Source organism: Delphinapterus leucas, chromosome 7, assembly GCF_059928025.1.
Source record: "Delphinapterus leucas isolate spDelLeu-1000000601 "Yukka" chromosome 7, BTC_Dleu_Yukka2, whole genome shotgun sequence".
Taxonomy (NCBI): domain Eukaryota; kingdom Metazoa; phylum Chordata; class Mammalia; order Artiodactyla; family Monodontidae; genus Delphinapterus; species Delphinapterus leucas.
The window spans coordinates 101205565-101267510 of NC_143135.1; the positions used below are offsets into that span (position 1 = coordinate 101205565).

The window sequence follows — 61946 nt, forward strand, 5'->3', positions numbered from 1 at the left end:
TAATATCATAACTGCATTAATAATAATTACTATGATGAACAGTATATAAAAAACAAAGTTAACTTCATGTAAGCGCCAACATTTATTAATTATCATTCTCTGCTATGGGGTGGAGAGAGCATGAACTTGAGCTCCCAGAGGAAACCTTGTGTGATTGGTTCCCCTTAGGCATGAATAATCCCTGCCCTATGATGAAGAGGAAGGTTTCTTCTTGTGGCCTAAAGACCTGTGCTTGCATACCCTGGCTTCTTTTCTTCCTGTATAACAGACTTCTCTGTCAGGATGGACAAACACTTCTTGTTGCTCTCATCCGTCTTCTGCTGCATTGCGGGTGAGTCACAGACTTGAGTGGGCTCCAGAGACAGGATCTGGGAAGCCCCATGGAACTCCATATGTGTAGTTGGCGTCCATGCGGGGCTGAGTCTTGACCACGTTTATACGGGAGGGGAAGACAGCCTTCAGAATGCTTCCTGGGCCTCCATGCCAACTTGTCTGCCCTTTTCAACATTCTGCCATTCCCCACCAAGGGCTCAAGCCGCTGTGGCTGCCCCATCATAGTGCTCCCCACTCTGTCCCTACCATTCCCCATAATCAAAACTCCTAGTGAGATTTTCCTCAGGACATCCTTTCCATTTATAAATCTCTATCCCATCTGCTGAGCCTACAATGAATAATTTTGTAGCTGGCTTTTGTGCTATCAAGGGCTTTTGATGCCCTTATCAGGGATTTTTATATTACAACAAGTGATTGCAGGAAAGAAAATACTGGATGCACTGGAATCAGACAGATTAAAAAATGTTTCAATTACTGTCTTAAATTCTCTGTACCTCTGGTTGCTCACCTGAGAAATGGGGAAAACCCTACTTACAAGGCCTTTGTGAGGATTAAATCAGATACAAAGTAAGAGAACACGGCCCATATGAGATGCTCGATAAATGTTACTTTCTCACTTAGGTGCACCCAGGAGAGGTGTTTTTCTTTTTTAATTAAACCTGTATTTTGACCAGCTCACCCCACAGCACCACAAAAAGTGGCACTATGATATAATTCATGAGGCCTTCACGTAGATTCAGTTCCAAGTTAAAAACAGAGTATATCACCTAACAATACGTAAGCCGCCAATCTCAGAAATCCCATCGTAGTAATGCTAGCACAGGTAAAAGTTTAAAGCTCTCAGCCTCATTATCACTCTTGTCTATCTACAGTGCTGCCAGGTAAGCCAGGCCAGCATTAACAGAACCATTTTTAAGCCGGAAAGCCATTTAGCCAGAGGCTAAATCTTTGCTCAAAGTCACCAGGTTAAAAGGGCTGAAGTCGGGACCAGAAACCTTTAACTCTCACAGAGGCATTTCTCCGGGATGTGGAGTTGGTGAGAGATCCAGCTGCTTACTCCCGGACCCCAGCCACCAGCTCTTCACCCACCCGCGTACCACACCCTGCACCCCAGGCCTGGATAGGTCTAGCTTCTTCTAAGTCCCTGCCTCCCCAGGCCTCACACCAGCTCTGTGCTCTCCAGCAGTGACGCCCCTGAGATGCATAACATGCCACCTTCGCACACAGACAGATCGCTGTAGAAGGGGCTTCGGTGTCTGTGCTGCTGAGAAGAAGCATGAGACATGCATGATCTTAAAGATCTTCCAGGGTAAGTTAGAGGAGGTGCTGTGAGATTCCTAGAAAATTCTTAGGAGAGTACTCCACCAATTTCCTATCTCAGACTAAGGCCAACTCAAGAGAGGAACCAAAGTGCCGTATACCCCTGGGCATGGGTCCCTGTGCATGCAGACAGAAGAGGACCTGGGGAAATGAGACACGAGGAAGAAGCATCTGTACAAAGAGTTGAGGGTTGCCAGGGAACTTAGGCAAATAACCCCTGCAGGGGACCTGTGATTTCTTCATCTCCCTGCCCGAGTCCCCTTGGGAAGTACAAGATGGGAAGCCAACCCCAGACCTACCTCGGATGCCTAAATAAATTTTTACTGACAGGACTAGTGCCAGGTTTGACTTGTCTTTAAAGAACTTAGATCACTGGCTTATTTTCTATGATTTCTTCTTATTACAGATAACACCCTCCAGTTATCATATATGGTGTGTCAGAGATTCTGCAGAGAATTGACATACGATCTCAACGATGAACTTATGTTCATACATGCTGCAACGACAATTATTGTAACTTCAAAAATCTAAAATATTTTTTCTCCAAAGTTGTCCCTTTAAAATGTTATTGATGTTTCTCTGCCTTCACAGTCTGCCCGCCCTTGCTCTTCTGCCCTGTCTGTCCTGGAAGGATCCCAGCTCTCTCTGTAATTCAGTGTTATCCTTCCTGGTGCCTCAAGCTTGGTTCCTACCTCAGTCGGAGGATAATTATTCTGAACAACAGATTTCTCCCATTACAGGGTCTGGCATTTCTGTACTTCAAGAGGCCTCCCCCAAGAGGCCCAGTAGAAAACTTTAAAACAAGACCATTCTAGATCCTTGTGATTATCTTAGATAGTGGAGGTGGACTAGAAATTCTTATTATGGCTATAATTAGGCAGAAATAGCAACAAAACAGATGGTGGACACTCAAGGTTTTCCTCTATTGGCAAAAAGTTATTTTCCCCCGTGGACAGTGTCCATCTCACACTCAGTCATGATTTTCTTAGCATTTACATGGTGTCTCCATATACAATGTAAGAAACAGCAAATAAAGAATTTCCTGCCTCTGTGACATTCACAGTTCACACATAGCCACTTCTAGGCCTGTCAAGATGTACATTCAAGATATATTACAACTCTCATTTCTTCCTATTCCTCTTCTAGTCTTCTCAATTCCTTTCCTCTTTTGCCACCCACCTCTACTCTGACCTCCCCGGCAATGAACACAATGACTATAAAAATTCTCCCTCTTCTGAATACCCAAGTCACTTTATGGGTACTTTTTTTTTTTGACACTCTTTCACAAAAATGAATCATTTCTCTGTTTGTCTAATTTGCCCTAGTATGTTATAAATCACAGCTAGAACATGTGCCTTGTCTTATTCATCTCTATTGCCTTTAGCTGGCCAATTAAACTTTATTGTGTTTAATTGAACAGCCAGTAAAGTTGATGGAATTTTTCTTGTCCATCTGTTTAGCGTGACTTTTCTGGTTTTTTACCTATTTTGTTTAGTGTACTGGGAATGGTAACCTCTACTCCCTACCAGACATAGAACGTTCACTCCAGTGCCAACATACCATGTGTTTTTTTCAAAGAGATTATGAAAAGGACATTTCTTACTATGGGACCCTCCACTATTCAAATATATTAACTAAAAAAATTTTTTTGATGGGATTATTCTAAAACTGAATAGCTAATCTTACTTCAAAATTCAAAATCAATACTTTATTATATCAAGTATGAAATAGGCCTGGAAGTTTAGAAAGGGTAATCTGGCCCAACCCTTGGAAATATCTGAAAGCACATGTTTTCCTAGTTTTAACGATGTCAGGATTGATCACATAAATTTGCTTGTTCTCAGACTTATCTATACCATCTAAAGTTTCCCTTCAATCTTTCATCTAACAGATTTTAGCCCTATTGATTATTGTTAACAAGATCTGTTATTCATTATGAGTTGAATAATAATCCTCTTAATTGAAGTATAATTCATATATAATAAAATGCACATATTTTAAATATACAGTTTGATGTGATTTGAAAAATGTATAAACCTATATAACCACCATCTCATTTAAAACATAGAATATTTTTATCACCTTAGTAAGTTTCTTCAGGTAACAATCCACTCCCAAAAGTAGTATTCTAACTTCTATCACCATAGAACTAATTTTATTTTACCTGTTCTTATTTTTTGGCTGCGTTGGGTCTTCATTGCTGCGCGTGGGCTTTTCTCTAGTTGCAGCGAGTGGGGGCTACTCTTTGTTGCGGTGCGTGGGTTTCTCACTGCGGTGGCTTCTCTTGTTGCAGGGCATGGGCTCTAGGAGCACGGCTTCAGTAGTTGTGGCTCACAGACTCTAGAGCGCAGGCTCAGTAGTTGTGGCACACGAGCTTAGTTGCCCCACGGCATGTGCGATCTTCCTGGACCAGGGTTAGAACCCATGTCCCCTGCATTGGCAGGCGGATTCTTAACCACTGTGCCACCAGGGAAGTCCCAGCCTGTTCTTGAACTTATTATAAAAGAAATTATACAGAAAGTACTATCTTGAGTCTGGTTTCTATCACTCACCATAATATTTTTAAGATTCATGCATGTTTCACTTATATCAAAAGTTTATTCTTTTTTTCCCCATTGTATACGTACACTACAATTTATTAGATCAATTCTCTTATTGATGGACATTGAGTTGTTTCCAGCTTTGGGCTATTGTGAATAAAGCTGCTATGAACATTTTCATATAAGAGTTTTGATGGACATACACACTCATTTCTCTTTGGTAGGTAATTAAAAGTAACATGTATGAGTCATAGGGTAGGCATATGCATAACTTTAAAAGAAAGCCAAATAGTTTACCAAAGTGGTGGTACCAATATATAGTCCTACCAGTACTGTATGAGAATTCCAGTTACTCTACATAACTCCCATCACCAATTATTATCAGTCATTTATTGTTTTGTTTTTTTACTTTTTGGCTGCACCTCGCAGCATGTGGGATCTTAGTTCCCTGACCAGGGATCGAACCCTCACCCCCTGCAGTGGAAGCTCAGAGTCCTAACTGCTGGACCGCCAGGGAAGTCCTACCAGTCATTTAAATTTTAACTAGTCTACTCATCGTAAAAGTTATCTTACACTTTACTGATAACTAATGGAATTCAGCCACTTTTTATGCTCCAGGTTAGATAATAATTCATCCATGTTTCCTTCTAATACTTTCATGGATTTAAATTAACATTTTGATTCTCCATTTGGAATTTACCCTTGTAAGAAATTGATCCAATTTAATCTATTTCCACATGACTAGCCAATTAGTCCAACAACATTTATCTTTTATTTATTTTTTAATATATCTTTACTGGAGTAAAATTGCTTTACAATGTTCTGTTAGTTTCTGCTGAACAACATGAATCAGCTATATGCATACATATATCCCCATATCCTCTCTCTCTTGAGCCTCCCCCCCAACCCAGGTCATCACAAAGCACCGAGCTGATCTCCCTGTGCTATGCGGCTGCTTCCCACTAGCTATCTATTTTACATTTGGTAGTGTGTATATGTCCATGCTACTCTCTCACTACATCCCAGCCTCCTCTTCCCCCACTGTGTCCTCAAGTCTGTTCTCTACATCTACATCTTTATTCCTGCCCTACCACTAGGTTCATCAGTACCATTTTCCTAGATTATATATATATACATATATATATATGCGTTAGCATACGGTATTTGTTTTTCTCTTTCTGACTTACTTCACTCTGTATCACTGACTCTAGGTCCTTCCACCTTACTACAAATAACTCAATTTCATTCCTTTTTATGGCTGAGTAATATTCCATTCTATATATGTGCCACATCTTGTTTATCCATTCATCTGTTGATGGGCACTTAGGTTGCTTCCATGTCCTGGCTATTGTAAATAGTGCTGCAATGAACATTGTGGTACATGTATCTTTTTGAATTATGGTTATCTCAGGGTACCAGAAATATTTATTTTAAAGTTAACATTTTTCTCAACTAATTTGAGATGCCTCTTTCATAATATGCTGAATTTCCATTAGCACTTAACACTAATTCTGGGTTCTCTACTTAGTTAAATTTTTCTACACATTACCTCTACCTCACAACATACACAAAAAACAAATTCAAACTGGATTGTAGGTTTAAAGTGAAAAGTATAACAATAAAACTTCTAGAAGAAAGCACAGCATGTAGTTGTAACTTTGGAATAGGCAAAAGGTTACTTAAACATCACCTGAACAACAAAACCATTTTTAAACATTGATAAGTTAGACTTCATTGAAATTAACAATGGCGGTTCATCAAAATGTATCAGTAAGAGAGTGAAAAGACAAGTTAACGACTTGGAGAAGATATTTGCAATACTGATATCCTAAGTAGAACTTGTATACAGAACATAAAAATCTTACAGCTTTCCTAGACAAACAAAAGCTGAGGGAATTCATCACCACTAGACCTGCCTTGCAAGAAATGCTGAAAGGAGTTATACAAGGTGAAATAAAAAGATGTTAATTAATGACATGAAGACATATGAAAATATATAAGACACTGGTACAGGTAAATATACAGTCAAACTTAGAAAACTCTAATAGCATGGTTTGTTAACCACTTAACTATACTACAAAGGTCAAAGGAAAAAGCATTAAATATAATTTAGCTACTATAATTTGTTAATAAATACACAATATAAAAAGAGTTAACTAATGACCTCAAGATATAAAAAAGATGAAGTAAAAGAGTGAAGTTTTGTAGACAATCAAAATTAAGTTGCTATCAGGTTGAACTAGATTGTTTTACCTATGAGATGTCTTATATAACACTCATAGTGGAGGGGAAATTGGAAAAAGATAGTCAAAATGTACAAACTTCCAGTTATAAGAAAGTTGCTAAGAGCTCTCATCACAAGGAGACTTTTTTTCTTTTTATTGTATCTCTATGAGATAAAGGATGTTAACTAAACCTATTATGATGATCATTTCACAATATATGTAAACCAAACCATCATGATGTACCCCTTAAACTTATATAGTGATGTATGTTAATTATTTCTCAATAAAACTGGGGGGCGGGGGGAAGACTCATGGTAACCACAAAACAAAACCCTTGAGTAGGGTCACAAAAGATAAAGAAAGGGGAAACAGCAAACCATCATGGAAAACACCAATTTACAAAGGTAGGCAGAAACAACAGGAAAAAGAAACAATATAAATACAAAAAAACCAGAAAACAATTAATAAGATGGCATTAGTAAGTCCTTACATATCAATAATAACTCTAAATGTAAGTGGATTGAATTCACCAATCAAAAGGCACAGAGTGGCTGGAAGGATAAAACAACAAGACCAAACCATGTGCTGCCTACAAGAGACTGACTTCAGTTTTAACACATTATTGACTGGGAGATTTTTGCAGAAACGAATGCTTGTGGCTATAATATGTCTCCAGTCAAAAATGTGTTAAGGACACATATAGGCTCAAAGTGAAGAGATGAAAAAAGGTAATCCATGCAAGAGGAAACCAAAAGAAAGCAGGGGTAGCTATACTTATATCACAAAAATTAGGCTTTAGGCCAAGAAACAGTAACAAGAGACAAAGAAGGTCAATATATAATGATAAAGGGGCCAATTCACCAAGAAGATATGATGATGATAAATATATACAAACCCAACTTCATGAAGTACATAAATGTATTAAGACAATACTAGCAGAGTAAAAGAGAAATAGACTATGATACAATACTAGTAGGGAACTTCAGTATCCTACTTTCAGCAGTAGACAGATCATACAGATAGATGATCCAGATAGATCATCTGGACACAAAACAAGGCTTAGGGAATTCTTAAAGATTGAAATGATACCAAGTATTTTTTTCTGACCACAATGGTATGAACCTAGAAATAAAGAGTAAAAGAGGAAACTGGAAAATCTACAAACATGTGGAAATTAAACAACACACTCCAGAACAAGCAATGACTCAAAAAAGAAATCAAATGAGAAATCAAATAGTATCTTGAGGCAAATAAAAATGGAATCACAACATACTAAAATTTATGGGGTACTGCAAAAGCAGTTCTAAGAGGCAAATTTATAGTGATAAATGCATATATTAAGAATATAGAAAGATCTCAAATAAACAACCTAAATTTACACTTCAAGGAACTAGAAAAAGAAGAACTAACTAAGCCCAAAGTTAGCAGAAGCAAAGAAATCACAAAAATTGGAGTGAAAATAAATGCAATAGAGACCAAAAATTTTTTTAAATAAACAAAACTAAGATCTGTTTTTTTTGAAAAGATAAACAAAATTGACAAACCATTAGCTGGACTAAAAAAAAAAAAGAGATTCAAATAATAAAATCAGAAATGAAAGAGGAGACACTACAAATGATAACTTGGAAATAATAAGGATCATATGAGACTACTAAGAACAATTACAGGCCAATCAGTTGGTTAACCTAGAAGAAATGGATCAATTCCTAGAAACATAAAACCTATGAAGACTGAATCAGGAAGAAATAGATAATCTGAACAGACCAATAATAATTAAGGAGACTGATTCAGCAATCAAAAACCTCCCAACACAGAAAACTGAAGGACCAGATGGCTTCACTGGCAAATTCTACCATACATTAAAAGAAGAATTAATGCCAATCCTTCTCAAAGGCCTCCCAAAAATTAAGGAGGAAGGAACATTTCCAAATTCATTTTACAAGACCAGCACTACCCTGATACCAAAGCCAGATAAGGACACTACAAGGAAGGAAAACTAGAGACCAATATCTCTGATAAATATAGAGGCAGAAATTCTCAACAAAATATTAGCAAACTGAACTCAACAACATATTGAAAGGATTATACATTGTGACCAAATAGGATTTATCTCTGGGATGCAAGTATGGTTCAACCAATGCACATCAATAAATGTGATACACCACATTAATAGAATGAAAGATAAAAATTATATGATCATCTCAATAGATGCAGAAAAAGCATTTGACAAAATATAACATCCTTTCGTGATAAAAATCCTCAAAAAATTGGTTATAGTAGGAACATAAAACCTACAACCAATATGCTTGTTCAGATTCAACGGAGAAATCACAAGCTTTACAGGCAAGCAAACGCTAAGACAATTCAGCACCACAAGACCAGCTTTACAACAAACACTGAAGGAACTTCTCTAGGCAGAAAAGAAAAGCCCACAACTAGAAACAAGAAAATTACAGATGGGAAAGCTTACCAGTAAAGGAAAACATATAGTAAAGGCAGGAAATCAAGAGGAGAGCACAAATGCAGGACATTGGAAATGCATGTGAAATTAAGAGACTAGCAACTTAAAGCAATCTTGTATACATATAGACTGCTATATCAAAACCTCCGGATAACTGCGACATTAAGGCATCAAAGGGTTTCTTTCCTCCCCAGGGTTCCCCTGTTTCTTTCTTTCAGTCCTACTCTAGGTCAACCCTTGGGCCAATTATTCTCCTAGGTATCTTACTTTCTTTCTTCATTCCAAAATTAAAATTCCTTCTCACAACCTCCTAAGGCTCTGAGAATTCAGGGTCCTTTTCTCTCTGAGCCTCAGGTTGAAACTACTTTCTATGAAGCCACCTAAATGCTGGCTTTACTCTGCTACTTCTCCTTGGACTGTGGGCACAGAAATTTTCCGATATTTTCCCTTCTGCACACAACAAACTCTACTCGGTTCTTAATTCTTTTATTTCTAAAAATGTAAACATCTGTAAGAAGTACAGCAGATACAAAGAAACATGGTGTAAAGAAAACCTTGTTCACCATCTGGCATGTCCTGTCTAAGACTTTCATTTGTAAGAGGTGGTTCTCAGTTGGGGATGGTTTTGCCCCCACGGTTGGCATTGGGTGATATCTGGACACATTTGTGATTGTCATTATTGGGATGCTACTGCATCTGAAGTGTAGAGGTCAGGGATACTGCTCCACATCCTACAATGTACAGAACAGTCCTCCCAAACAAAATATTATCTAGCTCAGAATATCAACGGTGCTGAAGTTGAGAAACTCTGATTTACAACATCACCATATTTCATTCCATCTCAACTCATATAGCATCTGCCCCTCCCAGCTGGGGCATCTCACTGATTATTAGGAATTTCAGGACAGGAGTTTTGCTCCTGAGTGAAAGGAAGTAATTAAATGTTCTGACTTAATGGCAGGACATTTAATTTAAAATTTAATCCAACCACACTGAATCCCATTACACACAGAGCTTTGATAGTGGTGGCAAGTAACAGCAAATATGAGACATATACCTGCCCTCAAAGAGCTTGATCGTCTTGGGAGGAAAAGAAATACACACTTGGAGAAGTAATAAGAATAAAAAGCAAGATATGAGTATCAGTGCTTAAGACATAAATAAGAATGATTGGGAGTAACATACTTGAGTTGGCCCTTAAACAGATTTAAAATGAAAGCATTTTAGAAATGAAAGCAATTAACATAATATCTAATGTAACTCCATTTAACAGGTGAGAAGAAAAACACAGAGAAACTAACCTGTCCAAATTATGCTGGCAAATTACTGGGAAGAGAACTCTGGTCTCCTGATTCCTGACCCTTGCTGTTGCGTTTACAACCATTGCCTTTGTGACTGCTAAAAAAGAAGAGAGAGAGATGAGCAGAGAAGGCCCTGTATGGACAATGGTAGAAGTGTACATCATCACCATAGTTATAATAATAATCATTGCTGACATATGGATGCTTAGTGAGTAGACTGGTGAAGGGCTCACATTATGAAGTATCAGAAAGTAAGACTGGAAAGGAATGAGCAGCTTGGGATGAAGAGATAAGATTAAACTAAACAGAATATTAACAGTCTCAGTCTAGGTATTTTAGAAGTTAAATAAGAAATAAAGGTAAGTGCTATAGGAATTTCAAAAAGGGTCAAATTCCAATGGCTGAGGGTAATCAGGCATGGCTTGGTGGGAGGGGTAAACTGGAGATGAGCTTTCAAGAGGCATAGGATTTGAAAGGAGATAAGAGGGGAATCTAGATAAGGAAGGGATCCAAAGTTAAATAAACCAAGCGGCTTTGAGGACAGTGAAGAAACAAGACTGACTACAATGGGAAGCTTGAGTAGAGGGGACCTGGGAAATGAGGCTGAAAAGGCAGGCTGGGTCCAGATCATGCAGGGCCCCAAGAAGAATGAATTTACTCTGGCAAAGAGAGACCACTGCAGGTGCTTTAGCAGAATAACTTGATTAATGTTTTAGGACGACTCCTCTGGCAATGATGTATAGGATGAACAGAGCCAAGAGAGATAAAAGGGAAGGCAGAGAGCTATTCTTCTCGTAAGAACAGAATAAAGAATATTATAAAGACTAAAGAATACTATACAATATTTATAATGCAGTGAGTTATTATTTCATAGACACTATGCTAACGTACTTTTTCTCATTTAATTCTCACAGAAAACATACAAAGGAAGTCGAATTATCACCTCCATTTTTAAAATGAGAAAATAGAATCAAAGAGGGGCTACATAACTTGCCCAGGTCACATATCTAGGCATTGGAGGAGTCAGAATTTGAGCCCAGATAATATGACCCAGAGCCTACAGTCTTAGCTACTATGCCGTATCCTTCAATATTATTAAATGTGCCTGAAAGAATCCAAGAACAAAATAATAGGGCTGAACTAATGATTAGTGGTAAAAAAGGAACTGGAAGGAAGAGAGATGAGACTTTACAAGGGAACAAATGACAGAACTTAATGAGATATATGGAGATGAGAAAGAGTAAAAAATGATCATCTCTTGGGCTTCCCTGATGGCACAGTGGTTGAGAGTCTGCCTGCCGATGCAGGGGACACGGGTTCGTGCTCCGGTTAGGGAAGATCCCACATGCCGCAGAGCGGCTGGGCCCGTGAGCCATGGCCGCTGAGCCGGCGCGTCGGGAGGCTGTGCTCTGCAACGCGAGAGGCCACGGCAGTGAGAGGCCCGCGTACCGCAAAAAAAAAAAAAAAAAAAATCATCTCTTAAGGGGTGACAGGACGGGGAAATGATAATACCATTCACCCTTGGAAATCACAAGGGTGAAACCAGAGGGTAAAGATGAGTAATATTTCAGATATGCTGCATTTGCAAAGATGAAAAGAAATTCACGTAGAAATTCTAATATGCAGATAAGATAGATTTCAGAAACTCAGGAAAGAATAAGGATTGAAATTACAGATTTTGAAATTATCTCACATAAAATGAATAGTGGAAACAAAAAAAACTATTAAGCTCTCCAAGGGAGGAAAAAAAAAAAAAAGGACCAATCCTTGGGGACCAGCAACAATTAAAAGGTAGAGGAGAGGCAGGAGCAGAAGCAGGACAGGGTAGTCTCCCAGAGTTCAACAAATGAGAGTTTCCAGAAGAGAGCAGGCTGCCTTCTCTTTTCACTCTGTACTCTCCTGGAAGATCTCATTCTCACCTACTCCTTAAACTACCATCCACACACATGCAAGTAAAAGATGAGAGGTCTACAGTTGAAGGAGTTTGAAAATGTCAACAAAGGGGTGAGGTAAGCAAAGATATCATAAAGGAGTGATTAACTTAAACATGAGGATATAACCAGTTGAAAGCAATATTCGAATGCATAAAGATGCTGATGCGTTAATTAAACTAGCTAGGCCGAATCAGGGAAAGCATCTGGGAAAGGATGCATTACTACCGAAAGGTAAGGAAACCATGTTAAACTATGTCACTTAGACACAATCAGCAAAATTCAGATTATGGGAAACTTCACAGAACAACCTGGTTCCTTCAACAGGTTGTTGAACAACCTGGTTCCTTCAACAAGCAAATCGCAAGGGAAAAATATGGAGGTGGAACTTGTAGAATAAGAGAAGCTTGAAAGACGTGTCAACCAATCACAACGTGTGAAGTGGACTGGGTCCTGGGTTAAACAAGCACAGTAGAGAGAAAAAAAAAAATTACGAGGCAAGCAGAAAATTAAACTGGATATTTGATGATATTAAGGAAATGTATTAAATATTTTAGCTGTAATAATAATATTGTGGTTACGCTTTTTAAAAGTCCTTTATGTTTTTAGAAATCATACTGATATATTTATAGCTTTCAGATGCCTGCTATTTGCTTCAAAGAAACGCAAGAGGAGTTATGTAGATAGTGATATGGGAGCAGCGAGATTGGCCAGGAGTTAATAATTGTTGGGGCTGGCATTGAGTTCACGGAGCTTCATTTTTTCCATATGTTTGAAATTTTCCTTAATATATATTTTTTAAAAGATGCAGTTTGGTTTGCAGGAATAGGATTTTCTTCCATATACTGTAGTTTAAATGGCCCTGGTTAAGTTTTCTTGACCTGAGTTCAGTGGATTTCAAGGAACCACGAGGATTATCAAATCAGATCTAGATAAAGCTGGAGGATGAAGTGGTCCACCAAAAAACTTGGATTGAGTTGAACACAAGATACCACTTGAAAGATGACGGAAGATAGATCCTTCAAGTTATTGATTAAAGGGTTTCAAAGATAAAATTTTAACATAAAGGAGAACAAGAAACTAATGGGGGTGTGAGTGTAAGGAGTTTGCTGAATGAGCAAAGCAGCAGGTAAGAAAAATGACTCTCTGTCCGCTCTTGTTTCTAAGACAAATTCAATGCCACTGAAAAAGACATGCAGCTATGAAATGACGAAACCTAAACGTGGGATATTTGTTCATGAGAAAAGAATGTGTGCACTAAAGTCGTGTTAAGACACTGGAGATCTAGGGGTCGGGTCATTCAAACCTTCACAAACTACTTCTGTCTTCTTCTCCTTTGTTTATTCCTTCTTCTTTCCCCCAACAAATCCAAAGTGCCTTAGAGGTAGTGCAAAGGCCCTAGGACAAAGGGGTAAGAGTAAGAGGTAATATGAAGTTTGGAGGAAAAGATTACGGATTATTTTCTCCCTCTCACTGAATCCAATAGTGTAAATTAAATTTGTCACCTTCCTATTTGTTGTGAGGTGGGGTACGGAACGCTCAGGACGAGGGGGACAAGTTGCTTTAGTTAGTTTGCAGGGCAGTGATGAGGACACTGCGCTGTTAAGACAAAACAAATTTAAGGGTAAGATTATGCGAAGGGAGCAGACGGGAGCATTCCAGAGGAAAACCACAAGCGAGGCCTCGTTCACCCAAGGAAGTTGGAGTGGTGGGAGCAGTTTGACAGTCACTTTGGCAAGGGTTGGAGACACAGCAACGGGTCAAATCAGAGAGCCTCGGAAACCACGGGAAGGACCCTGCGGATGCGCGTCCGGTCTTTATACGGAACCTGCGCGTATCAGACTCCAGGGCAACCGTCAGGAGGAAAGAGGCGGGACCGGGGGAAGTGGCTCCAACCCGGCTCTGAGAGCCGCCCTCCCCGATGTCTCCCAGCCCCACAGCCGCCGGAGCAGGGAAGGGAAGATTCCCCTGAGGTGAACGGAACGTTTAGAACACCTCTCCCGAAATCCAGCTACCTCGCTGTTAACCGAGGCTTGAGAGTCCTCTCCTCCCCTTCGGGGACACCTAAAAGCGACGCCGCCGCGGTTCCGGGTTACGCGCTGGAGCTCGGCGGGTGGCGGCCCCGGCGAATCCAAGCCCGGAGTCCCAGGCCTCCTCCCGCCCATGGGGGAGGGCCAAAAGAAAATAGGCACCAATCGGGATGTACACTTGGAAGACGTTTACCCTCTGAGCCAATAGTAAGGAGGAGGGCGGGGCCGAGGGGGCCGTACGCTCTTCGGGTTTAAATCTGGGCGGCCGGGCGGTTAACGCCAGCCTGGGCGCGTTTGCGGGTCGTGCGCCTGCGCGAGCTGTGGGACGCTAACCGAAACCTGCGGTACTAAGCTAGCGGGGCGGCGGGACTCGGTGCGGCCGATGGACGTCCGCTGGACCGGTAAGCGGGCAAAAGCTGAGAGAGATGGTGCACTGGCTCCCTAGGGCCGCCCGCCCGCCCACAGCTGTGGAGAGGTCAGGTTCTGCGTAGCGCGGCATTGGAGTTTCCCTCCCCTGGGTGCCGGTTTCCCCAGGGCGCCGTACGGAGCCTTGACGCTCCCGCCGAGCCCAGGTGTGCGGCCTGCGGAGGCACGTGTGAGCGGCGCCGTGCGTGCCTCCAGCGCGTTCGACCCCTCAAGGTCATGATGTGCACCAGCTGCCGGTCCACTGCCAGCCCGGCGCCCGCAGCGGCGAGCACCCTTGTGGTCGCCGCTCTGCGAGGTGGACGGGGCCGAGGGGCCTGTGGGCGGCGGGACCGGTGCCTGCGGGCAGCCGGCTTCCCCGGAGGCCGTGAGCGTCTGAGACGATAACCACGCCCCGGGCCAGCTGGTGCAGTCTCTGGTCTTTGTTGTCGTCGTGAAGGGAGAAAAGTCTTCTCCCCCTCTGGTTTCACCTTTTGTGAACTTCCGGATGTCACAGTGCGAGAAGCGCTTTCCCTAATGAGTTAGGATAGCGTGTAAAATTGAAGAATCCTATAGTCCTGCCCCAGAATGAAGAAAGAAAAACAACCTTTTTTTTTCTGCTTATAAAAAGTATACAATCTCAGTATTTGTAGAAATAAATCCAAGCACTGTTAAGTACATATTTAAAAAGGAAGAAAATACTCGAGATTCCATCAGCCACAGATCAAAAAAAAAAAATCAGTGTTGATATTTGGGTTTACTTAAGATGTATTCATTATGAGTATATATTTACGTGATTGGTAAATGTATTTGTTTTATATAATTGTGTATTTTGAATATAACAAAGTATATTCATTTAAAAAGCAGATTATGCCTTATTTAGTCCCTAATAGTTTAGGAATAAGTGTTTTGATCCATGCCAAATGTAGATATGCATTATCATTTTAAAAAAATCTTTATTTGGCTGCACCTGGTCTTAGTTGTGGCACGCGGGATCTTCATTGTGGCATGCGAACTCTTAGTAGCGTCCTCTGGGATCTAGTTACCCGACCAGGGCTGGAACCCAGGCCCCCTGCATTGGGTGCGCAGTCTTAGCCACTGAACCACCAGGGAAGTCCCTGCATTATCATTTTTAATGGGTGCATGGTATTTCTTGCTATGGCTCTACTATACCACGTATTATTTAACCTATCCCCTAATGATGGACATTAGTTTTTCCAATTTCTTCATCAACAGAAAATAGCATGGTAGTGGTTACTTGTACATGTACATGTTTGCGTTCTTGTCCAGTTTATCTCCTTAGAATAATTTCTTGGAAACGTTTTGTGGCTTAGAAATTATGGTACATTTTAAATTCTGATTCATAATGCCAAAGTGCCCTCTAGAAAAACTGTCATCTCCCCTCCGCACCCTCCCCCAACACATAGAACACAGTGTAAGAGTACTTATTTCTCCACACTCCAGCCAGCACTGGATACTGAAAAGTCTTACCAATCTAGAAGCATAGCTTAATGTTTTCATTTGCATTATTAATGAGGTGAAACATCTTTTTCTATGTTTATTAGTCATTATTTCTTCAGTAAATCACCTTTTTCCTATTCTGCTGGTGTTTGTACCTTTTAATAGCTTTCTAATAGGAATTTGAATTAGTGATTTTGAACCTGTTACAGTATTTCCACTAGTTTGTTGTCTCTTTGGATTATGGTTGTCTTTTTTAGGGTGTTTTGTTTTCTTTTGTTCTAATACTTTTGTTCTTGAAGCTGCATGCTTTCCTTCCGAGAGGTAGAGAAATTTGTTCTAAATCTGCAATAGCCTCCCAGCAAAGTTTAGAATCTAACTAGTGATCCAGCCCTGCTATTCCAATTTAAAATCCTTCCCCTCCACCCTCAAAATCCATTCACTTGCAACTAGGTAAACATGGGACACTGAATTGCTTAAGATTTTGACCAGAAGGTACTGTTGGGTATCTTGGTCAATATCATCTGTATTTATCTACAAAATACAAGCTGTGCTAGCTTCTATGTGAAAGTTTCCCCCTAAGTAAGGAGAAAGGATTATCAGGTCTTTATATTAAAAAGAGAAAAAACTGACAGCTACTTGTGGACCTTATTAAATTTTATATTTTATTATTTGCAAGCACCTATCTTCTTCATACATTCGAGAAAGAAAAAGTGTGCAATAATTTAACTGCAAAGAGAACATGTTAATCATAGTATAGTATACTACACATGCCATAAAAAAAAAAATCTCTTTGGGCCTTAGTATTGGAATTCTTCCAGCCCATTCCAGCCCAGAGTCCTGTTCCATTTCTGTCCCTACTTTCCTCTGTTCTGTGTTTATCTTTTTAGAAGGTAGTTTTGTATTGCATGAACATTGAAATGAATGGTGTAATACTTCTCACAAAGCACCATTTAATTTATATATATAATATATATACTTATATATTACATGTTATATATATTACATATATAATATATATAAAAACATATATATATATAAAATCTCATTTAAACTTCACAACCTGTTGAAATAATTCCTTCCATTTTTCCAGTGAAGAAAGAAAAAGCTAAGCCCTACTTTACTCCTCATATTCATTTAGTCCCTACCATCGGTCTGACTCTGGAATTTATACAATGTATTATACAATACAGATAAATGAAGTCATTCTTCAAAGTTACATTTTGGGACTTCTGATTTGCTTCATCTATGATGATTGTCCTGAGTTTTTCTGTGGTAACTACCAAAAGTAATGTCATTAGATCCTTATTCTTCTAGATTTGATAATATAACCTAGTTAACCTTGAAAGGATTTAAGATCAAAGACCCTGGACTTCCCTGGTGGCGCAGTGGTTAAGGACATGGGTTCGATCCCTGGTCCAGGAAGATCCCGCATGCCGCGGAGCAGCTAAGCCCGTGTGCCACAGCTACTGAGCCCGCAAGCCACAGCTACTGAGCCCGCGCGCCTAGGGCCCGTGCTCCGCAACAAGAGAAGCCACCACAGTAGGAAGCACACGCACTGCAACGAAGAGTAGCCCCCACTTGCTGCAGCTAGAGAAAGCCTGCATGCAGCAACGAAGACCCGATGCAGCCAAAAATAAATAAATTTAAAAAAAAAAAGATCAAAGACCCTGATCCTCTCTTTTGCTTCTATAGAATCTGCTAAGCATGGCTTTTTTTTTTTTTTTTTTTTTTTTTTGCGGTACGCGGGCCTCTCACTGTTGTAGCCTCTCCCATTGCGGAGCACAGGCTCCGGACGCGCAGGCTCAGGGGCCATGGCTAACGGGCCCAGCTGCTCCGCGGCATGTGGGATCTTCCCGGACCGGGGCACGAACCCGTGTCCCCTGCATTGGCAGGCAGACTCTCAACCACTGCACCACCAGGGAAGCCCTAAGCATGGCATTTTAGTTAGTGCTTTTTGTCCCATGTATCATTTCTTTATAGTTGACTTTTTTTTTTTTTGAGTGATTCCCTAAACTCTGTTCTTTTCTAGGTTTTCCTTTGACTTGAAAACTAATGCCAGTGAAAGTACATTGAAATAAGGTAGGAACCTGAAAAAAATAAAATGCTTTGGTTTGTCTTTACATGTTTAAGTGGGGATATTTTGCTATGCTCAGTGATTACGCTATCTTTACATCAAAATTAAAGGAGAAAGCAGTCATATTTTAAGGACATTTAGGGTATTATGAAATGTTGGCAGATCAATCCCAAAAACCGATGACGTGATTCAAACTCCAGAAGACCTGGATCGTACAATTGGCAATTTAGAAAAAATCTTACTTTGTCCAGCTATTTCCCCATCTCTAAAATGGGGCTCTTTTCTGGTTCCTACTCAGCTAGAATGTAAAAGCTATTGTGTCTTCGTGCTCTTCAAAACTACAGGGTCACTTCACTTCCTTATACTATTTTATTTCCTAAACTTGGAACTCTTTCAGTGAAGTCTTCTTTCTGCGGCCCATCCACTACTGAGCATCAGTGTACTATTTCTATGTTAGTATTGTTTCTAATTGTCCCATCTATTATATTTTACCTAGCAGCTTGAGGGTATAAATCATATTTGTATACCTGGAATTTTGAATATAGGTAGGAACAAACTAATTATTTGTTGGCAGGTAAATAAAACTTTGGATCTCATATAGTATATAGTATTATATCATAAATGTGGACTAGCAATACACTCTGCTGTGATGAAAATTGTTACTATTGAGCAGAAGGTCTGAGTTCATTTACTTTGATGTTTATTGTTTTAATTGCTATAAAGGATAATGTATTATTTAAGAGAACTTTAAACTCTTCTGAGTGAATATTGGTGTTTATAAGTCATATTTTGAGGGTTACTTATCAACTTTGAGAACAAGCAAAGCCCCACCTCATTTTCCTGTCCTAGTGTGTGTCTCCAGAATGTGCTTCAATCTGAAATGTAGGAGTTATCCTGAAAGGTCCCTGCTTTGAACCTCACACTCACTCAACCACGAAGTCCTGTTGCTTCTCCTTTCTTAATCTCAAATTCACCTTCTTGTCTCCGTTCCCCTTTCTGCAAATCTAGTCTAGGCCATCATCATCTATTTCCTTGATCGCTCCAACAGCCTCTTAATTGGTCCCACTGTCTTGCCCTCTTGCAATGCACAGTAAACCCAGAGCAATATTTTTCCTACACAATTCTGGCTCTTAATTTTTTTTTTCCAGTGGCCTCTCAAGATAAAATTTAAGCTTTTTTTGGAAAGCCTACAAGGCTCTAAAACATGACCCTTGCTTACCTTTCCTAACTGTGCTGTTGTTACTCTGAAGCCGTACTACTGTATTTACAGTTACCTGAGTGCAAATGCTGTAACCTTTAACCTTTCATACAGCTGCATCTTCTGCCTTAAACACAATTAAAGCTCTGCTACTTTATCCCCACTTTGACTCCCACTTGTTCTGCAAGATTTAGCTTGCATGTCTCCTCTTTATAAGAGCTTTCCTTAAACCACTAGGCCAGGGATTGGTAAACTGCATGGCCTGTTTTTATATGGCCCGTGGGCTAAGAGTTTTCTCTGCATGTGTAAAATGTTAAAAAGGACTATGCAACAGAGACAATTTGTGGCTCACACAGCACTAGACTGATAAGCTTCATAAGAGATGCTGTGCCTTACCCACGTGGGTCATTTTCAGGTATCTTGCCTGGCACTAAACCAGTTAATCAAATATATAACTTACTAAAGTTTGTATTTTTAATTTTTGACACTTGGGCAAGCTCTTTATGAGAATTGAGATGAGTAGTAAATATCTCATTTGCTTTTAAAAAGGACAGCACAACAAATCAGACACTTGCAGGATCTGGCTTTAATGAATTTGAACAAAAGGCACAGGTTTCCAGGTGTATGTAAATATATGTCCATTTAAAAATTACTTTTTGCTTCTTCCATCTCTAATTCTCTTGGACAGGAATGAAAGAATGTTTAAATTCTTTCTTATTCAAGCAAGAACTTCTTTAGCCTAATGGTGTTTTGTTGCCTCCTAGATCTTGGTGAGTTCTCTATGGTTAAATAATGCTTTTAATTTCTGTATCAACACAAACCCTCTTTGTTGGTTTCTCCAAAATAGTATTTTCTTCTAGTGTGTCATTACAGTCCCTTTTGGCTTTTGTTTCTTCGTCATGGAATAAATGTGGGTGCTCAATGCGTCCCCTACGTACAAAATGCTGGATCCGGGATTCTAATCCTTGGCATTTAGGACGATCCATTAGGGGCTTATAAGTGCGCATTTTCACTCCTTCTACAAAGGCACTGGTCTGCTTTATGATAGAGGGCTTAACATTTCTCCATTCTATCACTCCATCCATCTTTGGTCCTATAATGTATACAATCAAGCATTACATGGATACTTTACCACAACAGAATCACCTCCAAGCTTTATGTGAATCTCCCTCCCCCATAACCCTGTATAACTTTGGTTCCCTGTCATACCTGTCCTACAGGGTACCGCAACAGAGTCCAGTCCTTGTAGCATACTATACAACATCTGAGTTTTAACAGCATGATTAGCCCACAGTTGCTGAAGGTGGGTAACATTGAACTCCTGAACTTCCCGGTCATAGATCCACTTAATATTTTCAAACTTACAGTCATACAAGACTAAAGGAAATTCTACAGCCATACTAGAGAGAAAGAGAGAAGAAACAGAGTATGAGAATACACAGCAGCCATCCAACAATTCTTAAAAAACAGGATTAGTTGGGTTAAAAGGAGGGGGAAAACTTTGTCAGTATTGAGTATCTAATAGTTAAGAAAATAAAACACCATCCCTAACCTTGAACAACTTTATAATTAAAAAAAGAAAAAGGCAGTAAACCATGGATCAACTAGTTAGGCCTGGTCTACATTAAATTTCAGTGGTAACAAGTCACCTAGAAGTGAGCTGACTCGGCCCCACCATAATGCTATAAAATTATTTAAGGGGCCTGGTCCAAACACCGGTTTCTTACTAAAGGGATAGAACAGTAACAGAAGAAAATTAAACGATACCACTCCCTGCTACATGTTCATAACATTCTACAAGTTAAGAGTAAATGCTTCATGAAGGCAGAATCAGAGACTTAGTTATTTAGACAATGGTGGGGAGAGGAAGAATATTTTAAAATATATTCTTACATATCTCAGGGCAATAGCTGTTTTATTTTGGGGGTCTGGGTGTTTCCTTGTTTCGTTTTTTTAAACTTACCTGTATTGAGGCTTCTGGGGATTTTTCTCTATGTTCAGCAGCTCATCAATAACCTCTGGCTTCTCCATTCCTTGGCCAATCAGAAAAAGGATAGCCATCATACAGCGGACTTGATGGTAAAGGAATGCCTGGCCAATCACTTCAAACTGACATAACTGAAAGGGTTCTTGCCATCTCTCCTCAGCCAGGCTCTGGCCTACTAGCTGCACTTGAGCAGACAGAATAGTCCTCTGAAAATTAATCACCCCGTTGGCTACATCCATTTTACATAAGTTCCTAAAATCATGTGTGCCAACGTACTTCTGAGCTGCATTGTTCATGCTTACAATGTCTAAGTCAGCACAAGGGAAGAAATAGCGGTAGGTCCTCTCAAGACAGCTGAACCTAGCACTGAAGCTAGGTTCTACGGGAGCCCAGGCCAGTACACGGATGTCTGGAGGGAGCACCCGATTGAGAATGTGGGTATAACGGATCTCTATAGCCGCATCGTTGACTTCATCATTTAAATTAAAATCCTCTGAATCCCTGCCCTTTGGAAAGTGAGAACGTAGGTCAAGAGAAATCACCTGTGGAATTAGAGAAAGATATTGTTTTACAGATACAAATAATCTGAATCCTCAGTATGTACACCTAGAATATGTTGGTATTGCTCACTTTATGGAACAGTACAATGGCCCTTACCTGTCCAAAGGCACTAACTCCTTTGTCTGTTCGCCCACACCGGTGATAGTTGGATGTCTGTCTGTTTTCTACTAGTCGAGTCTTGGTTAGAGCCTCAAACAGTTTCTCTTCTATTGTATTGTTTGTGTTTTCCTGACTGGCAAAGCCCTGATATCCCCAGCCCAGATAGGCTATCTTTAGGGCTACGTGTCTTCGACCGTGAGCGCTGAAATCAAATGCACGCTTAGCTTTTACAGCTCCTGAAGAATTTTCTCTAACGTTTGAGTCCTTGTTGTTGGCCTGTTCTTTTTTAAGTCTCTGTACCTCCTGCTCCAGTTCTTGCACTCTTTTTAGGAGTTTCTCAGTCTGGATTCTTTCTATGTCATTTTCAGCCATGATAAGACAACCTCAGGAATAAACAAATCATAGAGATCCACCCTATCTGAAAAGAGAGTAAAGAGGTACAATTTTAGTGCCGATTGCTTTGGTGATGTCAATATCATTCCATTATGTTCAAATAGTATCTAAGATTTAATTTGATGCCTGAAGGATATGGACTTTTGATTCTGCCCAGGGATATAAGCATTAGCTTTATTATGGGTTGATCATCCAGCTATTATTCTTTTCCATCCTGTCTGGCCAATTCACAGTGGGAACGGGAAAGCAGCATCAAAAAAATATTCAGCTAGCATTGTTAAGAGTAGTCAGAGGGTTTCCCTTGGTGGCGCAGTGGTTGGGAGTCCGCCTGCCGATGCAGGGGACGCGGGTTCGTGCCCCGGTCCGGGAAGATCCCACATGCCGCGGAGCGGCTAGGCCCGTGAGCCATGGCCACTGAGCCTGCGTGTCCGGAGCCTGTGCTCCGCAACGGGAGAGGCCACAGCAGTGAGAGGCCCGCGTACCGCAAAAAAAAAAAAAAAAAAGAGTAGTCAGAATTTACGGAATATGTAGATTTCATTTCTCTCTTCTTCATGAGCTGAGATGACTGAGGACGGATGTTATTGATTTTTTTTTCCCCTAAAACATTTCCTTTTGACTTCTCATTATATTTGTCCCACATTTCCAATCATAAGATCTGTTTATATGCAATATTTATGTCTACTCCAAGTTTCTATTGCTTTCCAATATTTCAGGTAAAATTAGTGGCTTGTATGTTCTATCTAATACTCGGTTCCGTCTTAAAGGTGGTACAATAAGAGCTGGCTTGATGGAAGAAACTTGTCAGTGATTGTACTTCATATTGGAAGTAGAACCTGGAGTCAAGATTTTCCTACGTTAAGCAGTTTTGATGGCAGAAAGAAGGTAATTAAGCATCAAGATCTTTAAGTCAAATTTAATGCATGTCCTGATAAAAGATTTCTGTACCTCTAGCAGTTAAAAGTCACTCTAGATAATATAATTTAGATATCAGTGTTGAAATTCCTGGCATATTGCAATAATCTGAGGACAACTGTACTATATCTATAATACTGGGACAGTACTAGACAATCTTTGACTGATGGTTACTTTAGTTAAAGAATATCATCTCCACATCTGTTCTAAGGCTGACTAGGTTATCTAAGTCTAGGTAGCTCATTTAGGTTTTTGCTCTTTGAGTTTCTGTATCTATGACAGATGAAAAGTTTAAATGTAAAAAATGAAACTATAAAAGTACTAGAAGAAAACATGAGATAACTTTCTTATAATCTTGTTGAAGTAGGAAAGGCATTTATAAGTAAGGCACTGTAGAAACCCAGAAACTGTAGGAAACCAAAAAAATGTGACTACCTAAAAATATGTTTCTACCAGCAAAAAGTCAGAAGGTAAATAACAAGCTGGCAAGAAAAATGTAAAGGTGGTATGTATTCCATGAATATATAAATCAGTTTTAATATAAAGATCAACAAGAAAAAAATCCAACAACCTGAGAGGTAAATGAAAACAAGCATTTCATACAAAAGGGAGAAAAAGCTTGTAAATGTATGAAAAGATGCTCAAATTTACTCAATTTAAATAAATGCCAATTTATATGAGAAGTATTTTCTTTACCAAACTGACTGCAAAGAGGAGAGGGTTTGATAATATACTACCTTGGAGAGAGGAAGGAGAAACAAGATGTGGAGTACACACTCAGTACAACTTCTTTAGAGGGCATCTAGCAACAGCTATCAAAATTGAGCACATACATACCTTTTGACCCACCTATTCCATTTCTAGAAATTTAATGTACACATATGCTTGCACAAGTATGTAAAAACTTATAAGATATTTGTTGTAACATTCGTTTTTAAGAACAAAAGGCTAAGTCTAAAATCAGTCAGGGACAGGATGAATAAATTATGGTACATCCATACACTGGAATTCCATGTACCTTTAAACAAAATGAAGTATGTCTACATGTACTGAAACAGCTGGATCACCAAGACTATCTTTAAGGTTTAGAAGAGTTGTATAATATGTTCCTTTATGGTATAAAAGTGCATATGAATATGGAAAATTACTGGAGAAATTATAAGAAGCTGCCTTTGAGAGTGAAACTTGGTTTGGGTGGTGTGAGGTGGGGAGTCCTTGCTTTAAACTACATGTATAGTTTTTCAGCTTAAGAAGAAAAATAGTAGAGACACAGGAAATACTGGGCAGTAGATACCTATTCTAGATCCAGTCAGGAAACTGGCACTGGGTATTTGACTGGTTGGTTTGGGTACTAAAAGTTAATTCAGTGACAGGCTGTTGGGATGAACATAGTTAGCTTGGCAGCTGAAGCCGTGTTATTTCTTAAGCATAAGGAGTGTATGCATTTATATTACTGCTTTTGTGATGTTTTTTTGAATTAAATCACTCTCATGGTTAAAAGCAAGGACTCTGAATCCAGACTGCCTGAGTTAAAATTCCAGCTCCACCACTTACTAGCTGTGTAACCTTGGGCTGTTTGATCTCTCAATGCCTCATGTTACTCATCTGTGAAAAGGGGATACTAAGAGTACCTATCCCACAATTGTGAGGATTACGCGAATTTAATAAATGTGAAGCAGGAAAAACAGTGCTGGGTACATAAAGTGTCCCTCTAAGTACAAGTTACATAATGTACATTAAGTATTGTGCCCCGTATCATTAGTCTCTTGAGCTTTTCTCATGCCTGAACTCACCTATCCTAGGAGCTACTAAAGATGGCAAGACTACCAGGCAGTAAAAGTGGGAGTGAATAAGAAGAGTGGAAACGAAAGCGGTCAATAAACTCTCGAGTTGGGTTAATGCCCCTCCAAAGTGCTCCCATACTGCCCGTACTAATCTGTATTTTACTATATACTTAACTGTTCTACTTATGACTGCCTTAGCCATTCTTTCTCCATTTCACTGCTATAAAATAGTACACAAGAAGGGAATGAACAATTTTTGGGCTGGAAATTTATTACTGGAAAACTGACTGGTGTTTTCTCTTGCAGAAGGTCCTACAGTGTAGGGGAAGCAGTGGAGGAATTTGTGGGACCTGATGGACAAAAATGGGCCAATATGGATCCAGAAGAACGAATGTTAGCAGCTGCTACAGCTTTTACCCATATCTGTGCAGGGCAGGGTGAGGGAGGTGTCAGGAGAGCAGCCCAGTCCATCCCATATGATCCCTACAGTAAAGCCTCAGTAACCCCAGGAAAGCGACATGCTCTTCCTGTGCAATTGCATTACCCACATATAGAAAGCAATGCCTCTTCAGAAGCAGTCTCAGAGGCCTCCCAAAGACTCCGAAAGCCCGTGATGAAGAGAAAGGTGCTGCGTCGAAAGCCAGGCGGGGAAGTATTAGTGACGGATGAGTCGATCATCAGTGAATCGGAGTCTGGGACAGAAAGTGACATGGACGTCTGGGACTTAAGACAAAGGCTGATGAATCTGCAGTTCCAGGATGACAGGGAATCTCCAGTTGATATTTCACAAAAATTTAGTCTACCACGTGAATACCAAGAAATTTCTCAAGATCAGCTCATCTGCTGTCTACGAAGAGAAGAAATGGGCCCTCCAGCTTATGAACAAGACCTGATCGTTGCCAGCCGACCCAAGTCCTTTATTCTCCCAAGGCTGGACCAGTGGAGCCGAAACCGGGGCAAGGTAGACCGGGTGGCCCGCTACTTTGAGTATAAACGAGACTGGGACTCGATGCGGTTACCTGGTGAAGATCATAGGAAGGAATTACGCTGGGGTGTCCGAGAGCAGATGCTTTGTCGTGCAGAACACCAATCCAAGCCTCAGCACATATATGTTCCAAACAATTACCTAGTACCCACTGAGAAGAAACGATCTGCCCTTCGTTGGGGTGTTCGTTGTGACCTTGCAAATGGTGTGATGCCCAAGAAGCCTCCCTTCCCTCTTTCTCCTTCTTAAGTCCTTTTTTTTTTTTTTTTAACCTGTCTCTCCTTTCACAGCATTGTTTGGGATAACCTGGTTCTTAACCTCTCTCCTTTTACTTAAATAGAAACAACTAACTCAAAAGACCATGGAACAGAGAGTAAGGACTTCACCCATCACTGGTCTTTCCTAGGTGTATGTCACGTTGGTATCGGATACCACTTAACTTCCAAATTACCACTCATATTTAGCAATTGAAAGAGGAATCATGCCAGAAAAAGAAAAACAGACCTGGTCTTTCTGTTTTGTCAGAGTAGTAAGCAAAGCCAGCACTATTTCTCTTTTATAAACTTGTTACCTTTGGCTAGTGTGAGTTGCTGTTTTTATGAGTGTGTTTTTAAAGTTGCTGGGCAGTAAGCAACTGCCCAAAATTAAAGAATTTTGGAAATTTGTGAATTTGACCTTATTTTTACTTAAATACTTCTCAAAGATGATCTCAAACCTAGGTTATGATTCTGCTTCCAATCATACTCCCCATCGTGCTCTCACCACCTAAATAATGAGAGCCAAAGGGAATGAACAAAAACCTGCCCTTTACACACAATCCTAAAGGAGGAAAGGTAACAGCGTAGATAACCTTCGTTACTAAAGGAATATAGTAAATCCAGCTGTTTTAATAATTTTTAACAGATGCTCAATAACAGCACTGTGTGACATGTAAGATTCTAACCCAAGTTTTGTTTCAGAATTATTTCAGCAATATATTGCCCTCCATTTGTTACTTCTAGAATGCCATAGTTTTTATAATTTGCCGCTAAGATTTTCTTAGAAATTATGCCTGTCACTTGAAGGCTATTCCCACTCTGCAACAGAACTTCAAACTCCTAGCAGCTGGAACCAGATAGAGAGATAATAACCAAAATGAATCTGGTCTATTAGGGTACAGACCAACTCACTAATTTAGCTCACCTGAACTTGGATCTATTTGTTTTTGATGCTTCTGGTCCAAAAACACCTAAAATCTGGAGGTTGTCAGTTTTAGCATTTAAGCCAGAAGAGTGACAGCAGAAATAGCTTGCTTGTTCTAGGAAAACACAGCTGTGTAACAAAAATGAATGACCTTGACCATTACTATCTGCTAAAATACATTTTCTCCGTAATATTTAAGCGACATCATTCATTCACCCAGTTCCATTGTTAGGCATTCATCAGGGAAAGTAAGAATCAGTGACTCAAAGATATATGCAGGATACATTCACTGCAAATACGTAAAAACTGCAAACTACCCAACAACAGTGAATAATTAAACGTTAGACTATTAGTCACTGGAAATCTATGGTAAGCTAATAGAAAAATGCAAATTAGGTCAAACAAGTTGCAAACTGTACCGTACAATCTCAGTCATACTGCACACACAAGGCACAAGGAAAGATCAACACACCTAACTCTAGGTGGTGGGATTAAAGGTAGTTTTTATTTAAACCTCTCTTCTTTAAAAGTTAAAAGCCACATGGCACTTTTTACATACAAATTACAGCAAAACAATGGTTTACATCTTCATATCTCAAAGCCCAATATTACCGGATCAAAAAATTTCCGAAGTGATTATCTAGTTCAACCCCTTATATAACCGAAAAACTAGTCCAAAGGAGTTAAGCGAGTAATAAGACATTTGGGGGAAAAGAAGACTCCTGACGGGTGAAGCACAGTGGTTCCCAAAGAGCCATGTAATACCTGGAGGGGGGCCACCAAATTACCACAAAGGAATTTCGTGCGTGCGCTAAGCATTGACTGTAAACATTAAAACTGCCGTCGCTAGACTTTCAATGTATTTTTTGAGGTTAAAAAGGTTTAGTCTCGAAAATATTTGTAACCAGTGGAAGTAGCAGAAAGAGCATTCCCCATGATAAACTTTTAAACCAAAGAAGGAAGCAGGGGTAATAGCCAAAGGATTAGGAAACACGCACTATGATCACTAATACTGGAAAGTAATCCCCCAAACAATTTGAAAATCGTTGCCACGCCTGCCCACCCCACATACTACTGGGATCCCGACCTCTACTAATATTTCGTTTTATGAGCAAACAAAATTCTAACTGAGGAAGAAGAGATTACACTCCGCAGTCCCAGGGCCCTCAAGGAATCGAATTAAAGAAGCTCCTACTGCTGCACGTTTCTGACAAGTGCTCCAAGAAGCACCAGACACAAAAACACGGTCTTTAGCGAGTTCCCATTTCCATGCTCTAAAGAGCGCTTTCCTGAAAAGATCAAGGTATGGAAACAGGGGCTTAGAGGGAAAGAGAGAAACGTCCATCTGTTTGTCCATCTGTCCATCCCCCTTGGAAGAACCCAGAAAATAACCCACCCCAAAACCCCCACATTTACCTTCCGGTCGTCGGCCACGCAGCTTTTCTCGAGACAGGAAGCTGTCCCTTTGCGTTTTCTACGCGCGCGTCCGGGGCCTCATGGGAAATGTAGTACATCTTCATGGGAAATGTAGTTCTAAGAGCCGGGAGTGCAGGCTTGACGCTGAAATCTGCCTAATGTTTTCTAATCTAGTCACCATTTGTCCACCTCCAACACAACAGAATCTGGGTCCTGCGGTAGGAGAAGAATAAAATGATAATTTCTAGTGCGCTAAAATAATAGAAAACTAAAATTAAAGAACTTGGTCTGATTTTATTCGTACTTAAATTAGTAGAAAGTTATCATTGAGAGTCAAAAACATTTACAATTAGAATCCACATGGAAAGGCTGAAAAGGAATGTGATAATCTCAAAACAGACGACTGAGGTGTCCGAGAGTGACCGAACAGGGATGGGGAGTCTTGCTTCAGCACCACGGAGAGATCATAACTAGGTTTTGTTTGCGCGTTTTTCTAGAGATGCTGATCGAAACCGCAAGATTTCAGTTAGAAAACTGGCGGGGGTGGGGGGTGGGGTGGGGTGGGGATCTGGTTCTTTTGTCCAAATTTAGCAGTCATTAGTGCACAGAATCTATCCCGGACTATGCAGGTGAAGGTAGCAGGTGAAGGTTGTACCGAAAGGGAAACCGTTTTCTCCGGATTGCTTTACCAAGAGGCGCGTATCAGAATTAAAATGAAAATAAGCCAGTATGTGGAAACATCACAGGTATCTAGTAACAGGGACAATAGAGCTTGAACAACTTTACTTCCTCTCTGCATCTTTCGCATTCGAATTCATTTGTCGGATGAAACTCACCAATTCTGACTCTCCACTTTCCTACGACATTCACTAGCCTTTCTGACATCCTGCAACGCAGAAGCGGAAATTTCGGGGGGACGCGGGCACAAGAGCTTGAAGCGGGGTGGAGGGGTCCTGCTTCACCACCAGGAGAATAGTCTGGGGAGAGGGTGGTGGGGTAGGAGAGGTAGGACTCTCGAATCAGTACGGAGATTGCTGCCGCTTAGAGTCCCACGCTGCTGTTGCTCAGCAGAGGTCCCGCGGGCGAACGTTCACCACGATAGCGCCCCGACCGCCTTTCCAACGCCTGGCGCTGACTGGGGCACTGGCAGACCACTACAGCCAGCTCCCTCCTGCGCGGACCCCGCCCTCCTCCCCCGACTCCTCCCACCACCACCTCGGAGTTCGGGCGCCTGCGCACGGCGGCTGGTCGGCCCCCCGAGAAAGCCCATTGGCCGCTGGGTGAGGCCGGGCACTACCTCGCGCCTGTGGCGGCCGCACGTGCTGGGAGCGGAAGCGGCGATCGCAGCTATGGCGTCGTTACTTTGGGGAGGCGACGCAGGGGCTGCGGAGAGCGAGGGGCTGAACGGCCACGTAACTGCCACCGAACCGGGGAGGGCAAGGGGGTTAGGGGCTAGAATAGCACTCCCGGAGGGAAATGTGCTGGGGAGGGGAAGGGAGAGCTCCGCTACGGTTTGGAGCCGAGTGTCAGATGGTGGTGGGGAGGTGTGACAAGGATTTGGAAGAGGGCCACGGGAAAGGAGACCCCGAGAGAAGCAAGACCTTTGGTTTTAAAAGGCAAAATGAAGACATCTGCGGGAGGGAAAGCAGCTGGGAGCCCCAAGTAGACCCTGAGTTTTCTCCTGTCCCAATTTGACCGTTAAGCCTCAGCCTCCATCTGATCTACCAACGTGCTTTTCTATCTGCTATCCCTTGCTCGTGCTGTGACCCGCCGAGGACTGTCACATTTAGACTAGAGGCTTATAAAGAGGAATGTCATATACAGGGGCAGTAGAAAGTCTCCTCTGATTTTAGGATAATTCATACAGGAGACCTGCTTCTCAAAGGAATCCGTTAATACATAATATCGCAAAGGAAACAGTATTGGCGTGGCCTTCCCTGCCTCCCTTCCAGCCCGTGTTAGGGGGTGGCACTGGGCTGCTTGATGCCTTGCTTCACAATATTGATTGAAATTTGTATCTTTCAATAGTTTTCAAACCTCATCCATCCCCGGAAGAACCTTCAGGGTATTAAGAGTACTACCGTTACAAACGTAGGTGAGTGTTGTTAAAGAAGATTGGGCTCAGTTCATTTAAAAAGCGTTGCTTTCCTCATGTCCCTGGCAACTTTGGCTCCCATAATTTAACATTCAAGACCCTCCACTACCTTTCCAGTCTTTTTACCCACTCCTCCACTGCTTGACCCTTCCTTTGTACACACTGTAGAGTCGGCAGGAGAAACTGGGATGATGCGCTGGATGTTCCTGCTTGGCATTTATCTTTACAGTTGTTTCTCTTCCATCCTTTTAGACGGTTCTGTTAATAACACCGAAGAAGATGGTGAAGAAGATGGAGGTAGGAAATAAATTCATTTGCGTGTATTTACTGGCATTCTGTTTCCTTTAATCATGACTTTCACAACGTGGGTGAGTAATACCATCTTAATTGGAAAAGAACCATCTTTGCTTCTGTTTTCTTTATAAATAGTGACTATCAGAAGAAATACTAACTTGGGAGTCAGGATTACTTCTTTAGAGGAAATTGAAATAGAATATGCAGGAATGGGTTACGAATTTTCAGCTGGCAAGGAAAAATTAGGTCTGCTGGCAATAGATGTAGGCTTGGTTGAGGTTAGAGGTTGGCGTAGCAACAGAGCATAAGAAACTGGATCCTCGTGGAAACGAAAAGGAATTCTCAGTGCTGTGTCATTCTTTTTAGAACCTTCTTTTGGAAGAAAAATGAGAGTAGGGACAGTTGCTTGATATACAACCCGTGAATGGAAGGAGGCAACTTGTTAGATGTCATTCAGGAGGCTTGACTTTCCCCCTGCAGTATCCCCTGTTTTATCCTTGCTTTTCTAGTGGAATTGGCAGCTAATTCACTCTTGAACAAGTTAATCCGGCAGTCCTTAGTAGAATCCAGTCACCGAGTTGAAGTCTTACAAAAGGATCCCAGCTCTCCACTCTACTCGGTGAAAACATTTGAAGAGCTGCGGCTGTGAGTATTCGTACTTTAAGTGTGGGAAAATTCCAGAGAGCATAGCACAGAACAAACTAATCTGCTAATAATAATCATCAGGATCTCCTTCGTGTTCTAATGGTCAGTGTTCAAATGAGATGTGGACATTTTGCATGCAATTAAAATATAGCTCAAAGAGGAACACTAGGATATCTGAATTGTCCAACGACTTGAGAACATTTTTGATGGTAAAATATTTTGAGCTTGCTGTGCTAAGGGGGATGGCTAAGCCAGACACAGCCATATTGCTACTCTCCATACCAGAGTACAGATAACAGGAATTTTGATGACCCAAATACCCCTTTAGATAAGTTACAAGCTTTTACCTTTTTAATTATTATTATTTTTTTTGTCTCAGATGGTATTTAAATGAATAACTTTCCCAAATAGGTTTGCATTTCCTAGGGAGTTATCAACTGGCATTAAGGAAATGTATTTAAATAGGTCGAGTTACTGATACGGACTTATGTAAGTGGGGAAATCCAAAATCCCAATGCCTGCTTTCTGGTTGGGGAGAAGCTTACTTATAATTAAAGGTTGGCTGCCAGTAATCTACCAATTAAGCATGTCCAAAATGTGCCTGTCATTGTAGTGGAAGTATTCCAGCCTACTTCACTTTATCCTCTTTCTAACATCTATCCTGAGACCCCAGGAAAGACGCATTTAAAAATACTGGCTCAGAAGAATGAGCTAATATTGCGTCTTCTGCTCCTAGAGAGAATTGATATAAGAATCACCTAAATGAAATTTTGTTTTCTCTGAAAATTGCCATTGAAACGTTAAAGTTTGTCATTGACTAAAAAGAAATAAACAATAAATCTCACTTAGTTTTCTGCTTGTGTGGAAAATAAAACTCTACTGGAAAATTGATACACTTCTATCAGATGAGTTTTTCCTTTTTTTTTTCTTGGTTCAAGAGAAAGTTCAACGTTAGGCCCTTACTACTATCCTTGGCCTGGGCTTATGACATAACTTATTACTTTAGTGCTCCAACTGTGCAGACAGGATTGTATATATGTTTGAGAGTTGAGGTTTAACTTGTATATTTCCAAATATTACTTTTTATACTCACTTGCAAAGTGGCCTAATTTAGAAATGCACCTTTCAAGTTTGTATTTCTGAGTCTACTGACGCATCACAGACTTTAAGTATTTGATTTTTTGGGTTTTTTTGACAGAAAAGAAGAGTTACTAAAAGGGATCTATGCAATGGGATTTAATAGACCATCCAAAATTCAAGAGATGGCTCTCCCTATGATGCTGGCACATCCGTGAGTTTCTACGGTAGTGGTATTCCAACTGGTTATTTTTAGTCACTTATATTCAGTTTATACCCAGGAGCTTGTATTCAGTTTATGTCCAGCACATCCTCTTTTCTACAGACCTCAGAACCTCATAGCCCAGAGTCAGTCTGGAACAGGAAAGACAGCTGCTTTTGTCTTGGCAATGCTAAGCAGAGTTAATGCCTTGGAATTGTTTCCACAGGTAAGGAAAGGCTGGGAGAGAGATGGGAATGCTTGCGGTGCCAAGGGTATTTTAGTAATAGGCAATATTGTTGCCATGATGTGATGATATTTAGAATAGACGTTCTTTCATAAAATCAGAGTATTGGGCAGCAGTATGGGGCAGTGATTGAGAGCACAGGCTTTACAGTTTGACTGGTTCCAATCCCAGCCTCTCTACTTACCAGCTGAAAGTCTTAGGCGAGGTAGTAAATCTTTTGGAGTATGTTTTCTTGTCAGTAAAGATAACACTTATAAAGGTATGGATCACAGTTGTTCTGTTCACCCTTGAACCCTAACTTCAGTCACAGTGCTTGGCTTGTAGAAACCACTCCTTAAACATTGAATGAATGAATGAATGAATGAATGAATACCTGCCTCATAGGATTGTCATGCAGATTGAGTGAATTAATGTACATTTTTTAGCACCGTGCTCAACATAAAGTGAGCATTCAGTAGTGATAGTTATATAGCTGTAGGTCACCCAGTCCCTCCTACTCATTTAGTGGAGAAGGAAACAGAGGCTTGGAGAGGGAAAGGTCACACGTGAGGTCACAGTTGTCAGAGAGCGACTGAGCAGGGACTAGAACTGCGCTTGCCCTTCTCCCAACCTAGTGTCAGTACATGGAAAGTATCTGGTGATCTCCCTCTTTCTCCAACCTGTGTTCATCGAATTGATTGACAAACTGGGAGCCCAAGTGTTGGGTGAGCTCAAAGCTATGGGGCAGCAAGGATTCCCTCAGGAACTTTACAACCTGCGCAGCAAGATAACCTGTGGACATGGACGTGGGTGACTAGTGACAGGCATAGGAAATCCTGTGCTTTCCTTAGACAAGTTCAGGGAAATTTATATCTGGGGTTTGATATCATGAGTAAAACTCCTTTAGGAGAAGCTATGCTTGAACACATGTTGAGAAATGTGTGTGGAAACTGTTTTTATCACTTTAGCTGTGTTTCCACACTCAAGCTGTAATTAGTCTTGCATCCCTTCTCTTTTTGATTCCCAGCCCCCCTACATTCCATTTTTCCTCTACCAAAACAGCGTGAGCCATAACCTGTGTTTCTTCATGACCTTTCAGAGAGGAACATATAAAAGGAAGCTGCTTCTTCATCCTTCAGCCCCTTCTCCACTTCCATACTCAGCATTCACCCTAGATCTATCAGCTGCTCAGTCGTATTCAAGTAAAAATATTCTGTTCAACCAAAATCTCCAGTTTCACTCCTGTGCCTCTCCCTGCACAAATTTTAATTGTATTTCAGAATTGCGTGATGGCTGTTAATGAACCTTTCTCCTTCCACCCTTCTCTCTCTCTCCCTCTCTCCCTCTCTCAGTGCCTCTGCTTGGCTCCTACTTATGAACTGGCTCTGCAAACTGGCCGTGTGGTCGAACGGATGGGGAAATTCTGTGTGGATGTTCAAGTGATGTACGCCATTCGAGGGAATCGAAGTATGTACCAGCAAGCCAGCCCTGGCTGATACTTTAAATCCCAACTGCACCACTGACACAGTCGTGGTATATACCTTCTCTGCTTTCTTGCCTCTAAAATGGTGGATATAATGGCACCTATATCATAGAGTTGTTACTGGAATTAAATAAAATGATACAGATAAAGCACTGTGCACACCCCTGGCACATAATAAGGACCCAGTAAATGTTAGCTGCATCATTCCCACGGCCCAGAAGAGGATGCTTTTGCTTGTTCTTTTCTGTGAGGCTCAGTCGTTTTGTGCAGAACAGCTTTTATTGTTTCACTTTTTCATTAAAGTATTACATGCATAAAGTGAAAAAAAAAAAACTTTAAAACAGAAAATTCAAAGGTAAAACTGAAAGTTGTTCTTTCTTTCAAAAACCTATTTCCGAAGACAACTATGGTTTTGTTAACAAATCTTTGTGTGCTTACAAAAATGGGAGCATTTTTTTTTATACTGTTCAAAAACTTACGCGTTTTAAACATCTTTTCATGTCAGTATGTGTAGCCCCACCTCATTCTTTTGACTCGCTGTATAATATTCTGTCATTTATTTCATGTAACCTGTTGATAGACATTTTGGTTGTTTTCCATTTGGGGAAGATTTGTAGGCCTTTCACTGCTGTGCCAGTGTTTCTGTAGGACAGTAGGACAATGGGAATGCTGCAGGGTGGCTTTTTTTTTTTTTTTTTCTTTAAGTAACCTGTACCTCCCAAGTCTCAGTTAGAGACGCGTAACCCAGGGTGGCTTTTAAAATGACCGTGGGGCAGAGTCAAATATGCGTGACTATTATCATTACTGTAAAGCTAGAAACTTGGGAATTTATCCTAAAACTCTGTAAAATCAAAAACCACAAAGACCCTCAGGGTTGGCACTTGGAAAACCATTATGAAATGCGTTTCATTACCGGGAATTGTGGATGGTTAGAGTCGTTTGCATCTGAAGGAAACCTTTAAACCCTTTTCCTTTGCTCCCTAGTTCCCAGAGGCACTCATGTCACCAAACAGATTATAATTGGCACTCCTGGGACTGTCCTAGATTGGTGTTTCAAGCAAAAATTAATTGATTTGACTAAGATTCGTGTGTTTGTCCTGGATGAAGCAGATGTGATGATCGACACGCAAGGATTCTCAGACCAAAGCATTCGTATTCAAAGGTAACCTTCACATCCAGCCTTTTCTTCCTGGATCTTCTGTCCAGGGAAGGAATTTCATTTGTCTGCTGCTCCTAATTGTCTTTACTGCTTATTCCCCACTTCTTTCACCTTTAAAACAAGTTGGGTTTTCATTATTTTCACCAGCTCAATGGGCCTTCAGCCTGCTGTAATTTCCCAACTTCTTCATCTTGTACTCTTGCCTGATTGCTTTACTCTTGTGCTGCAGGCTTACGGATGGAATCCATACACAGTGGGTCTGCACCAAATTTTGCCAGTAATCTTATATTTGAGCAAAATTCTAAAGGGAATTCATTAAAACCTGATAGCACTATTGTGAGGACACAGCAGCCTGGGATCAGTAGCCTAGTATCTAGTCCTGACTTTGCCTGTAAGTTGTTAAATAAATCCTGTCGATTTCCTAGGCCTCTCTCCCAGGATCACCAAGGGGCTTAAAATTTCAGATTATCAGCCCAGCCTGAACCTTACTGAGTCAGAATTTCTGGGAGTGGGCTTTAAGAGTCTGCATCGCTCATTTTTAAATAAAGTATTTATACACTGTGTTAAATTCAAGTATAATATTGAAAGACTTGTAATGATAACTAGTAATCCCCTGCCCCAACCCCTAGAGAATACTGCCCGTTACGACATTAACTTTCATACCTTTAAATAACCTGCTCACATTGGTATTTCTCGTTGTATATTCGTTATATACAACGTTGTTGGTTACATTCACAGCTGGTATTGATATCATTATCACAACACAAATAACGTTCACTGCTGAGTATTGAATTATTATAATTATGTTTTTCTTGTGCTTCTCCCCCTAGAGTTGCCTATTTTCCTTCATTTGGTTACTATCACTGTGTAGTGGTCTTTAATTTTTCTCTACCTGTTTCATCATACATGTCATATGTCAATGATATCTCCAGATAGTCAAATACATCTTAAAATTCCATCAGTTTCTTTTTGTCTGGAAGATCTCCCACACTCACTGTCTCCAGTTTCAGCCTGGACTGGTTGCACTCCAGTCCTGTGGTCACAGCCGCATTACAGGTTTCCCCTGTCCTCATTAACAGTTTCGAATCTCCTGTCTTGTGGGTCCTTCTTCTTGGCGTACTGTTGGTTTACTGAATATGCTGGAATGTATCTGCTAATGGCTTCCTGCAAAAGGATGTGTAGGAAGTTCATTTTCTAGCCCCTGCTTGTCTGAAAGTGTTTTTACTGTACCTGTAAATTTGATCTTTGGGTTGAGTTTCCCTGGATGTGGAATCCTGTCTTGAAAAGCTTTCTTCCTGTAAATTCGGAGACAGTGTTAAAAACAGAAAAGTGGTTGTTTTTTTTACTATAATTAATGCTCTGTTTCCAGTGTTGCTGCTGGAAAGTTTAATGTCTTCCTGATGCTCAGACTTTTGTCTGTGATCTGTTTTTTCCTCACTAGAAGGTTTTGGAATCTTTTTCTCCATGATGTACTGGAACTTCTCAATGATGTGCTTTGGTTCAGATCTTTTTTTCTTCATTGTACTAGACACATGGTACACTCTTCTCATTCCCAAAACTTGTACATGCCAGATCTGGGGAAATTTCTTATGTTACTTCTTTCCCTGCGGTGACCAACTTTTTAGGAAGACAACCCGGGATACAGTCGTAGCAGGCAAATATATATGTACATACATACACACACATATATCTCATATATATATATATATATATATATATATATAATACAGAAGAAATAATCGTACACGTGTTATTACTTTAACATAAAAATATGGAAAATACGTTTATTTGAAATTATGTATTATCCTGTACTTTCCTGTTACATTAGTGCTACTATTTAAACACAACAACTGTAGAGCTAAACTGGCAATTAGTAGTAACTCATAGGAGAACTAATTAAACAATATGTATGAGAAAAATACAGCAATAATGTTTCGTCTCTGATACAGCAATTTAATCTTTTTAAACATGATAGGCTGCTTAAATTTTGGAGGCTGTGCTATTGTATATTCTTTTTTTTTGTTTTTTTTTTCTTTTTTTTTGGCCACACCACACAGCTTGCAGGATCTTAGTTCCCCAACCAGGGATCAAACCCAGGCCCTCAGCAGTGAGAGCGCTGAGTCCTGACCACTGGACCTCCCTGGAATTCCCTATTGTATATACTTAAGATACATAATTATAGAACTATTTATGAGGAGAACGTAAATACGATAGAACTAATTAAACATATTACAGTAAGTCCCCACATACAAATGAGTTCCGTTCCGAGGGCGTGTTCGTTAAGTCCAGTTTGTTCATAAGTCCAACAAAGTTAGCCTGAGTACCCAACTAGCACAATTGGCTATATAGTACTGTACTGTAATAGGTTCATAATGCTCTTCACACAAATAATACATAAAAAACAAACACAAAAAATAAAATATTTTTAATCTTACTTTTCAAGTACCTTGAAAGGTACAGCAGTGCAGTACAACAGCTGGCATTACAGGGACTGGCATCAAGTGAACAGGCAAGAAGGGTTACTGACTGGAGGAGGGAGAGGAGGTGGGAGACGGTAAAGCTGAAGGATTGTAAGTAATAGGAGACGGAGGACAAGCTGCAGTGTCACTCACGCCTGACGTTGCTGGCACAGGTTCTGGTTCCTTGCTGGATTCAATTCTATCTACCCTCTTGTAAAATGATCCAGTGACGTCTGGGCAGTAGCTCTTTTTTTCTCATCATAGATGACACGGTAACACTGGATAGCGTTCTGAACGGCTGCTGCAACCTTCATGTACCATTCTGCATTTGGGTCCTGTGCGTCAAAAACTAACGGTGCCTCCTCAAATAAAGAAAATCCTCTTGCCATTTCCTGAGTCATGAATCTCTTCAGTTCTTCAGTTACTTCTTCCTCTTGTCTCTCTTCATCCTTTCTCTGGGCCTCCAATTCCATCACGTCTTCATTAGTAAGCTCCTTGTGTTGCACAGCAAGGAGTTCAGTGAAGTCATCCTCTTGCTTCAAATAAAGATACTGCACTTCTGTACTCTATACAGTATGGCACAGTAAAGTACACAAAAGCACAACCACTTGTAGAGGGTGCATGCACGTGACAACATACGCCAGACACGTGAACTAACTTAGCGTGATTGTACATGTGAACACACATCCGCATCTTTGAAGGTTCACAACTTGAAGGTTCGTATGTAGGGGACTTACTGTACCTGCATTTAATGACAGAGACAATAATGACACTTTTTTTTCTGTCTCATCGTGTGGTAAGATGTTTTGACTCTCTCTTTTCTAGTATCCTCTGAACTCCCTGCAGCCCTCTTTTCTTGTCTGTGGCAGTAAAACAGAATATAGTCAAATCTAAAATTCATTTTGACTTGCAGCTCTGCCCTTATTAAGCCCACACTGATTCTTTTTTCTTGGGGGGGGAGTATAGTTGATGTACAGTGTTGTGTTAGTTTTCTGCTGTACAGCAAAGTGAATCTGTTATAGGTATACATATATCCAGTCTTCTTTAGATTCTTTTTTAATACATGTCATTACAGAGCATTGATTTGAGTTCCCTGTGCTATACAGTAGGTCCTTACTAGTTATCTATTTTATATATAGTAGAAACCCACACTGATTCTTGGTATCAGTCCAGTGTGATATCCTCTGAACAAAAGTGTTCAAGCATAGAATACTTAGGAGCTTACCTACTAGCAACAGTGGTTTTTAGACTTGCAAGAATCAATTTCTAGCTCCTTCAAAATGTTCTTCCACTGTACCCGCAGGCTTGTTTCGGTGGACCAACTGTTTGTCATTCAGATCCTTTGCATCTCTAAATCCATCGTTTAGGTTATCCATGTCTAAAATGTCCATCATTTTCAGACACTCTGAAGTCTATTAGATGTCATCATAAGTGAAACCCCTTCTCCTCAGGGAAAACGATTATAAAGCACAGAGGTGACTTAAACTTGTCAAACTGAAAGATGGATTCTTTACAAATTTAGTAAAGAAATTAGAAAGTCCTCAACTTGGCCGTCCTTTTCTGCTGACATTTTTCGACTTCTGCAGCAGTTTTATTCCTAAAAAAAGGAAAAATGAGTCATTTTTTGCTACAGGTTTTTGTTGCAGCCTTTACAGAACACCAGACAGCTCAGGTGCAGTCAGTACAAGGCCTCTTCACAAGTCATCAGACAGTTATGGAGACACAGTGTGTTATTTCTATTTTACTATAATCTTTTCTCCATTCTCATCCTTGACGTATTTCCAGGTTGGAGTTGGACATTCTTTTTGTCTCAAACTTTGAAAATAGGCCAACATTTTAAATCTTTTCACTGGCCAGCTGCAATGGCAGGCATCTTGTAGGCACACGTCTGAGGTAGCTCTGCATCCATTTCTGCACAGTTAGAAATCTTAGTAAGGCTTCTGCAAGTTTGAAATAACAAAATGACCCAAAACTTTGGTAATGAAAAGCTCAGTGTCACAGGTAAGCATATTGTATGTGTTTTTAAAAGTATTGTGTACAAAGGATGCAGGACATTTAGCTGGTAAGATCTTCTCATGTTCTTTGATAAGGAATTTATAGACTGAATGGAATATGCCAGAATATACATTTGCACTGCCTGCCGCTCATGCAGGGAGTTGAACAAAGGCTAATTTGTATTTGGATACAATGTCAACAGTCTTTTGTTGTATATTTTCTGTGTTGTATAAAAACTTCATAGAAGCCAAAAAGATGTTTTGAGACTCCATTTTTTCAAAACCAAGTACCTAAGAGATTGGAGGGGTGGGGCATGTATTTTGTGTTACCGTGATTTGAAATCTCACTGGATATACTGTAGAAGCATGGTCTCTGGTAAGATCTGAGACACTCCACTCTACACTGAGAGAGGAAAGACGTCTGTTATCAAAAGTTCCCGCCTTGTTCACCCGCAGGACACTTTACTTGCAGCCTCTGAACCAGGAAATGTAACTTGACTCAGTTTCATAGGGATGGCAAGGGAAAGATAGAGTCACATGTGTCCCTTTGCATGGTGTGGGCAAACTAATTCAGCTGAGCACTGGTGTGTTTGGAGGAGGCAAAAAACTTAATTTAGAAGTATTGCCTGTCTCATCCTGAACTTGTGCGATTCAGTTTCCATATTTGCTTTCCACATCCCTTCTCCACCAGGCCTAGTCCCAAATGCATCCCTTCATTTGGTGCAGTCTGCTCTGTTTCCATTATTTACCTCTTTAACCCAGTTGTATGTGTCATTCCATCCGTCACTAAAATAACACAGTCGGTTAGCCTTTTTCTGTCCTGTCTGGATCATACTGGCATTGTCCTCTGTTTCTTTTCCATAGCTTCCTTTTCTTGTCTTATGGATGCAAAACATCCATAACACAAGAAAGATACGTGATATCTACAGTTATCTCTTTGAGGATATTAATTATAGCATTAAAATTTTTTTTCTGTTCTCAACCCTGTCTCTGAGTGATTTAAGTTTCCTTTTATGTTTGTTGGCTACAGTCTGTCTTTGTGACGGATCTTTCCTCCTCACATCTGGTGACCCTGCACTAGCCTTTCATAACCCAAGCTGAGGAACTAGAAAGCGTATTTATCGACAGCTCTTATTTATCGGCGGTTGGGGCGTGTGACTTGGAAGCTTCACTTTAGGACGCTTGTCACCTGGAGGTCTTTAGGAGTATGTAATGTCTCTGATCTCCTTCCCGGGACACTCGGTTGCTGGCATCCTGGGAGCAGAGCAGGATGCTCTGGTGGATGGGCTGGGAGGGGTCCACCGTTCAGCATACGTATTTTCACTTGATCCCCTGTTCAGCTGTCTGCTTTACTCTCACCTTCTGCTGAGGCTCTTCTGCTTGTACAAGCTTAGCTGCCAAAGAAGGGTGGGGTCCAGCTGCTCCTTGTATATATTTTCATCCAGCCTTCCTGTTTAAAAAAATGTGGGCCTAAGATCAAGCAAGACTCCCTTCTTGCCATCCCCTACCAATAAGTTGGTATGTTTAAATGTAACAGTGAATAAAAGATGCAGAAGTCTAGGGAAGATTCAATAGTCAAAAAGGGCTTTTCTACTAAAAAGAATATTGAGTAAAATTAGGGTATTCATGTTGGTTGTTCATCCCTCCATTGTTCAGTTTTCCTTTCTTTTGCTTAAAATACATTAAATCACAGCACTGTCCAATAGAAATATAATGCAAGTCAGATGTGTAATTTAAAATTTTTCTAATAGCCACATTAAAAAAGAAACAGGTGAAATTCATGTTATAGAATATTTTATTTAACGTGACATATCAAAAATAGCATCTTAGCAAGTAATGTTATCAATCTAAAAATTGTTAATGAAATATTTTGCATTCTTTCTTTTCATACTAAGTCTTCAAAATCCAGTGTGTTCTGCAGAGCAGCCCATGTTTCCTTCCCTTGGGCAATTTGTGTAAGTTTTCTTTCTGGAATGAAATGGCCGCAGCCTGGGGCTACCAGTCCTAGTGCCCTCTTTTTCCAGGTGAAGGGTGTGGGAGAGCAGATGGCAGAGCGACGCAGCCTGCTGATACAGATTCTCCTCATGTCTTCTCACAGCCCTCACCCCACCCCACCAGGCCTCTGGTCTTGCACGTCCTAGGCCTCCCAGTGGTTCTGAGAGAACCGCTGTCTTTGCATCAGCACTTCCCTCTGTAGCGCTCGTATTGTAGCTTCATCCACTTTCTTGGTTATCACACTTTTCCGTCTTGCAAAAATATATTGAAACATCCACCCGTTTCTCTTATCTTATTCTGCACGTTTTGTGAGTTCATATCTTAATCACTTTATAGTCACATTAGTGGGATGCCGGACACTGAGAAGGTAACAAACGTAGTCTCCCGTGGCCAACCAGAAATCGGTCCGATTGTTGTTTGAAAAGCTCCCAGATGATTCAGGTCCCAGGCTTGAAATAATGTTTGGGAATCGGTGGACTGTATGAGCTCACCTGCTCCCTTTTAGCCCTAACAGCTTACTCTCTTAGTGCTCTGTTGTCTTCTCAAAGGCAGTGATTCCTCTCTGGTCTCTCTTCTATTTTGTTGTTTAAAGAATTAACTTTTTAATTGATGTCTAAAATATGTACAGAGAAATATACAAATCCTAAGTGTACTGCTGGGTGAACTATCACAGAGAGGCTGTGCTCGTGGGACAGTGGCCCAGGTCAAGACATAGAACTTTACTGGCACCCCGGAAATCCCCTGCAGCCCCTTTCCTGTCACCCGCCCCTCTCTCCTCCACAGGCTTAGCTGTATCCTGACTGCTGACTCCGTACATTCATTTTGCCTTTTTTTTTGAATTAGCCTCTGTTCACTGTGGGTTCAGTTTACATTCCACGTGCAGTAGCATCTTCCCCTTCTGCTCCCCTTTTACTTATATCCAGGTTCTTCCCGTTCCAAATAGACTTAATGTGGCTGTTCTTTCCCGCCCCAGAGGTAGAACACCTGCCATCGAATGATGAGCCTCTGTGCCCTTCATCCGCATGGAACTTGTGCGGGATGATTGCCATAAACAGCACCTAGACTGACACCCTAGGCTTCACGAGCCCATCTCTCCTAAGGAGAAGACTGGCGTGAAAACCCAGATCACTCACCTACACTTCACTCTGGAGCCGCACATTCAGTGTATCCATTTTCCCGGATTCTCGGTGGGCGGGAGGGCCTGACACGTGGCGCTCTGCAGCAGGTGTAGTTGTCGTGGCCGCAGCACGTTTCACGGTGACCCCAGAGCAGGAGCAGGGGCGTGGGGGGCAGCTGATGGCCATGGGCGTCAAGTGCTGGAAGCGGCCCCCCCAGGAGAGGGACAGGCCTGGCCATCGGGTGACGGCCTTCTTCCCTCCTCTCTCGTAGAGCTTTACCCTCCGAGTGCCAGATGCTCCTCTTTTCAGCGACCTTTGAAGACTCCGTGTGGCAGTTTGCGGAGCGAATCATTCCTGACCCCAACATTATCAAGTTACGGAAAGAGGAGCTGACCCTGAACAACATCCGACAGTATTATGTGCTGTGCAGGAATAGGAGAGACAAGTACCAGGCTCTGTGCAACATTTATGGTGGCATCACCATTGGCCAGGCCATCATATTCTGCCAGGTGAGTCTGTATTTTATGGGTGAAACTGAAGTAATGGAATAGGACTTCAATATGGTGTGAAACAGAGGGCATCCTTCTTTTATTTCTTCTTTTCTTTCTTTCTTTTTTGGTCACGCCGCGCCACGCCGCTTGTGGGATCTCAGTTGCCTGACAAGGGATTTAAGCTGGGCCACGGCAGTGAAAGCCTGGAATCCTAACTACTAGGCCACCGGGGAACTCCCTGGGCATCCTTCTTTTAGAGGGACTGCTTCTAACACTTGCCCATTCAGGTTGATGTTTATTGTAGTGTTTCCATAGATACCCTTTATCAGGTCAAGAATGTTCTCTTCTACTCCTAACTTACTATGAGCAAAGTAGCCACTCAGTCACTCACTATTAACAGCCCCTTGTTTTTATTTTCGTATTTACTTTTCCTATCTGACGTTTTTCGTGTTCGTGTCTTGGTTGTATGTTTTCACCACCATGTGCACACTGTCAGCTCCATGAGGGCAGGCTCTCACCTGTTCCACTCACCTTCATGCCCCCGCCCTAGAATAGCCCCACCCAGCACTTGGATGGCCCTGGAAACATACTTGTAGAGTAAAGGAAAGCTCAGCTCTGCCATGTGACCATGTGACAACTAGCCATGTGACCTTGGGCAAATCACTTAATGGTTTTAAGCTTTGGGTTTATTTTTCAGTTTTTTTAAATGAACTTAGGTAGCTGCTTCATCAGATCATTATGAAAGCAGATGAACGTGATGCACGTAAAGGTTTTAGCAAAGTGCCTGGCGTACACAAGGATGTCATCATTGTTAGGTTACCTCATTTTGTCATCAGACCACCATGAGAGGTGGGCGGAGCATTTTATTCTCTGTTTCGGGGCTGAGAAGCCAAAGCTCTTACAGGTTGAGAGGATGTGCCCCTTAAAAGCACAGGGGAGGGAGAATCCCCTGCCACATTCTCAGATCCCTCTAGGCCCCAACGGGAAGGTGAAGCAAAACTCCTCTGCAGCACCCCCAGCTCCCATGCCCTGCAGACATGAGCGCTGCACACATAGCCAGGCTGCTTCAACTTGGGCGCCATGCTGGGTTTTGATTTTCATGCAGACTCGTCAAAATGCCAAATGGTTGACTGTGGAGATGATGCAGGATGGCCACCAGGTGTCTCTGTTAAGTGGAGAGCTGACTGTGGATCAGCGAGCTTCCGTCATTCAGAGGTTTCGAGATGGGAAGGAGAAAGTTCTTGTAACAACCAACGTCTGTGCTCGAGGTGTGTATGTGTACGCACTTAAAGTCAAGTTTATTGAGGTATCATTTACATATGATAAAATTCACTCTTTTTAAGATACGTTTAGAGAGTTTTGACAAACATATATAGTCACGTACCCGTCACTGTAATCAAAATATGGAACATTTCCATCTCCCCTCAAAATTCCTCAGTGCACATTTTCAATGAGTCTCTGTAACTAATGACCCCTGCCAACTACTGACCAGATCTCTGTCTCTGGACTTTTGTCTTTTGCAGAATGACACGTAAGTTAAATCATAGAGTTGGTAGCCTTTGTGTCTGATTTATTCTACTTGACACCATACTTTGGAATTCATCAATGTTGTTACATGTATCAGTAGGTCATTCCTTGTTATTGCCAAGTAGTATTCCGTTGACTGGGTCGTACCGCAATTAGGTCTTCCTTTCACCAGCTGATGGACATTTGGATTGGTTACAGCTTGGGGCTGTTTGGGCTAAATCTGTAATAAACATTCATGTATAAGGCTTAGGTGAACATATGCTTTCATCTCTCTTGGGTAAATGCCTAGGAGGAGGATTCCTGGGTCATGTGGTAAGTGTATGTTTAGCTTTATAGGACACTGCAAAACTGTTCTCCAGAGTGGCTGTACCCTTTTGCATCTCTACCAGCAACATAGGAGAGTTCCAGTTGTTCTCCATCCCTGTCAGTAATTGGTATTGACACTCTTTCTTCATCTTAAGCTTTCTAGTAGATGTGTGTGGTATCTCGTGTTTTCAACTTGTGTTCCCTAATGACTAATGATGTTGGTCATCTCTGAGGTGTTTTTAATTTTAAAACTGTTGACTACTGGAAGAAAAATCTTTGGTTTTTCAAGAGGGCCTTCGTACTTTCCTCATTCCTCCTGTATCCTTGCCTACACCGCATACTCAAACCATGTTTCCTAATTTATTACTAGTTCACCAGATAGAACCGAGGACCTGCCATGAGTGCTGAGCTTGGCATTTGGAGGAGTAGCCTAAAAAAGGATGAGGTTCCTTCCCCTCGGGAGCGTGCTGCCTAGACTCCTGACTCTCTAGACCGGCACTAGCCAATAGAAATTTTTGCATTGATACAAATCTCCTATATATGGTGGCTGTTGTGCACTTGATGTGTGACTAGCGTGGCTGAGGAGCTGGATTTTTAATTTGAATGAATTTAAATAGCCATAAGGCCAATGGTTACCATACTGGACAGCACAACTCCAGACCCCAGAGAAAAGAGGGCACAAATTGCTCCAGAGTCAAAGCACAGTACAGGGAGGACAAGGATTATGACCCAGACAGCTTATTAGTGTTGAGGAATGGAGGCACTAGGTGAGCACACACTAGGAGTGAAAGGTATGAAAGGAAGGGGAGAACTCTTGGAAGTCTCGAGTCGTTTGTACTTCATCCTGTACTGTTTGGGCAGCTGGATTCTAAACACAAGTGCTCTGGACGTTGCTGTGGTGACCACGGTGACGATTAGAGGAGGGGGAGATGAGGGACTGGGGAGGGCAGTCCGGAAATTGTTGTAACAGTTGAGGCAATGGATAAAATGGCCTGACGAGAACAATGGCCGTGGGATGGGGTGGAGCTGGGGCCCTGTGATGGGCAAGGGGATGTGAGACTAAGGGGCTTGCTGGGCACTTAGCACAGTGGGGGTGGAGAAGATGGAAGGGCTCTGTGACCTGCTGAGAGCCCCTCCCCGACACACAAGCACACACGCACGCGCACACACACGCACACGTGCATGCACACGCACTTTGTACATATTTAGACTTATGTATAATTCGCTTCTACTGACACTCTCATCCGGCATCATAGACATACATACTTGCAAGCAAACTGCCTGACCAAAGGACCTATTTCATTTACGTAAAAGCAGGTGTGATTTACAGATCGTGTCTATTAAATGAGAATTCCCTTGGCAAATGTGGTTCTTGAATAGCTATGTCCTGAGGAAAAAGTTGCAGGACCCTGCAGTGTCGTTCCTCTTCCAGGGATTGATGTGAAGCAGGTCACGATTGTTGTGAACTTTGACCTGCCTGTGAACCCAGCAGAGGAGCCGGACTATGAGACCTACCTCCACCGTATTGGGCGGACAGGCCGCTTTGGCAGGAAAGGCCTTGCCTTCAACATGATCGAGGTGGATAAGCTGCCCCTGCTGATGAAGATCCAGGACCACTTCAGTGAGTAGTACCCTTCATGCCCAGAGCTGTGGACCTGCCCACGTTGACAGTGACGATGTGTGTCATGGACCTCGAGCCCAGAGGCTTGTGATCGGGTGGGGGCAGGAGCCAGCGAGTAGGCTTCTACTTCTTAGTGCCAGAGTTCCTAACAGGAGGCGGGGGTAATTAAAGGAAGCTGTGAAAACCAAGTGGAATTGATAGGAGCTCATATTTCTATCTTATTGCTCATTCTGGGATCTGGAGCAGATTTTACGTCCATGAAGAACCACCCTAGGCAAAGTAGTAAGCTCCTTTAAGATGATATTGTGTCCCCAGCTTCCTTTTTTATGTACATTTTTCCCTTCCTGTTGCCCCAGCGACCAACTAGGACAGTCCTAAATCCTGAGGCCTGCTGCCTTCCTCCAGTGCCCGCCCCCCCACCCCCACCATCTAAACAAGGCAGGCTCTGCTAACCCTCTGGGGCTCTTGGACAGGCGTGTTGCAGTCTGGTGGAAACTTGAAGGGTAACAGAAGCTGAGATGTCCCCCTGCCCCAGGGCCCTGGATAGATACGGCTGCGGAGCAGGCGAGGAAGAACCCTCGCAGGACTCCAGATGTACCTTTCACCTTTAGGACAATGGTACTTAACCTCTGTGGGAAGCAGAGGACACTGTCCCCGGGGAAATGCACACAAGCACATATGTACAATTTGGAATATAATTTTAAAAGGTTTGCAGACTGGCTGTGGACCCTTCAGGGAAGTTGAGTAAGCACCCCTGCATTAGGATAACGGAGGAGGGATAGGGGCGGAGAAAGAACCAGTAAGGTCACTGTTGCTATGGTAATCAACACTCCCTGTTGCCATCCAGCAAACCTGCCCCCTCAGTGCACACGCCCGCTTCACCCTCCTGAGCTCAACCAGGCACCTTCCCAGGTTCCCCTCTCTGCACTCTGGCGATTTTTTTCTGCCCCACAGTATTTAGACATGTATGTTGTCTTGTCTGGTGCATTTGATGCCATTGTAGTTAGTATGGATTGGTTATTTGGATACCATCCCTTCCTCACCTAATCGAGAGAATGTCCCAGTATCTCGAGGCTTTCTATACAAGGTATCTCTATCTTCAGAAATGCAATTGGATGGAATGAAATTTCGTTTAGGCCCTGGGATAAGACTGTTCCATTCTCTTTTGTTCTTTTAGACAGCAGTATTAAGCAACTCAACCCTGAAGACATGGATGAAATCGAAAATATTGAATATTGAAGAAAGAACTTTATCGTTTACAAGTGTTCTGGTTTATGTGACAATGTAGGTTTTGAAAGTGATTTTTTACGTTGAGCCTTTTTCAACATGAAACTGTTAATATATGGCAAAATAAATGTTGTGGTAGCCTTAGTTTTAAGACCTGAGGTCTTTCTGAACCAAATTGATGTGAAGCACTTGATCCTTTTGAATAAATAAAGGGAGATTATTTCTTATTCCAATCTTTTCACAGATAAACATCTTTGCGTGGGCTACTGGGTTGTTGTGGGATTTAGTTTATAGAATCTGAGCAGGTCATGCCGCTTGTGAATATCTCATGGTGCCGCGAGATGGCAGTAGAACGTCACTGTTTCTGGAATTTGAGTTGGTCAAGTGAAAAAACCACACGTCTTCAGACTTGCTCACTGCTGCCCCTCCCACCCCTAGTGTCTTCCCTACCTCCCCCTCGCCCCCTTCCCACACATGCACGCACCCTTGCACCCCCCGCACAGACACACACTCTCACGTGTGAGTGCAGGGTGAAACCTTCACAAAGTAAAACGATTTGAAAGAGAGTATTTTGCTTCTTTTTTTGTGTTTCAACCAACACAGAATTTCAAGATATTGTTCTGTTTTACTTCTTAATGTCTCCAAATTAGAGAAGATTTACTCCATCATCAGTTATGTCATAGCCTCTGAAAACGTGGCTTTATTATAGACATTTCTTAAAAACAGGCAGTGGAGGTGGGGGGAACCCACTTGCCTTAGTAAAGAGGTGACACTTCAGGGAGCCAAAGGGTTTCACTTTTAAGAACTTAAAGGTGTATCTGAGAGTCCTGGATGTTTTCCTGCAAGTCCCATTGAGATGCTTCTCATTTCTCACATTTGCTCCTAAAAAGTGAAACAGTGGGCTTGAGAAAAAGGGGGGGAAATTGATACTCTCCCAGAAAGCCTGAGCAGGTTTTGCAGCCCACAGCCAGAGCTGGGCCCCAGCTCTGTCACAGCAGACTGCCACCAGCAGCCTCAGTGAATGCATCTGTCATCCCGGTGTGGAGGGGTGTTTCTGGCCTATGTCTTCTGATATCCCACGTGCATGTCACCTGCCCATGTTGTATCCTGTGGGCAGGGCTCAGAAATACATGAAAATCGTTCAGCCTCCTCACCCCACAGCATATATTTATCGTGCACCCTTTTTGCTAAGCACCAAGGAAGAGAGATGAAGAAGATGTACCAGTCATTTCAGAATTCAGAGTCTCACAGCAGAGACTCAGAATAAGCCAACATTATTTTAATAATGGTCTTTGCTTAAGGAAGGGGTTCAGAGGAGGCACCCAAACACCGTTGGGGCCAGTTTCCCAGAGGAGAAGACATCGTGTCTCCTCTCATAGGAGAGAACGTGAGTTGCACGGTGCCTCTCCTCAGGTACTTAGCACCCCCTTGCAGTCCCCTAACGTAGATCCACTGAGTCAGTGTTCCAGATCCAGCTGATTGCCAGAATTACCTGGAGAACTTGGGGAAAAAATACAGATTTCTTCCCCATACTGTGCACCAAAAAGCAAACTCTCTTAGGGTAGAGCTCAGAAACACAGTTACCTAAGGGAGCTGAAAACGGGTAAAGCAACAGGTCTTACAGACCACTGTCTTAGGGAGGAGATGCCGAGGCAAAGAGAAGTCCCGGGGACAGAATCTATAAAAAGTAGAGCTTCTGCCTCTGAAGGTCCACTCGTGTTCTCCTTATGGTATGTCTGCCTTCCTCTCTGGGCCGGATCAGCGTATCCATTCGATACCCAGCCCCCAACACAGCGCCCAGCATGTAATAGGCAGTCAGTGAATACTTGTTCTGTTGAGTGCATATTCCCTTGCCATCTCTTCCTTCACTAACGTTCTTCCTTGATATTTGCCACCTTGGTTTTGAACCGCAGTCATATGGCGCAAGATGAATAAACGTAGGAAGTGTTTCGAGAGAGTTTGCTCTCTCTTACTATTTGAGAATTGAGTTGGACTTTCCATCATAGTCAGCTGAGCATTGGGGTCTCTTAAGTAAGATTTTACTACCTCCCTTTCCGGTCCAGATCTGATGAAATCTCTGTCAGTTACCCTCACAGGCGTCTTGAGCAATTTCCATTTGGCAGCTATTCCCAAAGAGTCTGCAAATAGTGGGCATTCTTCCTGCCCCTTTGCCCCTCACTTCCATTTGTCTCTCCACCTAGGAGGCAGAAATCCATCCCTGTTGTGTGTGCATCACAGCCTGTCCAGTTGGGCAAGTCGACACTCCCAAGGCTGTCTTGCGGGTCACAGCTCCTCGCTCAGAACTGCCAGCAGCCTTCGCATCTCTGTGCCTGGCCGGGCCAGGGTTGTCTTTCTCCGTGGATGCCGGCCTGAGGAAGAGTACGTGGAGAAGCCGGGAATAGCCGGATGATTCAGTGCATCCGTGAGCCGGGCTGATCAGCTGTGTGTTACTTGGCAGCAGACAGTAAACCAAATCCATTCGGTTTATGTTGGCCAGCTTCAGACTGTGAGCATATTGAAATTCCCGATGGCGTCGAGCAGGGCTGTAATTTCCAGTGGGAGTCGTGAGTGAACACCTCGCCGCCGCCGGGGGCACAGATTCCTTGGACGCTAGGTGCTGGACCTGAGGCAACTATGAATAACAGGAAAGGCAAACGTGCGGGTCCTAGTCTGGTAGGACGTCTGACAGCCCTTCTCAGGAGACATGATTGCTTTTGCTCTTGAGAAAGTGTTGACGTTCCCGGCAGACATCGGGCCCCAGGAGAGCTCTGGCAGACTCTGCACGTGTGGTCAACAGTGGAAAGTCTTAGAGGATCGCTGGGGGTTAAGCGGTACCTTTCCAGAGAAGACCCTGGGAGAGGAGCCGGTTGTGTCCAGCCTTGGTTTGGCTCCTGGTCCCCTGAGAGGTTCAGCCTCCTTCCCGTTGACTCAAGTGGGGGCCCAGGTCAGAGAGAGGACCTAGGCGGAGACAGCGCAGTTGCCGGGGTGGACGCTGCAGTGGGGCCCAGAGCGAGGGGCTCCCCGTGGGCCTGCTGTTCTTTGCCCTCCGAGCCCAGGGGCCTTCCTGCTGCGGTACGGACAGCCCTGCAGGCTGGTCCGGAGGGCACATTCGTTTTCTCAAGGGACAGCAGAAGAGTCGGGTCCTGTTAAATCCTAAAGCCCACTCTACCCCTCTACCACTTTCAGGGAATCAGCATGTGTTGAGGACTGTCATCATGTTGCAACCCACAGACTGTGAAACGTCACAGCCTTGCCCTATGCTGCAGGGAGCATCAGCTTTCTGCTCTGGGAAGAGCCCAGAAGGAACTCATCCCAGCGTCTTCCGTACTATTTTTACCCACGGCTGAGAGAAGAGTTGGGACTCTCCCTCCTCCCTTCCGCCTGCTCACTACCGCTCTCTCGGGGGCACTGTCTTCTGGCTCTGAGCCCTCCTGTGGTCCCCGCCTCGCTAAGGAGGGATGGGTCAGCCAGGCCGGCTGTAAGAGCCCCTGTCTCTGGATGCTGCCATCTTCCTCCATCTCCCTTACTGCTTCGTGTCTCGGTCAGCTAGGGCTGCTGTGACAAAATACCACATAGACCGGGGGGCTTAAGCAACAGAAATGTATCTCCTCAGATTTCTGGGGGCAGTAAAGTCCAAGATCAAGGTCTGGCAGGGTCGGCTTCTGGTGAGGTGAGGACTGGTCTGCTTTCTCACGGTGTCCTTATGTGGCAGACAGAGAGGGACGTGCATTCTTTCTGGTGTCCCTAATCCCACAACCCCACTGTGAGGGCCTCCCCTCATGGTCTAATCACCTCCCCAGAGCCTCACCTCCAAATACCATCACATGGTGATGGTGGGGTGGGGGTTGGTTTAGGGTTTCAACATATGAATTTGGGGTGGAGGACAGACATTATGCCCCACCCACCAAATAATACTTTTCTATCCATCGTTTGAAAATCTGGGTGGGTTGAAGCACCATTATCTATGTTTAATGTGGTCGGTCTTCCACCCCACCTGTAAACATGAAACTTTTAGACTCTTCTCATGAAATACAGGAAACACACCTGAAATGGGATGATTCTTGGTTAAGAGAAGCACTGATGTGTCCTGTAAACCCAGGGCAGAGTCCCACTGCCCACGCTGGGCTGCCAGCCCTGCCTCACCGCTCATCAGCCTTGCACTTCTGCTGCTGAGGTTAGAGACAACCAGACGCGCTGGGATAATGAGAAGAGGATCACGGAAAAGATGGGTCTCCCGCTCTGGTGTTCAGACAACTGAAAGTATTTTCTAAATGAGAATCTTTACACATCTAAAGTCTTTAGTCTTTAGGGAGAAGCATAAGCAACTCTCTGTTGCACTTTTCTTTGGGAATTCATCTTTTCCCGTAATTTATTTTTTTCTATTCAGTAGAATAGCCGTGAGTTTCTACATTCCCAATTCTAGAATACATTTGTCGTGAATGGGAATAGTCTCTTATTTTGTGTTTAATGTTTTTCTTTTGTCAGGAAGGTAATGCAGTCTCACTCAGTCCCTTAGTTTGTGATTTGTGGCTTGAAATCCCAGTTGGAAGGAAGTGACTGACAAGGGAGCCCTGCTTTGTGTGAGGGTTAGAGGTGTGGTCCTGTACAGTAGCCTCAGGCATGGTTGAGAAGACGGAGCCTGAACAGGCTACTCTGTGAGGTGGTGAGCTCCCTGCTTGTGGGAATATTCAATCACTCGGAAGCATCCATTACAGTTACTTGGAATGGATGCTGTAGTCCTGGTTCTTGAATTAGCTGGGAGTTGGGAATAAAATGACCTCTGAGACTCCACCCATTCTAAGATACCACGTTTCCGTGACGCCACATGGCAGAGCTATGCACACGGAAAAGCATGAGCCACAGGAGCTCTGTACAGAGGAAGACCGTTTCCCACAAGCAAAAAGAAAATGGAGTGATTAACTCCTACCTGTACCCTATCTTAACTTTCAGATTCACTGGCTTCCCCGTGTGACCATCTCATTATACCTATTTTCATCAGCTTACGCAGAATGTGGATCGTTTTTAATTTAATATTTACCTTATAAAAGCAATAAAACAGCAAAAAAGTGGTAAGGGAAAATTATCAAAAAGCTCATTACTTCATCATAACACTTATTGTCTTGAAATGGTCCTTTTCATCTTAATAGGACTTAGTTAATCATAGTGCATAGATGGTATTGTGTCCTTTTATTTGAAACATTCAAGTGGTTTTTTATTTCATGTTGCTACATAGTCTTTGGAATTATAATAATAATAATTGATCATATTATCCTATGAGGTGAATATAACATAATGCATATTATCATCCTGGTTGAACATTTATGTGGTTGTCCGGTTTTTCAACGTTGTAAATAATGCTGCAGCAAATCTTCTTGCCCATTATTTTGAATTATTTCTTAGAATTAGAGATGTTATGTTTGAGAACTAGGTCAAAAGACAGGAGCATTTTTATGGCTTTTGATAGGTAGTTGTCTAATTGCTTCCAAAGACCAAGACTATTTCAGTTTATATTACCCCACTGATTTCACCTCACCTAGCCAGCAAGGGATATTTTCATTTCAAAATTGCTTGGTAACTTTTTCTGGTTTACATTTCTTTTAATACAAAGTTGCATATTTTTATTTTTAGGCATGAGGTTCATTGTTTGAAAAACCTCTGTGGTGTCCTTTGCCCATTTGTCGTATGAGATCTTAATATTGTCCTTACCAAGTTTTGTGAAATACATGTGTGACTTGATTTTTCCAAATAACGGTATTAACTTTTTACTGAACATATATTTTCCTAGTTTGCCTTTTTAATTTATACTATGGCTTTTACACACAAACTATCTCATTTTTGTAGTGAAGTAATTGAATAATTTTGTGGTTTCTGTCTGCTGGTTCTAGAATGTCAGCCCTGCTCTAGGAAATATTCAGTTTTATTCCTGATTATTATTGTGATTTTTATCTTTAAAAAAGATATTTGAGTAATCCATCTGAAATTTATTCTGGTGTGAGGTATAGCAAATTGGTCACGTTCCCTTTTTTAAAAAAATTAACTAAATTCAATACCGTTCATTGAGAAATCTTTCTTTTTTCCACAATCTCCTTTACCATATTAAATTTCTATACACCTACACACATATAATAGGATTCTGGGTACCTACTTAATTTCGGTTTGTTCTTGTGCTAGTGCCACAGTTTTAAGTATTATTGTCAAGTATTATTGTTTTAATTCAAGGACTTGTTCCTCCTCTTGACTATTTTAATTCTCATTTTAAAAAAATCATTACCAATTTTATTCTTCAAGATTAATTTTAGATCCATTTTCTCAACTTACAAAAAACCTCTGAATTTTTATCTGTACCCATTTGGCAGTGATAATTTGTTTACTCAGTCCATACATTAATTGGTGGATAATTGATTTCTTTACAATATTGAATCATATAGTGTATCTTTCCTGTCTCAGAAAAGTCGGGAGGCACAACTGCAGCCCAGACACAAGGGAATGGGCACGGATGGCCTGGCCAGGAGGCTGTGACTGCCGAGGTGTGGGGGTGACTGTTCTCGCTGGGTGTTCCCAGGTTGGGCCGTGCACGCCCACCTGCTGACTTGTCTGCCTGAGGGAGTCCAGGTGAGGCACCAGTGATGCGAGTGGAGGGGTCAGGACACCTGGGTTCTAGCCTCATCCACAGAGGTCCCTTCCAGCCCTGAAATCCTCCGCATCTCTGCGTTATGTCAGGGAAGACACCAAGCGCAGGAAGGCAGAGACCCTTCCTAATCCATCCTGCACCCAGCCCAGTGCCTCCCCTCACTCATGTCCCATCCCTGCATGAAGAGGAGGGAAGGAAGGAATGGTATTGCCCCAGTTTATAGAAGAGTTTTGTCCTGGCCCATGTGTTTGGAGCATCCTCTCCCAGCCTTGAGTGTAAACAGAAACCACTAGGGAGTATGTTAAGCTGCGGCTCTGAGTTCACAGGTCTGGGTGGCGGCGATGCCCTTAGTCTGCAGAGCGCACTTTGAGTAGTGAAGTTCTAGAACACCAATCTAGATGAGACTTCTTGGCTGAAAAAGAAGGGAGGGGGTAGCGGGAAGGGGGCCTGGAGTCTTAGTCACAATTTTGCTTTAAAAGTATGGGTTTAGGGACTTCCCTGGTGGCGCAGTGGTTAAGAATCCTCCTGCCAATGCAGGAGACACGGGTTCGAGCCCTGGTCCGGGAAGATCCCACATGCCATGGAGCAACTAAGCCCCTGCGCCACAACTACTGAGCCTGCGCTCTAGAGCCTGTGTGCCACAACTACTGAAGCCCGCGCGCCTAGAGCCCGTGCTCTGCAACAAGAAAAGCCACGGCGATGAAAAGGCTGCGCACCGCAACGAAGAGCAGCCCGCTCTCGCCGCAACTAGAGAAAACCCGCGCGCAGCAATGAAGGCCCAACGCAGCCAAAAATAAATAAATAAACAAATTTATTTAAAAAAAGAATTGTACGTGTGTAGACAAGAGACTTCGAAACAAAACCGTTCGATACATTATAGGAATGGTGAGGTTGTGGGTGACTTCTACATGTTTGTTGCTTTCAAGTGTTTGCAAAGAATACAAGCTCTAAAGAACTCTCAGTGAAGGGAAAACAAAAGCAGTTCTTGGTCCCATGGCCACAGGGGCTGGCTAGGCCACACCACTCATTGTCCCTTCCCTGAGGGACTGCACTTCCTAGGTAAGGTTGCCCTCTGGCTGGGGGTTTTCAAAATGTTTTCCAACAGCCTGCGTGAGTTTGCTCTCGTTTAGAAGCATTTGAGGCTGTACCCACGGCGCAGAGGGTGAAGTGTGACAAGCTGCCCACCTCTGGTGCAGATACTGCCTTTATGGGCTGCAAGAAAATCCCTCGTGCCCCATCAGGGTTAACCCACAGCCTGGCCAGATGACCAGCGATGCCCTCCACCCACTCCCCTCCCCCGAAAGCACGCTCAGGAAAATCTCGGAGTTAAAAGTTTGCCTCTCTTACTGGAAGAATTTTTATTAGGCCAAAGCGTTGACACGTTTGTCATTCCCAGAATCTAACACCCTCCCCGAACTCCCTTCGATTTTTAGTACTTTTTCCCTCCTCATTTCTAAAGGGGGTGAAAAACTGTCTCGAGCAGGCAGAAAGTTTTATCCAAGGTGTTTGGCAGTGACTCCACGTGCTGGGAGAGATTTATGTCTCCGTTCTCTGGCACTGCCTCGTGTGAGCTCACTTAAAACAACCGAATAAATGAGTTCACTTTATCCTGTCAAAATGGAAACGAAGGCGGCATGGTACCCAGCTGGGGTCCTCGGGGACCCTGAGGCAATGTTCCTGTCTCAGTCGCTTGTGCTGAGCTCAGCTGTTTTTATGTCTGCCTGAGATCATTAAAACGGGAGGGCAGGGAGCAGAAAGACCCGTGGAGTTGGTGGTAGGGTGGAAGCACCACTTGGAGTCTGGAGGCCTCAGCCGAAAGCATGAACCCAGGGGGCTCGTTTAAATGGCTGCCTCTCACCATCTGGTTTGGCCTGAGTTCCCTGAAGGGCGTCCCCCCAGAGAGGTTTCTTCGTGCCGATGGTCAGAAGAATATTGGTTTTCCTGTCTCATTAAGTCATATTTTTTTCCTTCCTGCGGCCCTACTACCACTAAGACCAGGGCCTTGTTACTCTAGAAGATCCAGGATTTTCTGGGCCAGGCCCAGGTCCTTCCCTCTCACATGGGTTGGGGCTCAGGATTCGCCAAGCAGCTGCGTTATTAACCTGAGGCAGCGTGATCAGAAACGTAACAGCTTCCCCAAAGGGAAGGACTGTGGAGCAGAGGGAAGCTGCGTCTGCCCATCCAGGAGAGGATGCCTGACCCTCCAGTATCCCCTAGGCTAGCGCTTATTCCTCCTTCCAGAGTCCTGGGCTGCAGCTGAAGGGAGGGGTGGCTTCTGTCTTAGGGTGGGGACCAGGACCGTAATAACCCCTACAATTTCTCAGCTTTTGAAGATGACAGCACGTCTCCTAGACTGTAAGCAACCTAAGGGCGGGGATTGTGCCTGCCTCCTTAGGAAGAAGGGAGGGAGGGAGGGAGGGAGGGAGGAAGCAAATCGATCCTCACTAGTCCTGGGAAACTCCCAAGGAAACATGCCATTTGATAAATGCAGAAGGTGAGAGGTCATGGTTTCCATCCTGCAGCAGAGCTGGGATTGGACTTCAGGCCAGTCTGAATCCTGGTCCTTTGCCCTTCCCCTTCATCAGTATTGCCCAAACTTCAACCACTCTTTGCCTTCGCCTTCTTTGCCAATCTTCACACTACATAGATGTGTAAATATATCCTTAAATCAATTTATTTTTACTTAAAAATATAACTACTTTGACATGCTGGTTATATTTTCTAACATGCATTAAAGCATGATGAGATAACAATTGTCATCCACGTATCACCTTGCAAGCCGCCCAGAGCCTCTCCCATGATACCAGAGCCGTGGTTCTCAGTGTGGTCCCCAGACTGGCAGCATCAGCATCTCCTGAGAACTTCTTAGAAATCCAGATTCTCAGGCCCTACCACAGACCTCCTGCACCAGAAACTCGGGGGTTGGGGCTCAGCGAGCTCTATTTTTCAAACCCTCCAGGGGATTCTGATGCCTGCTAAAGTTCGGGGACCATTGCACTGGAGTGTTGGACCACTCAGGAGTGTCTTGGTTGAGTCACATTTGCCCCCCCATCCTGGATCCTCGCGGTGTCCCCATGACCACAGAGCATATGAAAATAGTGAGTGAAGCACCACATACATGTTAAATCATTAGTTAGGAAAGACAGGAAGTGTGATGTGAAGGAACATCTGCATCAAGGAAAACACCTTGAAACGTATACGTAAGGATGCAAAGAGCCAATGCTGGCTCACTTCTCGGTGACTCCTTGGGTCAGAATTCAGAAGTGATGGGGAGGACCTAGCAAAGCAGCTAGCTCCTCGTTGCTCAGAGCAGCTCTGTCCAACAGAACTTTCTGCAACAATGGAAGTGTTCAGTATCTGCGTTATGCTGGGAGACAGTTGTCCATGGGTCTTGCATTTCTGCGCATTTGGCAAGCAGAGGCACTGAGTGCCCTTTTTCCTGGACACTTCTCAAGAACCTTTGTAGAGCCAACAGCCTTGGAAAGTAGAGGTAGCGTCTTCCTCCAGAGCAAAGGACAGCATGGTTCCTGCCTGTTATAAAAGGTTCAGGTTTTTGAAACTCAGGGTTCTTGTCTAGTATCGTGACCCACTTCATGCACATATAAGCAGGTATCTCTGACCCTCTTCCTGTTGCCCTGTAGGAATTGGAGCTCAGAAAACTAGAGCAAGAAAATGTTGATACTCTGACTACTGATACTGCTATAAATAATAAAGCCCCTTGTCTCAGACCCTGGAGTCATGTCTTCTGCAGCGTTCACGAAACTGGCAGATTAACTTGTTACCTTGCAACTAGGGCAACATGTGAGATCCCTTGAATTTCTTGACACGTTGTCCAACGCGTGGCTGTTGAGCCCTGGAAATGTGGCTAGTGTGACTAAGAAACTGAAGTTTTAGTTTTAAATTTTTCCCAGTTTCATTAGGCATAATTGACAAATACAATTGTATATATTTAAAGTGTAGAACATGTATACATTGTGAAATGATTGCCACAATCAAGTTAATTAACACATATTTAATTAACTCACAGTTACCTTTTTTCTTTCTTTCTTTTTTGTGATAATTCTCAGGAATTACTCTAGGCAAATGTCAAGTATACAATACAGTATTATTAACTCTAGTCACCATGCTGTACATTAGATCCTCAGAACTTGTTCATCTTATAACTAAAAGTTTGTACACTTTGACCAATGTCTCCCCATTTCCCTCACCCCCGCCCCCTGGCAACCACCATTCTACTCTCTGTTTCTCTGAGTTTGACTTTTTTTTTCTTGTTTAAAAATCCCACATATGCCATACAGAATTTATCTTTCTCTTTCTGTCTTATTTCTCAGCATAATGCCCTTCAGTTTCATCCATGTGATCACAAATGGCAGAATTTGCTTTTTATGGCTGAATAATATTCCATTGTATACTTATACCACATCTTCTTTATCTTTTTTTTCATCCATTGATGGACACATAGGTTGCTTCCATATCTTGGCTATTGTGAGTGATACTGCAATGAAGATGGGAGTGTAGATACATCTTTGAGATACTGATGTCATTTCCTTTGGAGATATACCCAGATGTGGGATTTTTTTTTAATACATTTATTTATTTATTTTTGGCTGCATTGGGTCTTCGTTGCTGTGTGCAGGCTTTCTCTAGCTGCAGCAAGCGGGGCTACTCTTCGTTGCGGTGTGCGGGCTCAGTAGTTGTGGCTCACAGGCTCAGTAGTTGTGACACACAGGCTTTGTTGCTCCGCAGCACGTGGGATCTTCCTGGACCAGGGATCGAACCTGTGTTCCCTGCATTGGCAGGTGGATTCTGAACCACTGTGCTGCCAGGGAAGTCTGGGATTTATTTTTAAATAGCCGCATGGGGCTAGGGACTACCATATTGGACCACATAGCTTAGAATGTTCAAGCGTCAACTGTCATGACCAGTGGTCAAGGATGCTGTTGAGGGAGTTTCTATGTTGAGAGTGAGTTGAGACTTAGGTGATATCTAAGTTATTTTCAGTATTTGAGTTTTGATGATTCTGCAGCTCTAGGAAGAGTGGAATTGTGAAGGGATACCTTTTCTTTTTTATTACATCCAGAGGGGTTTTGTGGTACAGGTGAGAGATGAGAGGAAAGGGAAACTGGGCTGAGTTTGGAGCTTGGGGATGGGGAGATGCTCCTGCTGTAGGATATGTCTTTTGGAAGAGGCTTGGAGGCTAGAGAGAGAAGATATGGCCAGAGAAGATGAGCAGACCAGGGGCCCTTAAAGAATTTATCCAGCCCTGCATCCCTTTCTCCCCTCAGCTTGAGAATACCCGCATCTGCCCCAGGCTGGCTGAAGACTCCCTTGGGCTCCTCTCAGCTCCCCAGGCTCCTGCCCCTCTCACCTCCTGGCTCAGAACAATCTCCCCTTTGACTGCTGGCTCAGGCCTTGCTGACAGGTCAGGTCATATGTACCTAATCAGGAGGAGCTGGGGCCTGATGGATGAGAAATGGGGCTTCCCATTTCAATAAAGTTTGTGCAGAATATTGGAAACAGCTGTGGGCCTTGGCGGGCAGTATCAGAGCCTGTGGGGACCTGATGTTTGGAGGAGGAGGGTTGAGATGGGGGAGCACCAGGGCAAAAGTCTAGAGGGTGCTTTGCCACCCAAAGGCTGACAGAGCTAGTGAGCTTAGTTCAACGCCAGCCTGGAATCCTGGACTTTGAGGAGGGTGAGAGCGCTCTGGAACCAGAGGACACAGATCACGGCCAAGCAGATCTGGACTACCCAACAGATATTTATGTACATCCATTGCCATTTATTTCACAAATACCACACAGATTTCTCTGAAAGTTGCTTTTCTCCCATAACCTCATGAAAATCCTTCTAATTTATGTGTTCTTAAATTGTGGTAAAATACACATAACATAAAATTTACCACCTTAACCATTTCTAAGTGTACCTTTCAATAGTGTAAAGTATTCACATTGCTGTGCATACGACCTCCAGAACTTTTTCATCTTGTAAAACTGAAACTCTGTACCCCTTAAACAATTGCCCATCCCCGCTTCCACCCCAGCCATGGACAGCCACCATCCTTTCTGTTTCTATGAGTGTGACTACTGTAGAGGTATCTAAAGTGGAATCATACAGCATTTGTCTTTGTGTAAATTATTCTTTTGTATAGCTGCATAACATTATAGTATATGGATATATGTGTATCACTCAACCATTACTAGTATGGTGGGAAAACCCGCCACAAATAATGCTATAAGGAATTTTTTGTATGCATAACCTTGCATACTGGAGTTTGCCGGGGTTTTTTTTCCCCATAGGATAAATTGCCAGACATGACATGACTGGGTCAAAGACATGCATATTTTTAATTTTTATATATGTGACCAGATCCCTTTCTCAAAAATCCGTGGTAATTCACATACCTGCCAGCTGTGATTAAGAGTGTTTTCTCTCCCACATCTTCCCCAGCCCTTCCCCTTCCCCTTCCTCATTCTTTTTGTTATTCCAATAGATGAAAAGTGATGTCACGCTTTTAAAATTTGCATCTTTTCGACTATTAGTGACGTTGAGCATCTTTCCATAAATGTACTGACATTTGTTTTGTCCATTTTCGACTAGGTCATTTCTCTTTCTTATTGTGTGTAGGAACTCTTTGTATATTATAGATGTTAACTCTTTATTGGTGGTAATTGAAATATTTTCTCCAGTCTATAATTTGTCTTTTGACTTTGTATATGTTATCTTTTATCCTTCTAAAATTTAAACATTAAAAATTTTCCTCTATAGCTTCTGGACTTTCTGCTTTATTTAGAAAAATCTCCTCA

General features: G+C 42.4%; 4 protein-coding genes across 7 annotated transcripts; 3 read left to right on the top strand and 1 right to left on the bottom strand.

Moving 5' to 3' along the window:
• Positions 1 to 282: 282 nt before the first annotated feature.
• On the top strand, positions 283 to 2367 carry LOC111165510 (prostate and testis expressed protein 3-like). The gene is given in 4 exon segments (XM_089915897.1): positions 283 to 331; positions 1490 to 1642; positions 2060 to 2131; positions 2134 to 2367. Coding segments are annotated over 4 exon segments (366 nt in total). The 3' UTR covers positions 2226 to 2367.
• A 12016-nt stretch (positions 2368 to 14383) lies between these two features.
• Positions 14384 to 26640, top strand: HYLS1 (HYLS1 centriolar and ciliogenesis associated). Of its 3 annotated transcripts, none has more exons than XM_022556256.3 (4): positions 14384 to 14616; positions 18034 to 18083; positions 23081 to 23198; positions 25319 to 26640. In XM_022556256.3, the coding sequence occupies exons 3-4, from the start codon at positions 23185 to 23187 to the stop codon at positions 26244 to 26246; spliced, it is 942 nt and encodes a 313-aa protein (XP_022411964.1). In that variant the 5' UTR covers positions 14384 to 14616; positions 18034 to 18083; positions 23081 to 23184; the 3' UTR covers positions 26247 to 26640. The 3 variants fall into 3 exon arrangements, with proteins under 3 accessions (XP_022411964.1, XP_022411963.1, XP_089771914.1); XM_022556255.3 differs by having other exon boundaries at positions 14384 to 14542; XM_089915788.1 differs by having other exon boundaries at positions 18034 to 23198.
• PUS3 (pseudouridine synthase 3) lies at positions 19845 to 28761 on the bottom strand. Of its 2 annotated transcripts, XM_022556254.3 has the most exons (5): positions 28596 to 28761; positions 21921 to 22341; positions 21240 to 21805; positions 20486 to 20676; positions 19845 to 20369 (listed from the first exon to the last, which is right to left on the bottom strand). In XM_022556254.3, exons 2-5 carry the CDS (start codon positions 22293 to 22295, stop codon positions 20062 to 20064), a joined length of 1440 nt encoding a protein of 479 aa, XP_022411962.1. In that variant the 5' UTR covers positions 22296 to 22341; positions 28596 to 28761; the 3' UTR covers positions 19845 to 20061. The 2 variants fall into 2 exon arrangements, with proteins under 2 accessions (XP_022411962.1, XP_022411961.1); XM_022556253.3 differs by lacking the exon at positions 28596 to 28761 and having other exon boundaries at positions 21921 to 23461.
• Positions 28762 to 29820: 1059 nt separating this feature from the next.
• On the top strand, positions 29821 to 49202 carry DDX25 (DEAD-box helicase 25). Its single transcript, XM_022556252.3, has 12 exons — positions 29821 to 30007; positions 30624 to 30690; positions 30943 to 30987; positions 31494 to 31629; positions 32828 to 32920; positions 33032 to 33134; positions 34484 to 34598; positions 35599 to 35776; positions 43611 to 43848; positions 44936 to 45098; positions 47096 to 47284; positions 48462 to 49202. The coding sequence occupies exons 1-12, from the start codon at positions 29945 to 29947 to the stop codon at positions 48521 to 48523; spliced, it is 1452 nt and encodes a 483-aa protein (XP_022411960.1). The 5' UTR covers positions 29821 to 29944; the 3' UTR covers positions 48524 to 49202.
• Positions 49203 to 61946: the final 12744 nt, after the last annotated feature.

What these genes read in the sequence shown, in the direction of transcription:
- PUS3 (XM_022556254.3), bottom strand. Translation starts at nt 22,295, where the DNA reads ATGGCTGAAAATGACATAGAAAGAATCCAGACTGAGAAACTCCTAAAA. An exon ending in GAGTTAGTGCCTTTGGACAG is followed by an intron (nt 21,806 to 21,920) that starts GTAAGGGCCATT and finishes CTAATTCCACAG; the next exon opens with GTGATTTCTCTTGACCTACG. An exon ending in CCCCAGAAGCCTCAATACAG is followed by an intron (nt 20,677 to 21,239) that starts GTAAGTTTAAAA and finishes CTTTCTCTCTAG; the next exon opens with TATGGCTGTAGAATTTCCTT.
- DDX25 (XM_022556252.3), top strand. Translation starts at nt 29,945, where the DNA reads ATGGCGTCGTTACTTTGGGGAGGCGACGCAGGGGCTGCGGAGAGCGAG. An exon ending in ACATTTGAAGAGCTGCGGCT is followed by an intron (nt 31,630 to 32,827) that starts GTGAGTATTCGT and finishes TTTTTTTGACAG; the next exon opens with AAAAGAAGAGTTACTAAAAG. An exon ending in CGCCATTCGAGGGAATCGAA is followed by an intron (nt 34,599 to 35,598) that starts GTATGTACCAGC and finishes TTTGCTCCCTAG; the next exon opens with TTCCCAGAGGCACTCATGTC.